The sequence below is a fragment of the Gossypium raimondii genome, chromosome 9, assembly GCF_025698545.1.
Source record: "Gossypium raimondii isolate GPD5lz chromosome 9, ASM2569854v1, whole genome shotgun sequence".
In the NCBI taxonomy this organism is placed as follows: domain Eukaryota; kingdom Viridiplantae; phylum Streptophyta; class Magnoliopsida; order Malvales; family Malvaceae; genus Gossypium; species Gossypium raimondii.
The window spans coordinates 37,383,082-37,444,029 of record NC_068573.1 but is presented as its reverse complement, the minus strand read 5'-3'; the positions used below and the strand labels follow the sequence as shown (position 1 = coordinate 37,444,029).

Here is a 60,948-nt window from a genome sequence, read left to right as displayed (position 1 = left end):
TCACTTATTGGCTAACAGTGGTAGCTTTAAAATCGACATGATAGCAACTTTAACCCACAATATTTATAAATTATGTCAAATTAGTCTTGAGTCTAAAAAAAATAACTTTCCACATTGTGTAATTTATTTTTATTTTTGCATTTTTCTTTTTTCTTTTTGGTGACATTGAGGGTTAATTTTAAAAGAATGAAAAAAGATGAAAATTATTATCTTAGATTTTTGTTGTTTCCATATTTTGTATATTTTAGTCAAATTAGTTGATAATTTGTTTTTCTTTTACCTTTTAGGTAAAAGAGTTATAAAGAAAAGCAAACAAAAAAATTAAATTACATAATGTGTAAATGTTAAAGATTAGATTTTTTAGAATCAAGACTAAATTGGCACAATGTATAGATGTTGAGAGTTAATGTTGTTATTATGCCAATTGTAATAGTTGCCAAAGACCAAAAAGGCAAAATTGAATAGTTAAGTGACTTGTAGTGTAATTTACCAAAAAAGAATGTTAATCCCAATCCTTACGTTCCAAGGACGTGGTCCATAAAGGTAATAAAAAAGTCGTTGAAACGCGTTTTCTAAATGCAGACTGTGGCATTCAAAAGTGGGCTCTCCAGTTTTCCTTCCACTCAAACGAAGACTTTGAATTCAGTTGGGTCTTTGTTTAATGGATTGTTTTCCCATTACGTTGCTAATAATGATAATAATAAGGTGATGGAAAGTATGCGAGTATGAACCGGTAAGAATGGAAGTCATGAACAATCTGAAACCCAATCTCTTCCAAGAAAAAGGCCATTGCTGTCATCAGTCTCAGTCTCAGTCTCAGTCTACCTGTGGCGTTTATAGTCAGTCGGTCAACTCCACTCCCAACACGCCCACCCCTCATCTTTCTTTCCCATGAATTTCCTCTTGGAATTTCTCAAATCCCATCTTTTTCTTTTTCTCTTTCTCTTTTCTCCTCCCCTCTCTAACTCAAACCAGACCCTTTTCTGAACTTATACCAAAAACAAAGCTGAAATATAGTCTCCCATTGAGCTAAAATGAAGAGCTCCATTTACGGCATATCCTTCTTTTTCCTCTTCTGTATATTTCCTTTGGTCTCCGGTCAGCTAGCTTCAAACCAGAGCAACACGATGATCACCGTTTCTCACCAGCTTGCAAATTCATCCTGGAATGTTGAGAAGGAGCAGAACCCCTGCCTTTGGGAAGGTGTTACATGCAACGCTCCCCACAACGACTCCATACTTTCTCTTTCATTGTCGGGGTTTGGTCTCTCAAACTCTAGCTTCTTACCCTTGCTTTGCCAGATTAATTCTTTGCAGTCGCTCGACTTTTCCAGCAACTTGTTCAACTCAATCCCAGTTGAGTTTTTCAACACTTGTGGAGAGATTGATGGGTTAAAGAGCTTGAACTTTAGCAAGAACAAGTTGGTTGGTTCTTTGCCTACCTTTCAAAAGTTTGCTGGATTGGAATCCTTAGATTTATCTTTCAATGCTTTGAATGGAAGTATCGATTCACAGTTGAATGGTTTGAGTGCATTGAAAAGCTTGAACCTTAGTTGCAATAACTTCACTGGTTCAGTTCCAAGTCGCCTTGGAAAATCCAGGGTCCTGGAACAACTTGAACTTTCTATGAATAGGTTCACAGGTGAAATAGCTAGTGAAATTGGGGAGCATGGGAATTTGATAAAGATTGATCTCAGTGAGAATCATCTTAATGGATTTATTCCTGAATCTTTTGTGAACCTTACCAAGTTGGAAACCCTTATTCTATCTTCCAACCAGTTGCATGGGGAAATCCCTGCAGGCCTTTTAGGTATTACAACATTGCAGCGCTTCTCTGCCAATCAAAACAACTTTGTTGGTCTTCCTAGTAATAATATCTCAATGTCTCTCAAGATTTTAGATCTTAGTTATAATAAAATAGCTGGGAGAATTCTACCGCAGTTGCTGTTGGGATCAAACTTGCAGACTGTGGATTTGTCATATAATATGTTGACCGGACCAGTTCCTGTAAACATTTCTTCCAGTCTGGTCAGGTTAAGGTTGGGTAGCAATAATCTCAGCGGCCCAATTCCTTCTACGAGCTTTGTATCTTCGCCCAACTTGACGTATTTGGAGTTGGATAACAATAGCCTTACTGGAACCATACCTCCTCAAATTGGTTCTAATCCAAAGCTGGCATTGTTGAACTTGGCTCAGAATAAGCTGAATGGGACTTTGCCTGATGAATTGCTAAATCTTACGCAACTTGAGGTTCTGAAACTTCAACTCAACAAGCTTAGTGGTGAAATCCCAAATCAGATTGGAAGACTAATTATGTTATCCGTGCTCAATATCAGCTGGAATTCACTAAATGGAATCATACCACCTTCAATTTCCTACTGTGGAAAGCTTATTAACCTAAACTTGCAAAACAATGGTCTCACTGGTTTAATACCTGATGCCATCGGGAACTTGAACTTTCTGTTAGAACTCCGGCTGGGAGAAAATAAATTGCATGGTAGGATTCCTGATATGCCACAAAAGTTGCAGATTTCTTTGAATCTCAGCTTCAATAATTTTGATGGTCCTATTCCGAAGACTCTTTCCGAACTGAATGATTTGGAAGTTTTGGATCTCTCTAACAACAGTTTCTCAGGTGAAGTTCCTGATTTCCTGGGCACCTTGTCTTCCTTGTCACAGCTAGTACTTTCCAATAATCAGCTTTATGGAGTTCTTCCTCAATTCAAACGAAATGTTTCGGTCTATATAGATGGAAATCCGCAACTTCATCGTCCACAATATCATCCTCCAGAGTTGAGTAAAAAAGGAAAATCAGTTGGTGTGACAATTGTCATCACATTTGCAGCTGCTGTTCTTGCTGTAGTGGTAGTTGCAATTGTTTTTCTATTGATCTCAAGACGCTTAAGCAAGGTTAATGAGGAGCAATTACAGTCATTGGAAGTTCTTTCTCCTCCTCGGGTGATTCAAGGCAACATGTTGACAGCAAACGGGGTCCATAGATCTAATATTGACTTCACCAAAGCCATGGAAGCTGTTGCAAGCCCTGCAAACATTGTGCTGAAAACCAGGTTTTCGACCTATTACAAAGCTATGATGCCTTCAGGAGCAAGCTATTACGTTAAGAAGCTTAACTGGAGTGACAAGATATTCCAATTGGGGAGCCCTGATAAATTTGAGCAAGAGATAGAGGCTTTGGGGAAGCTTAGCAATTCAAATATCATGATTCCATTGGCCTATGTATTGACAGTTGACAGTGCATATCTATTCTATGAATTTTCCCCTAAGGGTACCCTCTATGATATTCTTCATGGGAGCTTGAAATCTTCTTTGGATTGGGCAAGTCGTTACAGTATAGCAGTTGGAGTAGCTCAAGGGCTTGCATTTTTGCATGGATGCACATCAAGTCCGATTCTCCTCATAGACCTTTCAAGCAGAAGCATCGTGCTCAAGTCATTGAAGGAGCCACAGGTTGGGGACATTGAGCTTTGTAAAGTAATTGACCCTTCCAAGAGCAACGGAAGCCTTTCCACAGTTGCTGGTTCTGTAGGTTATATTCCTCCAGGTAACAAATCTGGCAGACATGCATCCTTATTTTACTATCTCCTTTGAATATGAACTGTTTTGAGTTTTTGTCCTAAGCCTGTTTTGTTTTAATGGTGGTGCACAGAGTATGCTTATACAATGAGGGTAACAATGGCTGGAAATGTTTATAGCTTTGGAGTTGTATTGCTGGAATTGCTGACAGGAAAAGCAGCAGTTAGTGAGGGAACTGAGTTAGCCAAGTGGGTATTAAGCAACTCAGTGCGGCCAAATAAGCTGGATCACATCCTTGATTTTAGTATCAGTAGAACATCACTGGTGGTAAGAAATCAGATGCTTGCTGTCTTGAAAGTTGCACTTGCTTGTGTCAGTGTTACTCCAGAATCAAGGCCCAAGATGAAAAGTGTGCTACGGATGATCCTCAATGTAAGATAAAATCATCTCCACCTACTACTGCCTTTAATTACCGAGTGAGCTTTGTTTCATACAAATTATACAAGATTGAAGAAAGCCAGTATTGGCCATGGTGGCTAGGAAGCCAACAACCTGCACGTAAGAATCGTTTGGTTTTGAATTCATTCTTATACGTAGTATACTTTTGTAATTTAATGGTGCCATTGTAAAACTCAGTTCTATAATAGGTGAATTCTCACATAATTTCATGGTTGTTAGTGATTATATTGTAGATTTCTACTAGAGATACTCCCAACCCAAGAGGTTATAGCAAAAGATTGTTAAAAAATAGATGTTTAGTACTTAAATCTTTTTCTCATTTTAGTACATAAACTTTGTACCGTTAACCGTTTTGGTACCAAAAAGCAAACTGCATTAATAAAAACCTGGCCACCCAGTATGTGCCATGTGATTGATGACATGGTAGGTTGACCGATGACATGACACATTGACCATGACATGGCAGGTTCATCAATGACATAGCACATTGATCAAGTTGATTGTCATTAACCAGTGTTGACCCATGTTGACCCGTGTTGATTGGCAGTTGATCGGTAAATAATCATTAAAAATTATTATAAAAATTGAAAAATGAAAAAGCATTTTAAAAATTAGTTAATAAATTTTAAATTTTATTTAAAAAGTTTTAAAAAATTGTTAAAAAATTAAAAATTTGTAAAAATTTATAAAATGTAAATTCTGTTGAGGGTAAACTATACAAATGGTTACCCAACTAGTGTAACATTCTTGTTTTGGTCAAAAAATTTTAAAAATTTTCAATTTAGGCTTTAACATTTTAAATTTGTTCATGTCTTGGTCACCCGCCATTAAGTTGATAATGAATGCCTTTTTCTAACTGGTATAATAACACATTTAGTCCTTAGTACTTGCACATTCTATCAATTTGATCCAAATTCTGAATAATTCAATAATTTAATCATTCACATTTACAAATTCTATTAATTTGATCCTCAAACTTTCTAACCAAAGCTTTTGGCTTTTAAAACAAAGGCATTCAACATCTATTAGTTGTTTTATTTATGGTTGAAATTATCTAATTTGATACATAATCCTTTCTATTTATATTTTTAAGAAGTTAGTGTTAAAAATTAACTAAACACCATTAAAATAATAAAAATACAAATTTTAAAAATGTAATATATAATAAAATTATATAAATAATTTAATATTTGTAAAAAAATTCACTTTGACTAACATAATTTTAGTTTTAAATTAATTTGATAAATGATTTGATACTAAATCATATTATTAGTGATATGTATTGCTTCTTGGGCTTGTATATGGTCTTGAACACTTCTGAACACCCGAAAAACGTTCCTAAATGGTTTTAAATTGATTTTAAAACCTAAAAAATGTTTCACATTGTTTACACCGTGCAAACAAGAGGGTAACAACATCTATGATTTTATCTAAATTGTTTAAATTTTTAATTTATAGTAAAATCTTACATACCTCCACCTGAAAATCCTCGATTTAAGCCGATAAATCTCAAACATTTGGTTTACGTTTCAAATAGGTCCTAAGATGTGTTCAATGACCCAAAATGATTTCAAATTATATTATATTTTTTTAATGTTGAGTATTGTCTTAAAGAAATTTTATATGGTTACCAAATGGTGTTTTATTTAAAAAAAAACTTTGCTTTTAGTTTGAAAATGTTCCGATAACACATTTTATTTGTGTTGTACATTGAAACGGTTGAGGGATGTTATAATAGAACAACCATCAAACCCTCAGAGTTCTCCTTAAGATTCTCCAAAATAGAGACACCCCACAATCCCATTAGCATATCAATTATCTTCACATTTTCTTTCCCTTTCCTATGCACCTTACCTTCAGCCCCTTATGTGAGCCCTATGTTGGATACATTGGCATGCCAAAGAATTGTGAGTACTCAGCTATAAGTTTTGTGGTTTGGGCATTGATGCCGTAGGTCATTTGGAGAGATAAGGGAATGTCGAGCTATGTTTCATTCAAAGGGACATGTCGGTGTATAGGAGAGTGTTTGGTTTTATGCTACACTTGTGAGACATGTTAAGGACTCTCTGAGTCACAAGTGAGGCGTTATAAGGAGATCTACTTATCCAATTATACAGATATGCCAAGTATAAGGACATGTTTTGTAATCACTATAAGAACAATAACAAGAACAAACTCAAGGTTATGATAAGTACATGAATATATTTTATGCTTTCTTACGAAAACAAGCCAAGTTTTTAAGTATGATTTTCAACTAGTACATGTGAAACTATTTTACAAACTTATATGTTCTTCTGACAAGCAGGTAACTATGAACTGGGTCTCGCACCTTCACGGCGAGCCTAGTTTGCGAAACGATTTTCAGTCTAAATTTTGCTTTAACTCCGTATTTTAAGCATATTTTGGTGTTTCCTGTATAATCACTGAGTTCTCAATGAGTTCACCCACTCCCCTCTTACTTCACAGGTAAGCAGTTCGCGAAAGGTAGTGACAAGGTGATTAATCCAAGCAAGGCTAATCAAGATGGGTACCAACGAACCATGGAAAAAGGTGATGTGTTTATTTTGCTTGGGATTAGTGATATTGTGTCCAATGACTTTGCTATTTTTGTTAGACTTAATTTTTCCTTAAGTTTATTTTTTTGATTTTCGTTTTTGCGAACCATAGAGTTAAATACTTTTTTGTTTGATTTTGTCGAATTCCTTCAATATGAATAAAGAACTAAAGTTTCTTTATCCTTCCTTTTGTGAGTGCCCTATTGTGTTCTTTAAATTTAGATTGAGTATGACTTCACCCCCTTATGCAAGCTAGAATTGATGCGAGATATCCATGACTGTGACCCCTATGAGTTTGCGACCTTGATTTTGTATGCGAACCCTTATTAGCGAAAATCTTACTTGTTAGCGAACCCAATTAAAGTATGTGAACCCTTGAATGTATGACATTTCTTGTTGCAAAGCCCGTATTACATGCGAACCTATGTTGTTATGCAAACCTATGTTATATGAAGTATGCGAACCTATGCTATATGAAGTATACGAACCTATGTTGTTGAACGTGCCTTAATATTGAGTTCTAAGTGTTGACACCATTTTTTTTGATGAAAACGGGGTCGACTTGGTTTTTGAAAATGAAAACGAAAATGGGAGTCGCCACCAATCCTTTTTGATAAGGTGTGATCGGATCACCTTGAAAAGTGGTTGTTTTTAATAAACGATTTAATTTTATTAAAACAACGGTTTTGGTCCACGAAATTCAGAAAAATAGGTTCGGGAGTCGGTTACGCACGAGGAAGGATTAACATCCTTGATACACCCAAAATTGGTACCTAGTTGATTACTTAATGTCTTAGTGTCGAAAACTGAAAACTTTGAAGAAATTTAAAATACGACCCTTAAAAAAAAACTCGAATCACATGGATTAAAATTCAAGAGGATATTTGGCTATTTGGTTAAACGAGAAATCGAAACCCAGCACATTAAGGCACGTTCCTCGAATTTCCAAACGCGAAACATTTCCTTATTTTGAAATTTTTGAAAGGATATTTGGCTATTTGGTTGAACGAGAAAAATCGAAACCCAGCATATTAGGGCACGTTTTCTCTAATTTCCAAACGCAAAACATTGCCTTATTTTGAAATTTTTAAAAGGATATTTAGCTATTTGGTTGAACGAAGAAATCAAAACCCAGCACATTAGTGCACGTTTTCTCGAATTTCCAAACGCAAAATATTACCTTATTTTTGAAATTTTCAAAAGGATACTTAGCTATTTGGTTGAACGAGAAAAATCGAAACCCAACACATTAGGGCACGTTACCTCGAATTCCCAAACGCCAAACATTGCCTTATTTTGAAATTTTTAAAAGGATACTTAGCTATTTGGTTGAACGAGAAAAATCGAAACCCAGCACATTAGGGCACGTTTTCTCGAATTTCCAAACGCAAAACATTGCCTTATTTAGAAAAATTTTCCTTTTTTGAAGTATGGTGTTAATATGCAGAGTGGAATAATAAATATGATAACGTGAACAAAAAAATAATATGAGCAAAAACAAATCATTCATGTATTTACAATAACAAGTAAAAATTAAAAAAATTAAAACATTAAAAGAAAATTATGGACATATAAATAAATAAATAAATGAACACTAAGTAAACAAGGATAATAAGGAATAAAATAAATAAAGCTATAAAAATATGAAAATATATGTAAGTATATATATGTGTATATAAATGTATGTAAAAATTATGAAAATAAAATAAAATAATATATGAAAAAAACATATAAAAACATGTATATATATAAGTATGTATATATATGTATACTTTATATATTTATGTAAAAAGAAGAACTATGTATGTATAAACATATTATGTAAATGTATTCAAGTGTATACATATATATATATATATATTTAATATGAAATATAAAACATATCTACATATTTTAAAATTATTATATAAATATATATATATATAAGTAAGTATATACATATACGTATGTAAATTAAAATATGAAAAGTATATACATATAGGTATATATATATGAATCATAAAATATAAAATACATATTTTAAAAATGAAGAATATGTAAATATATATATATATATACGAAAATAAAATACATATATAGATATGTATATGGATATGTACAAAATTATACAATATACATAAAAATTGTAGGTATGTATATAAGTATATATAAAAGCAATTATAATAATAATAATAATAATAATAATAATAATAATAATAATAATAATAATAATAATAATAATAATATGAAATTTATTAAGAAAATAAACAAACTAACAAAAGGACTAAACTAAAAATTTAAAATGAAATTCGGGGTTAAATCATAAATAAAATAAATGGGAAGGACCACAATGAATGAGCGAATGACAAGGAGGGACCAAATGGGAAATAATCCCGCCCCTCCTAAACGCACAGTTTCATGGTGGACCAGATTATAAAGAAAAATAGATTACAGGGCAAAATTAAAAAAAAAAGAGAACTTGATTGCAAAATCATTTAAAAGCAGAAGGGCTGAAAGCGCAATTAGCCTTTCCGCTCAAAAACACGCGAATCTTGGCTTGGAGTGGGTCAGACGTCGGGTCAGGAGCCCAAAACGACGTCATTTTGGGGCTTTCCTGACCCTATCAAAACAGAACCGTTTTATAATGCTATAAAGCCCAAATTTTTTTAAATTTTTTCATTTTTTTCTTCTTAAAAAAAAAAACCTTCATAAAACTCTCAAATTCTCTCCCCTTTTCCAGAAACCGGCCAAGAGTCCGGTCATCGGTCAGACCGGGCCGACCGCCAAGACCGGCAAAGGCCGCTGCAGACTGGCAATGGGAGACCAAAAGTCTCCCTTTTTCACCGAATCGTCTCCTCGTCCTCCTGATCACTCTGGCGGCGACCAAAAAGGTAGAAAAGGCTTCTTCTTTTTTTGTTTTTGTTGCGATATTTCGAAATAAACAAAACAATAAAAAAATGATAAAACAAAATAAAACGAAAATCACTTTTAAAAAATTTGTTGTTTCTTATTTCTTGATATGTTTTTTTTTCAAAAAAAAGATACCTTTACATGCCTTTTGTTTCGGCTTTTATAGCCAATTTTTACACTGCTTTTTTTTCAATTTTCTTGTTTCTATTTGCGACTTGCGTGTTCTTTCTTCTTGCAGGTGATTTGATGGCGCAAGTGGGCGACGTGGGACGTGCGACGGTGGCAGAGCAAGTGGCCAACTTCGGCAGAGGCTAGGTGTGGCGGCAGTTTAGGGTTAGGGCAATAGAGGCTAGGGTTTTTCTTTTTTTTTCTTTTTTGTTTGTTTTGGGCTGCTGGAAATGGGTTTGTTTTTGGGTATGTTATTGGGCCATTCGGGTTTGGGTTTAGTCTAGGTGGGTTAATTTGGCTTAAGTTTGGGCGATTAGTTGGGTTGGTGTTTAGGTGGGTTGGGTATTTTATTTGTAGTGAGCCTCGGGCAAAATTGGGCTGTACACTAAGTACTTGTGTATTTTTGTTCAAATATGCGAACCCTAAAAATCTCTGTTTATGACTTCATGCGAACTCTAAAGCCTTTACTATTTGTTAACATGCGAACCTTTCTCTTTACACAGATTTTATGTGCTCCCATATCTTCTGTTTCGTGCATGTTATTATGACACTACTGTTTTATTGTGATAACTTAGCACTGTTAGGGATCAACTCGATTAAGCAACAAGTAAAAATAGCAGAATAAATTGAGAAATTGAACACACAAATTTAACGTGGAAAAGCTCCTCCAAAGAGGATAAAAAAAACCACGGGAAAAGATAATTTTACTATAATGGCAAAAGAACGAAGAGTACAAAAGATGCAGATAAAACTAAACCCCAAAAACCCGAAAACAAAGAACCCTAAAAACGTAAACACAAAATTCTCTAAATGTGTTATGAGTTCTAATCTCTAATGGGTGTATTTTTCTAAGGTTGTAAAAGAGCCTATTTATAGGCTAAATTCATATGTTAAATAATAATAAAATAATCTAAACTAATTAGTGTTTGACTGAAATAAATAAACAGAGTTTAACTAAAAGATTATTTTTCTAATTTGATTGAAAATATGAGTCATACTTAACAAATCTCCACCTTGACTCATATTTCTACAACGCCATCTTTGCCAAAGCTCACCACGAGCCTATCTTGAACTATGCAGGGAATTAACTGAGTCGAATCTGTGCTTAGAAACTGGAAGACTTCTAGCCTTCGACTTGTGCAATTTGCAAATCAAAACTAACCCGGTCCGATTTTCACGAACAAGGTGCCCTAACTTTTCAAAACCTGCATCCAAAAGAGAACCTCTCTTCAATGAAATGGTCATACATTTTTCCCTCCTATGACCAAGTTGCCTCCGCTCCAAACGAGTTGACTTCGACTCTGTAACGGATGAGGGACATCCAATTTCACCGGTTATTGTAGAACCTTCCAAGATATAAAGACTGCCAGTTCTTTTACCTTTTAACAAAATGAGAGCTCCACGAGATACTTTAATACCGCTCGACTCGATGTTGATTTTGCATCCTTTCAAGTCTAAAATACTTAAAGAGATGAGATTCTTTCGTAAATTAGGTACATACCTGACATTTAAGAGTGTCCTAATTGTCCCATCGTGTGTCTTGATTTTAATAGTTCCAATACCAACTACCTTACTAGATGAATCGTTTCTCATGCGCACAACTCCACCTTCAACCGAACTGTATGTAGAGAACCATTTTCTATTGGGACACATGTGGAAAGAACATCTCGAATCTAGGATCCACTTGGACGTGAGCTTGGAGTTATCGCTCATTGATACTAACAAGAAATCATCACCGCTTTCATCAGCCAAATTAGCACCAGCTACATCTTCTTCGTTACTCTCAGCAGCTCTTTTATTTTGCAGTTTTATAACAATCTGCTTTGACGTGACCTAACTTTTTACAATAGCGACACCTTTTGTCTCGTTTCTTTGATGCTACTAAAACGGAAGCTTGCCTAGCTACCTTGCTATCCAAATGAAGCTCATTGTCGAGTTTGTCTCTACTCAAAAAATGACCTTTCACATCTTCGAACGAGATTTTGTCTCTGCCATAAATCAAGGTCTCCCTGAAAGACTTGTATGAAGGGGGTAAAGAGCATAATAATAGCATAGCTTGATCTTCATCATCAATATGAACCTTAACGTTCTTTAAATCATTTAAAGAGTAATGAATTGACTGATGTGATCTCTAAGAAGCTCACATTCGTTCATGCGAAACGTAAATAGACGTTGTTTTAACACTAAACGGTTAGCCAAAGACTTAGTCGCATAAAGAGTTTCTAACATTTTCCACAAAGCGGATGATGTCTTCTCTATCAATACCTCCTGCAATACCGTATTCGCGAGGCACAATTGGATTGCAGACAAGGCCTTTTCATCAAGCTCTTCCCATTCTGTTTTATTTAGATTCTCAGGCTTTTTCCCGGTAACAACCTTTTTCAAATCGGATTGAACTAGAATTGCCATCATCCGAACTTGCCACAGATTGAAATTTGTCTCACCATCGAACTTCTCAATTTCAAACCTTGTTGTTGCCATATCTGAATGGGTTGATCTATGAAAATTGAACTAGCTCTGATATCACTTGTTAGGGATCGACCCGATTAAGCAACAAGTAAAAATAGCAGAATAAATTGAGAAATTGAACACATAAATTTAACGTGGAAAAACTCCTCCAAAGAGGATAAAAAAAACCACGGGCAAAGATAATTTTATTATAATGGCAAAAAAACGAAGAGTACAAAAGATGGAGATAAAACTAAACCCCAAAAACCTGAAAACAAAGAACCCTCAAAACGTAAACACAAAATTCTCTAAATGTGTTATGAGTTCTAGTCTCTAATGGGTGTATTTTTCTAAGGTTGTAAAAGAGCCTATTTATAGGCTAAATTTATATGTCAAATAATAATAAAATAATCTAAACTAATCAGTGTTTGACTGAAATAAATAAACAGAGTTTAACTAAAAGATTATTTTTCTAATTTGATTGAAAATAGGAGTCATACTTAACAAGCACATTTTCATGCTGTAAATTTGTGGTGTGTTGGAGGTTAGGTTGGGAGTTAATGGAGAGTCACTCCTGTGGTTAATGTGACACGCTGGATTCGGGTCGAACCAACTCAGCCAAGTTTTGGGTGTTACAGATATCATGAGCGTTCATTATTGGCTCGTGATCTTTTGGCAATTTCAATATTGACTGTAGCTCCCGAGTCGGCTTTTATATAGGGAAGAAAGTTATCACACATTTGAGGAGCTCACTTAAACAAAAAACGGTTCAAGCAGTTATTTGCTTTGATGATTGGATGCGAGCTAAGGGATTTTCAATGGGTAATTATTTCTTATTTTATTGTTATAATTTTATAACATTTCATCAATTTGATTATCTAACTATTTATTCTTATTTCATATTGGGAATTGATTGCGAAAATGATGAAAATGATGAGGACGATGATTCTTCGATTGCTTTCTAGGTTACCTTCCTGATTGTTAACAAATTAATTTAGCTTACAATTTATAGCTTGTTATAAAATTAAATGTTGATTGGTTGATATATAGATATTTTGGTTGGTTGATTACAGTTTGCAGGTTATTTTTTGTGCTATTTTGGTTGTTTTGGTGATGTTTTGGAGTTGTTTTTGGTGCTATTTTATTGTTGTTTCACTGTTGTTTTTAATATAATTTGAATATTGTAAAATTTTTATTTTATTGTTAATTTTGCTACTATTTTAGTTGCAACTATCTTACTATAAATACTTTTTAATATATTTTTAATTTGTTGAGAAATATTTATTTTAACAGTTTTTAAGTATATTTGTTATATTATATTATTTAAAATTAATTTTTATAATAAAATAATCTAAAAAATTTAATATGAGTCGGACTCGAATTTAGAATATATAATTTGGACCGAACTTAGACAAAATCTTAAGCTTATTTTTCAGGCCAAACTTAAACCTAAAACATAAACTTAAAATTCTGTTAAGGTCCTGCCCAAGATCTAACTCTACTACTAGCTTTTCCCTCGAAACCTTATGTATTTTTTATTCCCAAACTTTGTAGATTTCCTCTAACCACATCTGCCTTCATTTATAAGCCAATTTTCTTTTTACTTAAATCTCCCCGAGATCTATCTTTCCCCCACTTACAATTCCTCTATCCATGTCTTAACCCTCCACACAAAACAAAAATAATATATTTTTTCTTATCCAACAACTAATGGTTTACTAATATCAATTGCAACTCTCTTCCGTAAGAAGCTTCTTCTCATACCATTCTCCCAACACATATCATCAATTTTTATACACAACCTACCCTAGATTTATCAAATTATATCAATTATTATAATTATCCAATTATAAATTTAGATTTTGAGTTAGATTTATCTCGGGTTTAGATTAGATTAATTTCGAACTCAGATTTTTTTAAGCTAGTTCTATTAGTTTTTTTTGATCTCGAGGTGTCTCGAACTCGAACTTTTTTAAGCTCAAACTTTTTAGAGTTTGGATTTTGATCATTACGGACCCAAATTGGCACAAACAAGCTTTCAAGTTTGAATCTGTTTTGTCAATTCCTTACTAAAAAATAACGGAGTTTAAACATTGGTCTCTCTACTGAAAAAAAGAAGAGGAGTAAATTAGTTCTTATACATTTCGAAATGTGCAAACTAGTCTCTCTGGTAAATCATAACATGAAATATCATTTTAATTATTTTTCAAAAAATTTCTTAAAAATAATTCTAAAAGAAATCTTAAAAAATATAATTTATTAAAAATATTAAACCATCAATTAGTAAAAGCATCAAGGAGATAAAGATGTAATTAAATCATGGATATTGTGCTCTACTTTGCTCTTTTTCTTGGGTGGTGGTTGGAGTTTGAGGGACATTGGAGGAGTAATTTTGTCTTGGATTGCAAGGGCTGGTGCTGTAAGGAGGGGTTAATTTGAGTTGGGTTTCATAAGGCTTTTCTTCTGATGGTGTTAATGATTTTGAAGATTTTATCGGTGATTCAGGCTTTTGTTCATGGTTACAATTACTTTGTTTTTTGACTGCATCAATTATTTTAGAGCTCATGGAATTCAGCTTATATGCTTGTATGCTGATTTTTTTTTTTCGAATTATTGTTAAGCAAAATTTTAGAAATAATTAATATGTAACGTCATGATAAAAATTAAAAAAACAAAACTAATTTACATATTTTGAAGTGTATCCATTTTTTCTGCCTGATACTTTTAAGTTTTACCTCAGTAATCTAAAGAATATATATTTTAGTTGAAGCGAAAACAAACCACAAACGCAATGATAAACAATATAAAAGTGTTAAATTCAGAGAAGAATTAGAGGGCCAATCTGCTCGGGGAGAGATCGAAATCTGCTCGGGCTTTTAGACGCGGCGGTGCACATGGGGACCAGTGTCGGGCAAATCGACGGTGCTACTGCGCAAGCTAACGTCGCAGGGGACTATTACGGTTTTGATTAATGGGGTTGACGTGTTTATTGTCCCACATACCACCCAGTAACCATCTTGTGATCCTTTTTGCTAATAAATTGACTGGGTCGACCGTCTGTTCTCTTTTTTCCTCTCCGTCTCTTTAGAAGCCTGAGCTGAAGAGCATCCAAGCCATCTTGAATCTTGTAAGTCTCTTTTGTTACTGTTTTTTTTTTTAAATTAACCTTTAGTTTGAAGTTTTAATTTTTAAGCTTTGTTATCTCTAAAGATTGGATTTTTGCATCTGGGTATTAGCTGAATGTTGAGATCTTTCAAATTTACTTGCTTCAACTGTTTCTGCTTCTAATAAATTTTAATATGCTATGGTGAGTTTTTAAATTACTAATTTGATTGGGGAGAGGGGATTTAGGTATGTGTCAAAAAATTCTTCGAAAATGGGGTTGGCTAACAAGAAAGTGGGATTTTTTTTTTGTTTGATTCAAGGTGGTAAGGGTTAAACTCTTGCTGGAGCTTTCAAATGAGTTCTGGGATTTTGGTTCAAGCTAAGGAAGAGTTAACGGTGATTTGACTTTCAATTTAGATAACCAGTTTTTATTTTTCTTCACTTCTAGGACTCTTTAGTTACTTTGGTTCTTTTATGACTTTGGATGGGAAAGAAAAAAAGGCAGTTTTTAGTAATTTAATGGTGGAAAACAATGGAGGTTGGTTGATTTGATGAGTCAACTTGGCTGTGAAATTTGATCTTTTTTCTTGATGAACATTGCGGATTTGGGGTAATATGATTTTGTTATGCTTTTGATGCTCAACTGTTCCTTCTTTCTGCGATCCCCTCAAATTCGATAGCCATTTTTCGTTATTTCTCTATTCAAATTTGTTGGAAATTTTACTAGCATTTTTGAATCCCTTGATGCTTTATAGTTTTCACCCGTATTTATATCTTGATATCTAAAAGGCCTGAAAATGGATCTTAAAGAGAGGGTATGTGGTGAGCTACAAAAGGAAGTTCCCAAAGGCGCGTCTTTTACTAATTTCAATACACAGCATCAGCAGAAGTGGGAAGATCCATCATCCACTTCAGATTACAGCACCAGGATCGAGCCTCCTTTCCAGGCATTCAACCAGACTTCTCAAACTCAATCTTTATTGTTGTGTAATAACCAAATCAAAGTCCCTATGCAAGATGGTTCCGTCAATGACTTGCTTCAAGCCAGTAAAATCCAAGATTGGGATCCAAGTGCAATGCTAAACAATCTCTCATTCCTTGGGCAGAAGATCCATCAGCTTCAGGATTTGGTGTATTTAATCATTGGGCGGAAGGGTCAAGTGTTGGGGGGACCAGACGAACTTCTTGTTCAGCAACAACAGCTAGTTACTGCGGATCTCACTTCAATTATAGTTCAGCTGATATCTACTGCTGGTAGTCTTCTCCCGTCTGTAAAGCAAACACTTTCTGCAGCCACTACGTCTCTGGGACAGTGTGGGGAGTTTGGTGGAGTTGTCTTCCCTTCTTCTGCACAAGGGCTGAATGATGGGGTTCAGCCACAAAATGCTGGTGGAAGCAAAGTCTCTGAGCCGCCAAATTCTGTTGATATTACTAGTAACAATGGAAACGAGCAAAGTAATCATATAATCGAGGAGCATGAATTGAAAGATGAGGAAGATGCCGAGGAAGGAGAAAACCTTTTGCCTGGCACGTATGAGATACTGCAGTTAGAAAAGGAAGAAATCCTTGCGCCCCACACTCATTTCTGCACTATATGTGGAAAAGGATTCAAGAGAGATGCAAATTTACGAATGCATATGAGAGGTCATGGAGAGGAGTACAAAACACCGGGGGCCCTTGCGAAACCCACTAAAGAATCCAGCTCTGAACCAACTATTATTAAGAGGTATTCCTGCCCTTATGCTGGTTGCAAGCGGAACAAGGATCACAAAAAGTTTCAGCCACTGAAGACCATTTTATGCGTCAAAAACCATTACAAGAGAACCCACTGTGACAAGAGCTACATTTGCAGCAGATGCAATACCAAGAAATTCTCAGTAATTGCTGATCTGAAAACTCATGAGAAGCATTGTGGTAAGGATAAGTGGCTTTGTTCTTGCGGCACCACGTTTTCAAGGAAAGATAAGCTGTTTGGGCATATCACTCTTTTCCAAGGTCACACTCCAGCCATTCCTTCTGATGAAATTAAAGCAGCACCCGCCGGAACATCTGATGGAGCCACTAATAAGGTTGGAAGTGTGAATTTCAACCTCTCCTCTTATGTTTCTAGTGAAAGTGAGGTTCAAAGTAGTAGTATGGACATTAAAGGGGGGATTGATGATGCTGTTGGTTACTTCTCACCGTTGAGCTTCGATACATGTAATTTTGGTGGGTTTCATGAGTTCCCTCGACCACCATTTGATGACTCAGAGAGTTCATTTGCATTTCTACTTTCTAGGTCCTGTAATTACAGTCAGAAAAGTGGAGAGGAGTAAAGCCCTTGATTGTGGCTAATTTCTTCCTTCATCAGTAGGGATTCAGGGATGTGTTAAATTTGTGTGGTAAGGCAGCCCTCTGTACTTGGTTGCTTAAATAAATGCTCTAACCTTGTTAGAACAGCAGTTCTTTTTTTTTCTTGTTAAAGTCGTAATCTTGACAATTGTTTGTTTTTAATATTTTTTTCACTGTGTTATTAACCATCGTATTGTCTTGCTGTTTTAATATTCGGGTCATCAGTTGGGTTTTGTGGCGCCTCAAACCCAATCGGGACGGTCCGACCCAAATTCAGAACGTCACATTAACCACTTGTGTGACTCTCCTTATCGACCATCAAACACACCACAAAATCATCGTTCACACCATACAATATGCAAGCAACATATTTATATGCATAAACATCAATCATATGGTTCAGGGTAAACATATAAACCTTAACTCATGTTTCCACCGCACTACTCATCAACACAATATCAGGGGTAAAATTGTCTTTTCACAAGCAATATACAAAACAAACTTAAAAACATTAAATTGAACATCCATATCGATAAAGTATTTTAATTAAGATTATATTTGAAAGAATAAACCAAAATCAATAAGTAATGCTCGTTTAATTTCAAAATAAAGTTTAATAAATTTAGTAAAATACATTAAAAACCTTTTTGTAAAATCGAGGGTAGAATTGTTAAATTAGCCATACAAAACTTAATCATGCAAATTTTCATGGCATTTCATAGCATTTAAAGACTCCAATTACATAGCACAAAAACCAGGACTAAATTGCAAAGATAACAAAACATGCCAGAAACACTCAGAGAGTATCGTCGTGACCATGTGATTTACCTTGTCACAATGTGGCCTAGGAGGTGTCTCTCGTCACGACAACGCGACATTGGGCATCTCGACGACGATCCCTCGCCCTGATGATGTTCGAATGTCGTCTCAACGTCACCTGCAGATTTCAGCAAAAATGACCCAAAACTTGCATTTGACACTTTGACTCAATACCAAACATTTCATTATGTGCTTTCATGTCAATTTCTCTATTCTAACATATCATATAACATTCATAGATCATATAAATCATGCTCAATCACACTAAATCACACTAAATCATACATTAACATACTTTGACATCTTAAGTAAATTGCTATGCTAGCATGCAATCTAAAGTCGCAATTCAATTACTTAACATGTCAAATTTTCATCTCATGCATTTCTAAGTGCAAAATAGGTTCATTTTACACCAACATGACTTTCAAAACTAATCCAAATGTTCAACATGCCATTTTAACTACTATATTATCGATTCACCAATAGACATACAAACCATTCATCATGCAACTTCAACAGACATATTATGCATATTCAAGCATTAAATCCAATCAAACAATCAAACCCAAACCAGTTTAAAAAATCCTTTGAAATAGACCTTAAAAGTCTATTTACAAACCAGCAATTAATAAAGTCTAAAACCCTAAAATTTGGCTCCACATTGCCTTCCTTATTGAAATTGAAAACACAACACATACTCAAGATAATTTGTCTTGCTTTGGATCATTTATTGGCTCACTTCTCCTCCTTGTTTCAGCTAAATTTCTGCATTATTAAACATAAAAGAGTGTGAGCTTTTTCAAGTTCAATGAGTGCTCAAGAATACTACATGTAAACACATACTCATGGTTAAAAGAAGGTGTACTACAACAATTAACCATGACATGACATTAAGCATACACATAACATTATTATGAAATATTATAAAACATATTGTATTGGATAAATGGATCTCCAAACACAACCAATATAATGAGTAACATAAAGCTATGACCCTCGAAACACAACCAATATCCCCTCCAAACACAACCATAAAGTGGTGAGTACTCACAATCCTATAGCATGTCAACTATACCTAATGGTTCCAAGAGATCACAATGTCATCATATCCATGTAAACACATATACTTACTGTTTTATGCACATTTTCACATATAATATAACACATGTTCATAACACTTTCATATTGCTTGTAATGCACTTTCAAGTGTTCTCATAATGCTCAAAGAGCCATATCGTATCAATCTCATATATTGTGCATAAAGCCAGCAGATCACAAGTCATATTCTGACATTCTCACATAACATATAATCATATCAACACATCATATACATATCACATCACATATAAGCTTTATTTGCAAAGTATCTCAGGGTTGAGTAAAAACACTTACTCTTGGAATCTTAGGGTTGAATAAAAACACTTACTCTTGGAAATTAGGATAAGAGATTAAGCTACCTAAGCTCCCCTTTAACACATTGAAATGTGCCTAAAAGCAAAATCAAACTCCGATATCCGAATCAAACTTTCAATTCACTAATTCGATTATGCTAACCCGATTTTTAAGATGTGATAGGTTTCTTTATCACGTTTTTCATCCAAGCATCCGATCTTTTTCCTCGATAGCAACTAAGGGTTGGGCTCGTGTGTTTATGATAACATGGACGTTAGCAAAGCTCAGCAGCTAGCATTGTCAACTGGATTGGGTTGGTTTTGGAACCAATCAGCCTTCAGAAAAGAAAGGTGTCCCCAACCAAACCAACATATTGTGGAGTTACCACCAATCTAGATTTATCCACTGCCCACTTCCTTAGTATCTTCCCTATTCTCTAATCCCGCTGAAGCACTTTTATACCAGTGAATCTTGGTAACATGTCATGTTTATTAAACACCATGCCACATTGGAACAACAAATCATGTAACATTTTATAATTGAAAATACTGCAATGTTTCTTCCTATGTTGCTTTATGATTATCCAAATTAGTTTTACCTTGTTTTGCATCAAAGTAGCATTTAAATTCAGTTTAGAATACATGAAAATTAATTATTTCAAGGTTTAACAATAATTTATACAAGACCATTAGATCTTGCGAATAATCTGAATATCATTAATTTGGAAATTTGATTCACACTATACTTGATTGAGAAAAAGAATTGCACTCATGGCAAAGCTTGTCTTCGGAGGAAACAGTATTGATCCCATCAATGGTATATGCTATTGCAATATATGTAAGCAATTACTTGAGATTTCAAAACATAACAGCTGGAACATATCTCAGATGTTTTAGCGGACTGAATTGAGGTGGGCATAGTGGGAATTATGAAGCAGAATGAGTTTCAAACCCTTGATATCTCCTCCCTTGGATGGCTTCTTTAGGGGACAACGGTTGTATTTGTCCCTCAAAACTACATCATCCATCACTGACCAGGTGTGTCCTCTAGGAGAGCTGTCTGCCCACATGAACCGCTCTGAGAAGGGGTTCACCACACTCTCCCGGAATTCTTGCACTGTCTCACACATCAAACCCTGCAATGTAGCAGCCTATAATGAAAAACGGAACAAGAGAAAGAATGTGGATCATAATAATACGTCATACCTCTGCCATGGCCTTGATCTTTAGAGTAACATCATTACTCAGCACCACCAACTGTCCATCATCACTCTTCATCTTCCTACACAGTAGGGCATAATCAAGGATATGATCTTCGGCTGTGGGTGTAGCAATTTTCATCAGAATTCCCCGAGCTGAAAATGGTCCAAACGAATTCCCCATACTGCCTTCACTGAAATGAGAGTGGGGAGTGGCGGGTGGTGTTGGTGCTATTGGCCCTCCTTCCTCCATAGTGCTTTGGACATGGATCCACCATTTCGTTTTCACCATGCACTCTTCAATCCATTCCAAGACGGATGAGGCTTCTGTTGTTCTTCTGAATAGACTACCACGTCGCTTCAAATAATCTAATTCCCTTATGACTTTTAAAAGCAAAAAAGAATATATATGACAATTAGTATGGAGATTACGAATCACCATCACAAGGTGGAAGAGATTAACCATGATGCTCATAATTAAGTTACCCATTCCTGGAATGATCAGTCGAGTCCCTTTGAGACCTTGTAAGAGCTTTAAAGACTTCCTTGATTCCTTATCCAGCAAAGAAGTGGTGTCTGCTATCAGGGTCCAAGTCCTCCTTGGCTCTCCAGAAGATTTGTTCTGCAAATGAATTTCAGACATTACATATATAAATGTCCTTGGCAAAGAAATAGTGATGAATTCTTCAAAAAAAAAAAGTAAAACGTTTTCTCAGGACTCACCAAAGATGGACAAGCAATCCTCTTCTCTATTTTCTTGGAATTGGAAGCAGTAGACTTGCCAGCAGAGTCCGCCATCAAAGATTGGAATGGCGCCCTTTCTGTTATTCCCTTTATCATTATATCTTGTTGATTTCGAGAGGCCTTCCTTGTTGATTTCTGCTCTTTTATAAGTCTGGGTGTCTGGTTTTCTTTGTCTGAGGCTATCATCATGTCCTCTTCCAGCTTGCCCTTTCTTTTCAAGGCTTTCATCGAAAGACTATTTGGGGTGAAATTCTCCTTGTCGGGGGTAAAAATTTCTTTTTCATCTGAGCTAACAAAAAGAGATTTGGGGTTGGGTTTATTTTCAGCACCAGCTTTTCCAGCGCTCCTCCCAGTTTGAATCTGAAGAACAGAAGCAGGTTTACCTCTTCTGGACCAAATACTTTGCAAGTTGGATTTCGTTTCTAACCTCAGGGGAGAGCTGTCTAAATTTTCATATTCAGACGACAGCAGTGCAGGAGCAGTAGGCAAAGGTGAGTTGACTAATTCCCTCAAGAGAGAAGCAGAACAAAAACTTTTATTTTCGCTCTCATAGTCTTCAGGTTCCTCAACCTTTCCATTCAGGTTCCTTTCCTCCGTTGGTTTCAAAGCAGAAAGCGGCTTGGGAATCTGGCTTTCTTCATCACACTCCATTACATTATTCAACAATATATCCTCCTCTTCCAAAGTTGGTTCTATCAGGTGAAGTTGGCTTTCTTGTATCGATCTTCTGTTTTCAACTTGTTTTACAACTGAAGGATGCATGTTCTCAGTGTCTGAGTATCTATCTGAATTCTCTCCTTCAGAGACAGAGATTGCTTTTGTGACAGCCTTTGGAAAGATGGTCTTGCTATTTTCTCCCAACTTCTGATATTGGGACTCAACATCCAAACTCAATTCCCCTGAAAGCTCAGAAATTTCCCTCCTTGTCTTCTCAACATCATCATCATCGTCATCGTCATCGTCATCGTCGTCATCGTAGATCGAAGAATTCATATTTTCAGGCATCGGGGGTGCTGATGGAATCTCTTTCTTCACAAGCACTCCTGAACTTCCATCACCAAATAAAAAAGCTAAACCCTCCAAAATGCAATCCATTGAGAGAAGCTCTTCCTCTTCACCTGGCACTGAACTCTGAGCTTGTAAAAGCCCAACATTGATCAGAAAAGACAAGTTTAAAAAGCTAAAACCATTTACTTCTTTAGAAGCAATATACCCTCACCTGAGATGTTTCTTCTTCTTTGTTTTCCACCAGCAATGAATCTTTCTCCTCAGCACCTTCACTTTTGGGTGATAACGTATTCACCCCCTATATAGTTTAATTCAAAAAAAAAAAAAGAATCAGAAGAAACAGGAAAATGATTTCAATCCTACAGGCTACCACTTGAAACCGAAATTCTTCCAGAATGCTTTCCTTCACCCTAATTAAATTCATCCTCGACCAATACAAAAAAACCTTGGACATGACTTTCTTTGAAATTTCGATTGTAAAAGATAAATACATACAAGAAAACCAAAGATTAAAAGAAAAAGGTCAAAAGAACAATTTCACCAACCACCTTCTCTTTCTCTTCTTCCATGGGCACATCCATTGCAGATACGTAGGGGTTTTCCATATCATAGGCACGACTCATAGGAATCCAATGCAGTTTATAAACCCTAGTCGAGCCACCAAGTTTTATAGTATCACCTTCATTCAGTTCCACCGCAACTCCTGGGTCAATCTTCTTCCCTGAAACCCAGGTCCCGTGAACTGCACCCCAGGAAAACAACAACACCGATAAACCAATGAAACTGGAACGAAAACCCTGACAAGAAAGATGAAAAAGAAGGGAGAGGGAATCAATGTATTACCAGAAGAAAGGTCGAGGACAGAGAGTTTGAGGGAAGTGGGTCTGGAGTGAATTTGGAGGTGAAATCTGCTAATACTTGGATGAGTTAACATGATGTTGCAATCTGGGTGTCTTCCCACTATCAAAACTTCCTCGGGGATTTCTGATTCTTCACCATCTTCCATATATCGTGATTTGTTGATGACAAAAATGTTCTTAAGAATTGCTCCATTCTTTACCACTGTAAACACCGGAATTTTCATCTCTTTTTCCTCACCCATTGTTGACAGGAAACTTGAAATCTGACTTCTTTTCTTTCTTTTAGTTCTTTTAATTTGTGGATTTCTATATAATGATTTCTTGAAAGTTAAATGGTCTCTTCTTTCTTTCTAATGGTTGGGTTGGGATTTTGTTGGAGGGATTTTGATTTTGATTTTGAATCTTTAAAAAGGTGACCGTTGTAGTTGATGTTTTGAAGTAACGGCTATTGGAGCCCACTTCTAGTAGAGAAGGTTTGGGAATTTTCGTATATGTTGGGCTTTTAATGCAACTGCTTCATATTTCTTTAATATTAAGTTTGGAGCCCCATTTTTTTCAACCCCTTTTTCATTATTGGATCCGTAAATTACACCGCAAATTATTTTTGGTTAATTTAGTTACTTTAATTAAATTAATTATGGAGAGGTCTCTAGCTTTAATCAAAAGTAGAAAAAATTGTCACGTCAACAATCCGTTAGTGAATTAATAAAATTTTTAACGGTAATATCTAATTCGAACAATTATCTTGATTAAATTGACCAAAAATTGTAGAGCGACCAAAATAAGAACTCTATTTTAGAGTGACCTGCTGCGTAGTTTACCCTTTTTTATCACTCAACTATCAATTTATTTAATTTGATCACCCAACTATTTTTTTTGTCACTCAACTATCTTTTTTTTTTAATTTGGTCACCCAAGTTATTTTGTCAATTTCTGTTAAATACGGGTAAATCTCTAACGAGAGGGTGACATGGTAATTAAAAAATTGCCATATCAAATCTTCAAGTTAAGAACATGGTGGAGAATAAGTAATGGAGTCAAAATATAACACTTCATACTTAAAACGATTTTGGTAATCTCAAGTGAAAAGATATTTACACAATTTATATGCCGAGATTCATCCAATAGCATGGATTGTGTATCCATGTAGAGATTGTTATTATAAGGTTTCTAATAAGCATTCACCCGTTAACTTTAAGCATCGCTATGTCTATAGCTTGTGAGAAATACTACTTGAGCTAGTCAAGGAGTATAACATCGGCTAGTTTATCAACATTAGCAATGTTCTATCTTGTTAATACTATGCTTAAGGATAATTTAGGTATCTTTACATTTGCATACAATAAGAATCTCACATCATACACTTCTCATGGTTTTTCTTTGCACAGTGATTTATGTGCAAAAAAAATTATCATTTTATTTAAGAAATTTTAAAATCAAGCCAATAAATTAACGTAATGTCGCAATATATAAATAGTCAATTACATGAAATTATTCTTATTACATCACATGCTTTAGAGCATATTACTAACATTTGTTATCTCATTTTGCAGCGTTTTGATTGTTGGTTAAAATAAAGATGTCTGAATGGTTTGATTGTGGATTTTTCTAGGTTGTGATTTTGGTGGAAGGAGAGATGATGAGTGAGTTAAGAACAAAGAGTTGTTGAGTTGATTGGATTAGATGTGAGGCATGAGGTTGATACTAGCTTTCCTAGGGTTTAGGGCTTGAGAAGTTGATATTGTTTGGATTATCTAGTTAGGGAGTAATGGTGTAAAAATTGAGTGATCAAAGTGTAAACTTGTAATCTTATTAATAGCTTAGTGACCAACTTGTAACTTTTTAAAATTGAGAGACTAAATTGTTAATTTACTTGTCCCAAATCCGACGTTGGTTACAAAATTAACAAGCCAGTGATCAACTTGTAACTTTCAAATAGTTTGATGATGAAATTATAATTTTCTGAAATTGAGTGACCAAAGTATAAACTTGTTAATAGTTGAATGACCTTTAGATGGAATTTATCCCTTTTAGTACTTTATAAATAGTTTATCAATCAAATTGGACTGAACTACTCTGTTCGCCTTCTTCCAGCTCTGGAACTTTCTTCTAACTGAGATTAATACCGCAAAAAATGTCATCCATGGCCATGGCTAAGGTAAGAATATGTCGTTGCCTTTTTTCATCTAAACATTCATCATCCCTGTCTTTCTTCATTAGAAAAGCCTATTTCTTCTCACTTCGAACGTTTCTCAACAACTCAAACCCCCATATTTCCTCTTCATTTTATCTGCCCACTGCAACCCATAGTAGATTTACAGTACTCTCATCCCCCTTCTCTTCCTCTCCCCGCACCCCAAACCATACCAAAATTAACACCAAGGTCAACTTTTCTCCCCCTGACTCAGACTCTGAAGATGAACAAGAACAAAAAAACGATTCCAAACAAGAATTTGACAAATCCAAATTCCCTCCTCCTTACGACCCCTTTAACAAGAAACCGGTTATCGAAGAAGTGCAAGACCCCAAAAACCTGCAACAAGTGTTCCACAATATGAGAGGAGACGGCCTCATCAACAATGCTGTTAAGATGTTCGATGCATTGTCAAAAGACGGACTGACCCATGAAGCATTGGAACTTTTTTCAGAGTTTAAAGATAAGGGCCAGATGCCGGACGTTGTTGCTCATACAGCAGTTATTGAAGCTTATGCCAACGCGGGTCAGAGTAAAGAAGCTCTCAAAAGTTATATGCGGATGTTGGCATCTGGGGTTGCACCCAATGCTTACACTTATACTGTTCTCATCAAAGCTCTTGCCGCTGCTGATGCTAAGCATCTTGTGGATGCAAAAAAGTATTTGATGGAGATGATAGGGAAAGGGATGAGGCCTAATGCACCTACTTACACGGCGGTTTTTGAGGCGTTTGCGAGGGTGGAGAAGATGGAGGAGGCCAAGGAGTTTTTGGGGCAGATGAAGGAGAAGGGATTTGTGGCTGATGAGAAGGATGTGAGAGCGGTTCTTAGTAATAAGAGAGGGCCAGTATTTCGAAGCGTTATGAGTGTTCTGTTTGATAAATGATTAGACAAGTTTTCTTGGCCGGTCTTAGGCTCTTGAATTTGCTGCTTGTTTTCCTTTTCCCCATAATGCTTGCTCAGCCAAATCTTGATGATAGAGGTCTAAAGATTGATCTCTTTGCAATCGTATTTTATGGTGGCATAATGAAAACTGATTCCATCTGTTGAAATCAAGCAAAGACCAACAAATAAGCTGTCTCTATCGGGGATCCTAACCCAATGGATTCCCTTATTTACCTAATTCGTAGCTATTTGGGACTAACAATTTCAGCCGAGCAATCAAATAAAAGACAAACCAACACAACATATTCCCATTGTATCGAAATCTCTTAACAATGTTGACCCCTGCTACAATACTAGTAGACCGCAAGTCACAATAACAGATTTCTCTGCTTGTGCAAAACAAAAGATAATGGTTTTTCAAACAACTATTGAGTTCAAAATTAGAGAAATACAAGTAAGCTTAATCAACAAATAGTCTACAATTGAAAGACCGGTTTTGAAATACTCCTTATTCTTTCGTGTAGTTCAGAACCAAGTGCAACCTGGGTGAGGAATGATGTCGTGCCTCGGTAAAACAGTTTAATTTTTTGTTCATATTCCTAGATTTTGAAACTAACTTCAGCAACATTGAAAATAAGGTCAACTGATTAGCAGCGCTCTTTATTTCCAGTATGTCATGTCAACCCAAAGATACTTCTAGAGGCACAGATATGAAGGACACATCATTAAATATGCAGTTCTCCAGCTTTTGAAAAATAAGCAAATAGCTCTGATTCTAGTAGCTTTACCCCGTATCAGCTTCGGTTGGGAATCCTAGCTGCCATTTAAAAATAAAATAAGCAGATAGACTTTCAACAAAGGAGGCCAATTATCAAAGCTAACAACTGATACTTCAACCTTCTACAACAGTAAAAAATGTGATAAAAGTTGCAAAACCTCAGGGAAATTCAACGGACAGAAACGTACCATTTAGAACTGTGTTCACTGCTGAAGTCTGAGATGAGCTCTTTCAATTCATCAACAATAGCTTTGTAGCAGAAAAAATATTGGTCCTGTAAAAAGGTAAAGTAGATAAAGTCAGTTAAAACTTCACTAAGTGGGAAGACAAGGATATGAAGGGAAAAAAATAAAATGTAATCGAGCTATTTTGAAAGCTCCCATCAAAATAAAATGTAAAAATCTTTCTTCTAGTGTCGCTTATGAAAATGAGGACTAAACAAGAAGTTTTAGAATTTATCTTTCTATAATACTAAAATCTATTCAAGATTGGATCAAAGAGCTATCCTAGCCCCGGTTCTTCACCTTGTGAGCTAAAAATGATGAACAATAATACATCCAGTAATCGAACAATAATGTAGCTATTTTCTTATGTTTAGTTTTTTTTTTTTTTCTTTCCAGGTAAAATGTAGCTGAGGTTTGAACCCAGCCTGAGCTGGCATCCAGCTTCTTAAGAAAGGTGGTGAACCATTTGAGTTAAGCTCCACATTCTCAGTGGCTAGCATCTTTACTTGCCAAAGATGTATTCATGAAATACTGTAGGAAAGTAATATAACAGTAAACGTTGCAGAACTTACTATAACTCTCAGAAGAATACTTTTGATGCAATTAAACTTTAAAAGAAAAGATATCTTCAAATAATTGCTTAAAATGTTCCAAACCAATAATTCTATTGCTATGTGTGTAATCAGTTGCTTATTACTCTCTTTTGGTCTTATTGCAGCAAGTTCCTAATAAAATTTCAGCCATACTCAGCATTAATGCTTATCATACAGATGCCTCAACTTAAAACTGAAATTCAAGACACGGAAGGAAGTAATACCATGGTTTGAACCATTCCGATGCGCTGGGACCTGAACATAGATATGGTATTAGCAAGGTCTAATGCAGACATGTCCCCAATGAGGATTCTCTGGACGGTGTTATGAATAGCACAGTATGTTCCAGTCCTCCCAATACCTGCACTGAGCCAGAGAGACATTGTCTCAGGAAAAAAAATGACACAGCCAGAAAGAAATTGTCCCAGGCAAAAAATGACAGACTCCGAACCCTTGAACCATATTTTAAAAAAATAAAGCTGAGTTGAACCTGCAATGCACCAGTATTGGGCCAATATTTACTGGTACTTGTAATACTCTTTTCAAGATTTCACGGACAGCAAGAGTGTCAGTGGGAACTCCATGGTCAGGCCACTCAGGATATTGAATGTGCAAAACTGATAGTGGTGGGTCCTCTGACTGCAAAATCATAATCATACCCAAATGAATCAGGAAAATAGTTCTTTAGATGACAACAAAGAAGTAATTACTTTTCAGTTCCTTTATAAGGATAACATTTTGCCTTAAACACGCAATACAACCATTTTCTGAACTACTTAAAAAATGGATGTCCAAACAACAATCAGTTTACTGAAAATTTGCAGTTCGCAACAATATATACAGGTACTACACACCAACCTTTTCCTTTTTCCCAGCAGAGGAGCTGAGGCTACAAAATCTTCTCAATCAATCTTTATCCAGAACTGATAGAAAAGGATGGCTAAATAACCAACAAACTACTGAAAGTTTACAGTTCCCAACAATTGTACAGGTACTAATTGTAAGATCATCAATAGCACACTAGAATTGGATTGGTTCAACACTCATCAAGTTTACTTCAATTAACTCCAAAAAGGGCAATTTTCTTGTCTCATGCCTAGTGGTATATTAAAGCATTAAGAAAATAAAAATATAACGGATGTCACCGTAATGTATCCGTGTTACTTCAACCACTCATTTCAACCAAATTCTAGCCATCATCCTCTCTCAATTCTATGCACTGTACAACTTGAAATTATTGTATTCATCAATTCTTAGCATTACGGTTTATGCCAACTCAGGTACATGCACCTAGATCTGATCTGCAGCGAATCTTAAATAAATACTTCGTAGGGCAAAGGAAATAAGCTGACATTACTGATGACTGATTTAGTAATTAAGTAACCAGGTGGCTTCTATGCTAGAGTTTAGAGTAAGAAAATGGGGGAAGAGGGGCTCAACAGAAAGAAACTATTATGTTGTCAACCAATTTCTAGCCATCATCTTATCTCGATTCTATGCAACATAGAACTTGAAATTATTGTATTTATTAATTCTTAGCAGCCACAGTTTATTCCAACTCAGATAAACATGTCTAGAATCTGATCCGCATTAAAACTTAAACAAATACTTCGTAGGACATTGGAAATTTGTTCACCTTAGGTGAATGAATAAATTTGGTGGGGGTTTTAAGTAAGAAAAGAGTGCTCTTTTACCATTAGCCTTAGTTTTCATGTCATGCATGCCAATAACAGGAACCAGTTGACCACTTTTTTTGAAGTAGATACTCAAAACATTATACTCTAACTTGACAAAGAAAAACAACCTTAGATATTACTTCAATATTGCAATACCTTCCACAAAAGTAAATTAAAATTTATCTCGCTTACAAGTCATTCCAGAATCTCTTGCAAGGTTACTACAGAAAAGGTTACTAATATGCATATGGGCTTAATCTCCAAATAATTTTGGAGATTAACACCTCTAAAGGAAAGTGATACCGATCAAACTAAATCCTAAAGGAGACCAATATGCATATTACAATCTACATGAAATAAACTTCAATATATAATATACATATGTTGTTTTAGATGGAGAGACTATCATTAAATTGTGAGAAATAATCTCCAACCTGTCTGCCCAGTGCATGATACAGGAGCTTTACTTCTATTATTACGTTATGTTATTATTTCTCTTTATTAATTATTAGATATATGGATAGATTATTAGGATTATTAGTTATCTTGAGGGTTTAAATCTAGGTGAGGATAAACTTGTAACCTAGTATAAATAAGCTGTAAAATAGGCTTACTACTTTATTCAAATTAATAGATTTAGAAACTAGAAGCATATATAGCCCTATGTTTTTTTCTAGAGTTTCAACTTCTATCTTTTTTTCAGCCTTATTTCTTTTGAGTGCTGCTGCTTTCTCCCTACACCGTACTAATTTTAGCATTAAAGCCTGATTAGATCCGAGGGTTCATGATAGGGTTTGCATTTAAGCCATGTTTGGATGTGTTACAGCTTGAGGAAGAGGAAATCAGGTCAAGGAACACAATTTGCTGCGCTATGAGTCAGCCTACGACATGCGAATGAAGAATCGTTGTCTGCAACTTATGCTAGGATACAATAAGAACAAATGGGAACCCAGCTGGAGATTTTGGAAGGTCCCCACAATCAATTTAACCTGCTAAAAGGTAGCATTGCTGATCAATTTGAATGATGAGGAAAACCCATTTCGTGATATTGGAATTTGGACCCGCAAACCCTATGATACGAGGTGGATTGGAGGAGTGGTTAGTGCATGCCCTTAAGTTAAACAAGGGCAGAATTACTATAGATGTTGCTGATTTTCTTCGCAAGATGAATGTAAAAGAGCAAGAGAAAGATATCTTAGAACCCATTTATGACAGGTATCCTGAAGGAAGTGAAGAAATTGATGCATTTCAAGTTGAGGGAAAATCTCCTATTGTCCATAGGGTTCCTGCCACAATTTTAGAAGAAGGGCAAGATTGGCGGTAGGCCGATTATATTTTGGATACCTCAAGGGACACAATGTCGGGTTATGACTCTGTAGTAAAAAGAATTGATTCATTTTCTATCAAAATAAAACTCAATGCTAAACTCAAGAAAAGCAGGAAAACTTGAAAGGAAGCAACAATGTGAAGGTGATGCAGTCTTTCGACCAAAAACTATTTGCATTCAACGTGAAAGCTAAGTCTTTGAAAGCTGCAACCGGAAATCAAGTTATAGTGGTTTCAGGAGAAACAAGTTCTGCTAGAATATCCTTAGACAATGTAGAGAAACTTCGCAAAACAATGTTTTATAAAATTCATCTGAAGTCAAAGCGCTTTGCTCAAACTCATTCCTTTTTTGCACTACTGGCTTGACACATAGATAGTTCGGAAAGGACCCAACTTTAAATGGTGTAAGCCAGTTGCTAGGAGATAAAATTCATGACAGAGTTTTAGACCGAAATTTAAGTGGTGTGAGTCAGTTGCTAGTGGATGTAATTCATGAAAGAGCATGAATGAAGATTGTTTACTAATACTTTGTGTCACATTCTCCCTTGGTGTTTGGCCAAAAATTATTTGTCTGAGCCTCTTGGTTTAGTTTGTTTATGCCATAGGACAATATTTATGAGGTCACTATATCGAGGACTAGAACAAGATCTTGTTGCAGAATTAAACTAAATAAATATACACTATTCAAACAAACAAGAGCAGAATAATCTCAAGTGCAGTTCCATTGTAGAAACTGCGGCATATGATGCTTTCTTGGAAGTTGTAACAAAAGGTCAGCACTTTCAACACAGAAATCATACCTCCTTATAATTTACTTCCAAGTTGCGTATCAATAATGAGGTTTCTGTTTCTTGTATCCATTTAGTATCAATACAGATATTGCCAAATTGTCTAGGAACATTTTCTGCTTGAAAATAATCTCCACATTTTACTGTCTGCACATAAATTGTAAATAAGAATAGAGCCAAAACAAAAACAAATGAATACTAGAAACATGAAATTGCACATACTCAGCCAAAAAGTGAAGAGGTAAAATCAAAATCAACCAGTTCAGATGACAACTTTAAGTGGCAATTCTTATGGTTTGCTAAAAGGTACAAGTGACAGTTAGGAAACAAAAACAAGCACTGAGACTCAATAAACAAAGTTGCCTAATAATTACTGTTTCTATTTAATTTACACAACCAGATATTATAATCCTCAAAGAAACCAAAATGATCGTTTTATAGTACATTAATCAATAACATTTTTCTTTAAAAAGAAAAAAAAGTATGAGCATACATGTTCTCAATGGTTATCAAAAACACAAGCAAGAGCTCAACTCTAAGATAATGCTGGAAATATAACAAGTAATCATCTAGATCAAATTTTAGGGGAAAAATAGTACTTAGTTTTATCATGCACACACAACACCTAGAATCAGTTACTTAGATGAACCAACCAAACTTTGAATGGGGGAACCCTCTGGTTTAATGAAACACGCCTAGCTAGAAACCATGCATGCTCAACCACTTTCAAAGAATAGAAGTGCTTTGCCTCAGCCCCTATATAACTAAGTACCTTATAATTGTCAACCAACCGAGTAAGCATCACAATGACAGGGCAATGGCATTGGATAACCATCTCCCAGAAGTCCTCGTAGGTGTGAGGTAATGGACCTTGCGTGGCTATAAACTTAGAAATGTTTTCAGAAGAAGAAGTCTGCATTCAAGAATATCATGATCCAAATAGGTCAATTGGAGGGAAATAGTTTTAAATAGATATAAATTCCTTTCAACTAAAACACGACAAAAGTAGAGATCTACCGTGACAAAGCTGGCATTGATATAACCCTTTGCAGCTGGCCTGTAATCTTTACATGAATAAAGAACTACCCTGTTCGTGTCGACTGAAACCATTAAAAGAAAGTCTTTAGCAAAATCACTTTGATGTATAAAAAAAAAAAAAGGAAAAGCTCTTGATCATTTACTACAAATTAATCCTGCAAACGACTTAGGCAATTTACTTTGGAAAAAAAATAAACTTTTTTAAGTACATGGTATGACATCAGAGTATCGATTCTTGTCCAAATTAGCACCGTTAAAACCCACTGTGCATCTCCTCATCATCTCCGAAGGTGTAATCCTATTTGCCTAAAGATAGTGAAAAAACCAAATGAATAACCCATTTCAGATAAACAATATTGAAATGCAAAAGAAAAGAAAAGGTAAAAAGCACCTGTAAGTGCGAGAACTCGCGGTTGATTTCGTCGGGCATCTGGAGCTTTTGGGAGAACAATTTGAGAGCCTCAGAGCAGTAGTTGAATTGATCGGGAGTGAGTGAGATTTTGGGAGGAGGATCGGCTGAGAAAACAAAGCGGTTGGGGTGAGGAGGATTGGAACTCGAGTAGAAAGAGCGGGGATTAGCGGCGGCAGCCATGGCCGGTTTCCGCTTTGAAGAAACGCAATTCGAAATAAGATTACCCGTTGTAGTCTCAAGGAATGAAAGCGTTTGGTGGGAATTTGAGAAAAAATTGGATTCAGATTTTGATGATTGACTGGATCTCAATCATCTCATGGTTATAATTAACGCTTTAATCATGTGATTTCTTTTTTCTCCTTTTATCATTTGAGTTACTGAAACTTGATAAATTACGCCCTTCCACACCCAACCATTAATATATTTCTGTTTTCGTCACCAAACTCTAAAAACTTTTTATTTAGTATCTAATATTATCACCTTTGATGTTTTGGTCTAATAACAAATTAGCTCCTTCATCTTACATTAATCATTCACCATTTATCCGTGACCACCTTACTTTTCTATCTATCATTCACCATTTATTGGGTTATGAATTCCACTATCATAAGTGGATGCGTGTCTTGCAAAAATCGTATACACAATCTACTAACTTTTGACTCTATTATCAATTGAACTCTGGCTTTCAATATATCAAAATATACGAGTCACACACTCCGTTACTTACTCAGGGTTGAGGTAAATCACACAATAAACATCATAAGTAAATAAATTCATAAACAAAGTCTAGGTAATCCATGTATATAAAAGTCACTCCATTATCAAAAGAATCCATTTATGTTTATCTAATTAATTGTTTATTTTAAACATAAAATTTCAAAAACATTAAATTAACATATAGTTATATATAATTAATTAATTGAAGTTTGATTTAAGTCAAATTAAATGAATAGCTTAACTTTTTAATGTTTTTATTATCTGATTAACTATTTATCTTAAACATAAAAATTAAAATATTAACTTAACAAATGGTTATTGATAATATAGGTAATTTATAACTAAATAAATAAAAATTATTAAAGTCAAATTAAATGGATAAATTAATTATTTAATATTTTTATCTAATTATTTATTTTAAACTTAAAATTTTAAATAATTAATATTTATATAAATTAGAGGTGTTCATGGGCCGGGCCGGGTTCGGGCCGGGCCCAGAAAAAATTTCGGCCCGGGTCCTAGGCACGGGCCCGGCCCGGCCCGAAATATGGGCCTGGAATTTTGCCAAGGCCCGGCCCGAGAAAAAATTCATAAGCCCGGGCCCGGCCGGGCCCGTTTTTTAAATAAATACCAAAAATTTATTTTAAAAATTAAAATAAAAAATAAAAAAAGTATTTTAAAAATATTTTAAAATTAAAAAAAAGTATTTTAAAAAAATTTTAAAATAAAAAAAAGTATTTTAAAAGTATTTTAAAGTTAAAAAATAAAAAAGAAAAATATTTATTATTCGGGCCGGGCCGGGCCGGGCCCGGGCCAAAAAAGTTGTGCCCGAGGCCCGACCCATTTTCTAATCGGGCCTCATTTTTTTGCCCAAGCCCATATTTCGGGCCTATATTTTTACCCAAACCCTCCCATATTTCGGGCGGGCCGTCGGGTCTGGCCGGGCCGCCCGGCCCATGAACACCTCTAATATAAATTAACATACAAACTAAATTAAGAATATTAAATATTTTTTAAGTTAACATAAATAAATTAAAAATGTTGGATTAAGTTTTTAATTAAAATTTTAATTTTTTTATCTAATCTATATTAACTTTATATAAAAGGAAACACCTATTGACACGTTTTCTTTTCTTTTCTTTTCTTTATTAACATTTTAAAAAATAGTTAAAATTCAATTTTATCTCTTTATTAGGTTTTAAATTGAGATTTAACTGTTACACTTTAATTTCTAACCTAATTTAATATCTATATTTTTATAATTTTATTAATTGATTTAAATATTTAATATTATTAATTTTAGATTAGAATGTTACGTGATTATATACAATTTGAATGCCCTAAGATTCTTAAAGACGAATATGCTTTCCATTTCTTTTGGGTTTGGTTTGCTTCTTCTTCTTCTTCTTCTTCTTCTTCTTTAACATTATAAGACAATGATCAAACTTTTGTTAGCCTTTTATATTATCTTTGAAACTTGAGATTTAATCAGATACTTTAATTTTAGACATAATTTGATCATTATATTTTTATAATGTCATTAATTAGCCTAAATACTTAATATTGTTAATTATTTCAATTAAACTATTATTGTCAATTTGTTTAAGAACACTATTTTTGTAACCTCCCCAACTCGGCCTAGACGTTAGACCTGAATTCAAGAGGTTACATCGATCACCGAAATGACCTAATAGCGATTGGGGTTTATAAAACAGTCATTTTAAATCATTTGTTTATTTTAGAAGAACACTTAATTAATTTTTGAAAAACTCACGTGTTGATGAAAACCAATTAAGTTTAACATTTTTCTTATGACAGTAACTATTTCTAAAAACTTAATTAACTTCTATTTTATTAATTCCTTCCCAAAATTTTGCTTATACTCTAGCAGCGGAAAAATGATAATAGTTTATATTTTTAATAAAAATAGAAGTTCTTGCATAATTAATTAATATTCATATTAATATCCTAAAATCAATTTAAAAGACATGCATGCTAATTAAAAACCAAAACTTAAGTGTCATGCCACAGTTCAAAAATAAATTCATGAAATCTTTGAATAATTAAATTGTCAAATAATAAATTTAAAATATTTATATAGAAAAAACAGATTCAAGTTGAGCCCTCCGTATGTTGAGTCTGTGCCCTAACCTGGTGGGTTATCTATAAATATGTAATTAAAATAGGAGTGAGCTATGAAGCTCAGTGTGAGTTCTATTACAAGAAAATCAGTGCAAACAATAGATAAAACATACAGAATATCAACTCAAAGGATAAACACAAATTGAATAGCAACTTGAAATTTCGGTGTTTTAGATTAACTCATTATCATAATTTATTGGTATTCACAATCATGCAAATGCTTATAAATGCAATGCAATTTCAATTTATCAGAAAAGGGTCCTACCACACTACTACACACCACAGTAGCAGTTCTCCAAAACTCTTCTACATTTACACCACATTGTGGATAAAACCACTCATCGTTGTGGACGAACCACTCGTTCTGGATAAACCACTAGTAATAAAAAGGGGGAAAAATATCAGGTTTTTTGTTAAAATGTTTTTGCAGATAAGCTGCCAAAAGGTTGTGGATGCACAACATGTTTGTATATTGAACCAACTAATACAATGTAGTTAAAACACTCAAACAGTGTGGATAAAAGCTGCTCAAACGGTATGGATAAACCACTCAATGGTGCAGATAAACTGCACAACTTCCCTTCGATGAACTCAATAAAAGTCTCATGTACGAGGTTACGGGTTGATGCATAATGGTGTTGAGCTCTAGCATTTGTTGTGGACTCGAGGATACATGTATATTAAGCCCTAACCAGGCTATATGTTGTGTATGTTTAACCCGAATAAGTAACTAGGCACTATTATTTTATGATTATCTCGAACAAGCAATTGATGCTTGTTGTGTAGGTTTAACTCGAACGAGTAATCAGACATTATTGTTCATGATTAGCTTGGATAAGCAATTGATATTTATCGTGTAGGTTTAACCTAAATAAGTAACCCAACACTATTATTTTCACTTGTATAAGTTCTTTTACTATGTTTCATCGGGCAGAAATAAAAGATGGACATGTGAAAATATGAAATTGATCTTGGCAAAAGATACAAATGAAATGTGGAAACAATGATATTGATGCTGGAAAAAGATAGTCGTGAAATAGATACAATATGTATATTTGGGTTGAGCTTGATATATTGCTTATTGAGATTGAAAATATGACTTTTGATCCAAAGTCTCACCTATTTGATATTGTTTTGCCATTCTTTGATAGGGAACTTGTGTTGCATAATAGATTATATATTTGTTAAGTAATAACGGTAATTACATTGTTATTTTGTTTGAACTTACTAATAATTTTATAATACTTACCCATGTTACCACTTCTCTGTAGATTTTGGATGTTCAAAACTTGTTGATCGGATCAGCGAGACGCATACACTTATCATCTCTCGATTTTAGTAGACTTTTGAATGTTTCGAGCTTGGTTATATGTGGCATGTACATAGGGTGGTCAAATAGTAATAATGCAATAAATGTGTTGTGTTTTGGCATTGTTGAACTTTAGTTATATGAGTATATGCATTTGGTAACTTGATGAAATAATGAATGGTTATTTGTATATAAAAATGGTAAAGCCTTGAGGTTAAGATGCATACAATCTTGCTTATGACAAGATAAGAATATGAATTATGGTATGACTTGTGTTAGATTATGCTTATTGATTGGATGGTGTCAAATGTGACATATTGATTGTATATTTAATTGAGTATTGGCATCTATGTTTTGGCTTGGAATATACATGTTTTTGGATGGGTTAAATTGGTTATGGAAGGCCTTAAAGGTTATTTTCGAAGGGTTGATTGAATTTGTGCAAGTTGATGAATATGCTTTGGTATAGTTTTTCTCGTATATATGTATATATATGGTAGCTAGTAAAAAGGATATATGGATTTTGGCTACGTTTGTTATTTAATATACTAATGTGAATGACAAAGCTTTGTTGATGATTTGAATATTAACTAGTATGTGGTATGAAATGGTTATAGGTTAAAGTATGACTTATAATAACTTGTATCTAATGTTTGTGGTGGTGCCTATGAAGGTATATCGGTTAGAAGTAGGAAATTAACATGTTTAAGTATGCTTTTGGTGCATTTTGTATAGGTCTAGTGAATGGTTAAAGGTTTGTTTATGACACAAGAAATAATCAATTGTGTAACTTGATTTTAAAGATATTTTAGCACATATGGGCTAACACACGACCGTGTGTCACACACAGGCTAGTGACACGGTTGTGTGCTCTTTTTGATCAGAGTGGCTTTAGTCAAACATGATTACAGTCTCTCACACGGTTTGACTACACGGCCGTGTGAATGACTAAAAGATTTTACATTTAGGTCTACACGACCTCAGTTTGTTACACGGCCGTATGACTTCTGTTTGTAGATTTTTTCTTACTTTTTGCTAAGTTTTCAATTAAGTCCTAATTTATTCTAGGGTTGGTTTAAGAGCTTTCGTAAGCTTGACTAGGACTTGTATTAGTTTGTAAATCGTATTTCATATGGATTATGAAATGATTATTTTGATTTTAAATCTGAATTGTGTGTATTTGGTTGTGAATCATGCTAAACTTGACTTATGAATTATTTTGTTGATTTATTGAATATAAACCTAGAAAAGTTCGTGAATTGTTCTGTTAACGGTTGTAGTATTTTGTAGCTTAAGTCTAGTGACCGAATCGAGTAAGGGACGCTACAGTACAACTTTCTTTTTTTTTTTCAAAAAACTCAACTTCTCATCTCTCAACTGCCACTCACTGTCAAAACCATCGCGTTTATTTCCTTCGATGATAACACAATGGCAAGCCGCCAACTAAACCAACATCTTATTTGGCCACTGGCATTGAACACATGAGATAAGTCATTTTTTTTTCTCTTGTTCCCCTTTGTTTTATTTATTTTATTGATATTTTCCTTTTCTCATTTTTGCAGTTCACACTTCGGGCTTGCTTCTTCCTTTTTTATTTGGTTGCTGGATTTTTATCATGTTAGGTTTCTGGTATGGCTCGTTGATGGTGATCTTAGACAATGAGGTGGTGAAGTGGTTAGTAGTGAAGATGAGTGAGGATAGTGGGATTTAGGTAGTGAGTGATGTAGGTAGTGGTGAAATGAGGGCTTGAGGAGAGTAAACATTGCAAGTCTTGAACTATGAGGTGTTGTATTCACACATTGTTGGTTTACTTGAAATTTAAGGTGTTGTAATCAGGCAAATAGGATTTACAAAATTTATAGTGTAAAATGAAATATTGAATACAATATAAAAAAATACTCGATTTATTGATTAATCCCGGAAAAATAGATATTTGCAAGTAAAATGATTAATCCAGAAAAGAAACCTTAAAAATCTAATTATCATATATAATATTCAAACGTAGATGACATTTTATATTAATTTTGAAACTAAATCCTAGAAAATACATCGATAATAATAAAAAAATACTTGTAACTTTCATTTTCAATTACAAACAATGAAAACAAATTTAATGGATAATGAATAATTATAGAAATTAAATATAAAAAATGCACCACTTTATTCTTTTGCATTTTGTTATATGAGTGGATTCCTTTGCACGAGTTAATTACTTTTAAAATAAATAAAAAGTAATGTAAATTTAATATTAAGATAAAAATTAGTATATAAATAAAATATATGTTTAGTTATGAAACTCGAAATAAAAATGTCAATTGTTAAAATAAATTTAAAAATTTATAGATATACAAAATTTGAGTTGAGTGATTCAACGTGAATTTAATATTTTCAATTTCGAACTAACCTTTAAAAATAAAAAAATATAAAAAATATTAAATTTCTAAACAGTAAAGCGAATCAATTGGAGAAATAAAATAAAATCAAAGGCGAAAAACTTTTTTTAGAAATTTGGGCTATATACCAAACTAAGTTTAATGTGTTTTACCCTTCCTCTAATTAAGAAGGAAGTTAAGGAGCATTTCCAAATTCCCCCGTCTCTTAACTCACACAAACACACTCTCTCCTCATTTACAGTTAAAAGCCCCCAAACAATTGATATATGGTTGCAGCGGCGGCAGACACAGCAGCAGTCATAATGAATAATGAAAAGGCTTAAGAATAGAGGAGTGAGTGAGGGCTGAAAGTAGAGGACTCTCTCTGCCTCGGTCGCTTTCTCTTCTCTCACCCTGAATCAACCTTTTCCATTCTCTCTCTCTCTACCCAGCCGCCATCACCAAAGTCCCTTCCTTTTCCATTTTACCCTTTCTTTCCCTCCTGCTCTAAAACTTACATCACTACTATATATACTTGTCTCATTTATTTTTTATAGCTACAACTAAGCAACAAACCCCCCCTTACTCCTAACCATAACTCTTCCCTTTCTTTCCCTTTTTACTCTTAAAACGTTGCACCTTTAACATCTCTCACAACCCCTTCCTCTTCTTTTTCTATTTAATGCTTCCTATCCTTTTCTTCCCTTATTTCCCTTTTGAGATTTCTACAGGAAAGACCCAACCCAAATTGAAGTTCGTTCTTCTCAGCTTTTTATTTGATTTATTGCCTTTTTCTTTAAGTTCTTGATCATAAAGTTGTGGGGGAAAAAAAAAACATAAGACGCATTGAAAAATAGGGACTTGGGGGTATACAAGGCCATATCTGTCCTTGTCTCACAACTTGATTGAAAAATAGAAACTTGGGCTGGTTATGAATTTTCCTGTTTGATTATATTACTCCCTTGGATATTTCATGCCATCTTAGAAATCTTTTGTAACCATTTTCTTTTTGGTGATACTCATGGCAAATGACACAGATTTCTCTTCCCACAAATTCCCCTCTGCTTCCGAGGTCAGCCCTTGGAAAGGGATATAAATATTGATCTTACATTTATTGATTTCTTACACCATACTGACATAAGGTTTTTTTTATGTTGTAGGTTGTTGAAGAGGTTAAAGAGCTATGGGGCATGGCTTTGCCTATAACAGCCATGAACTGGCTGGTCTTTGTAAGAGCAGTGGTTTCGGTTCTGTTCTTAGGCAGACTAGGCAGCCTTGAGCTAGCCGGTGGAGCTCTCTCCATTGGGTTCACCAACATCACTGGTTACTCTGTGCTTGTTGGTCTTGCCTCAGGCCTTGAACCTGTGTGTAGCCAAGCCTATGGGAGCAAGAACTGGGAGTTGCTATCACTCTCTCTCCAACGCATGATCATAATCCTATTTCTTGCAACCATACCAATCAGCCTGTTATGGGTGAATCTTGACAACATTATGGTGTTCATGGGACAAGACAAAGATATCACAGCAATGGCGGCAACTTACTGTATGTATTCTTTGCCGGATCTTTTAACAAACACTTTGTTACAGCCATTGAGGGTTTACTTAAGGTCACAGCGCGTGACAAAGCCTATGATGTGGTGCTCTTTGGTTGCTGTGATGTTCCACTTGCCGCTTAACTATGTGCTGGTGATGATAATGGGGCTGGGAGTACCAGGTGTGGCAATGGCGTCCGTGGTTACAAACATGAACATGGTGGTGCTGATGGTGGGGTACGTACGGGTTAGCGGACGGTGCGAGATGAGATGGACGGCTGGGATTGGGGGAGTGTGTGGTGGGGTGGTCCCACTTTTGAGATTGGCAGTGCCTAGTTGTCTTGGGATTTGCTTGGAATGGTGGTGGTATGAGATAGTGACTTTGATGGCTGGTTATCTGTCGAACCCAACACTCGCTGTGGCTGCTACTGGGATCCTGATTCAGACCACCAGCATGATGTATACTGTCCCCATGGCTCTTGCTGGCTGTGTCTCCGCCCGTGTAAGTTCCACTCTCTATCCCATTATTCATTCATATTTTAACAACCCAACACCACTAATGGAATAATTTTATGATATATGAGAAAAAAAAGGCCATTAACCTTTTTTTTTAAATGAACAACGGTTTATGTAAAAATGATCATGGGATCCCAATTAGATGTGTTGGTGATTGCATCACCTTTTAAAGGACTTCTTGTGTATGGATCATACTCATACATGTAATGTGATTGGCCAGAATTAGTAAAAGACAAGCAAGAAGTTGTTTACTTTGTCATCGAAGCCCGCATTCAATTGTTGTGTGACGAAACGACATAACCAACAAAAATGAGCCAAATGCCCCTTTTTTTCTTTCTTTATTATTATCATTATTATTATTATATTTTATCCCTTACGCATCTTATTGGGGAGAAAATGCAGGTAGGGAATGAACTTGGAGCCGGTAAGCCATATAAAGCCAAGCTAGCAGCCATGGTGGCATTGGGATGTGCCTTTGTGATTGGCATAATCAATGTGGCATGGACCGTGATCCTTAGGGAAAAATGGGCTGGTTTGTTCACCAAGGATGATCTGGTCAAACCTTTGGTTGCAACAGTCCTGCCAATTATCGGGCTGTGTGAGCTAGGTAATTGCCCCCAAACAACCGGGTGTGGCATCCTACGTGGCACGGCGAGGCCGGCGGTCGGTGCCCGCATTAACCTCGGCTCATTTTACTTTGTGGGCACCCCAGTGGCAGTGGGCCTAGCCTTTCTCCTACACGTGGGGTTCTCTGGGCTATGGTTTGGACTGCTGTCTGCACAAGTCGCTTGTGTTGTGTCTATTCTGTATGCAGTGCTCTATACAACAGATTGGGAAGGTGAGGCATTGAAAGCTAAGAAGCTAACCACCATCGAAATTAGCCCCGCATTCAAGAAAGGATATGAAAAAGAAGAAGAAGATGAAGATGAAGATGAAAGTAAAGGGTTTTTGGGCAAGGGAAATGATAAAATAGAAGACATATTGTGAAGAGAAACTAAGGGTGTGGGTTTTGGTAATGGGGATGTTGTTGTCTCAGCTTTTTATGGGATACTGCTTTGTTTTTATTGTCTATTTGCTTTTGTGCAAGGTAGCTGACTCATGTTTGCTTTTGCTTTATTTTATTTTATTTTGTGTGTGTGGGTGTGTTTGCTTTTATTTGCCTTTCGGGGTTGAGTCATATGAGAACCTATTCTTGGGGGGGTTGTAATGGGGTTTGTTTTGTTGGCAGAAGGAATGTCACTCCCCATACAAAATGTTAAATATTCTACTAAGGATGGCCTACGTTTTGCTGCTGCTTTTGGAGTAGCTTTTGTTTTTATTTTATTTTCTTCTCTCTCTCTCTATGTATTGGAGAGACTGGGGGAAGCACTAAAACAGTGGTACGTCTAGTAGTAGTAAGAATTGATGTGGCAACAGCTGCAAGGTTTGTTGATTAAGGTACGATGTGTGGATGTACGATAGCAACATCTTTGTTGTGCTGCACCTTGACGTATTCTCGTGATATTTTGCTTCCTTTTTTACGGAAACTGTTGCCCAACCCTATGACAACATTAAAATTTCCCCCTACCACTGAAATTTAGACAATTTGACCCTATCAACTTTTCTTTTTTATGAAAATTTAACCCCAATTGATCTGATTCGATATCAAGTTAGGGGTCGTTTAAGTTCATTGTACTCAAAAGGGTAAATTACATATCTGATTACTTAATTTAAAAAGGTTATAATTGAGTCATTCAATTATTTAGGATTGTGTTTTTAGTTACTCAACTGTTAATTTAATCCATGCATATTATAGATGATGTGGTAACATTTTAAGTTGATATAATACAAATTTAACTTCAACATTTACTCATTATGTTAATTTGGCCATGATTCTAGAAATTTTAAAATATTTATATATAAACCCAAAAAACATAAAAGAAATATAAAAAGTTAAAAAGGTTTATATTAAATCTACAAAATCTAAAAAGAATCAAGATATATATAATTAATCAAAAATTATCCAAAATATCAAAAGAGTACAAAATGGTCACTAAACTATTGTTCGTGTTCTATTTTAGTCATTGAATTTTAAATTTTTTATATTGTCGATAAACTATTCAAATCAAATTTTTTGGTCATTGAATGTTAATAGCTGTTTCAAATTTGACGGCAATGCTTATGTGGACTTTTTTATTGGTTTAATAACAAATTTAGCCCTTTAATGTTTACACATTCTATCAATTTGATCATAAATGTAAAAAATTCAACAAATTTAACCTTCAATGTTTACAAAATTTGTTATACTGATGGGGTAACCTGAACCAGACACAAGAGCAATAGTGTGCCAACTAATCTTACATTTTGTAATATCTCGAGTTAAACATATTTTGCCCACTATTCTTACACTTTCTAATATATCAAGTTAAACATATTTTGTTCATATCACTTTTTGAAAAAAATAATTAGCCTGCAAATATGATCAAGCAACTTTGCGAAATGTTCGTTGTAACAACAGTTAGAGCAAAGATGATAGCACAAATGAAGCAAGAGTAGAAATGAATCAACACAACCAATCTTTGTTTATGAAGTTCAGACACAATGGTCCTACGTGTGCGAAGTCTCGCTCCATATAGATATTTTATGCAATTACTAAATGATTCAAAAGTACACTTCTCCCTTATCGCCTAAAGCCTATAACTTCTTCTCCAAAGAAGTATATGCAACCCCGATAAAAACTCACAATTCCACAACTTATAAAGATCACTCAATAGTGATTCAACTAAGGACAACATATATCTTAGTCAACTAAACAAACAATCAAAACATAAAGAAACAACCAAGCTAATTAAAACACAATAAGTGTACACTTTCGGTGGAACTCAGCTTGTAAAACTTGATAAATTCTAAGGGAGAATGACGCCTATTTATAGGTTCAAAGAGCAAAAAAAAAAAAAATCTCCTCTAAAACAACTAATAAGTGCTTGAGAGATTCCATTGGAAAAATCTTATAATTATCTCTAAAGAGTAACACCTTAATCATCAAGAAATATCAAGATTTCCATGCTTATCATACCACTTCAAAGAAGTTGATTGAGAGACTAAGAACTCTAGTCGACCTATGCTACTATTTTGTCAAACATGCCATAATCAAATGGATCAAACTTAGCCCAATTGAAACCTGTATAGGACCCAAAACGATAACCCAAATAGAGAAATAAATTTGTTATAACATTACATGGAACGAGCAACAACTTTCCCAACAATTTCACACTTGGGATTTTGACAAAACTAAGTGGTGAAAACTCTTTCTACACATATGCATCATATCCAAAAGAATGTAGCATGATACAAATAAAGCAATAAAAAAGCTTTTTCATAGCTCCTCTTATGAATATGTACAATAGAGTTTCAACACAACAATGCTAGGTATTAGAACAAATCTAAAAGTATTAGTATCCAACAATTTCCATACACTATAAAGTTAAAAAAATCATCCAATATTTATCCATCAACAACAACAACATTCAAACACACCAGCAAACACCAACCATCATCATGAACTACTCTTTCCCCCTTTTTGACAAAATGTCAAACCTCTTCCTTTCACCATGTCGAATGCTCCAAGTCTTGAAGTAGCTCAGTGAGGCGAGCCTTTTGTGCGTGGAGTTGTTGAACCTCTAAGCTAATGTTGTCAAATTCGTTTCTAAGAACGACCATTACTTTTGCCTTTTGAGACGTGATAGCACTTTGAGTTCAACTAGCTACTCTTGTTAAAACAGAGGGTGGAATGAGCTCTCTTGGCACCAAGTTATTCACTCGGCTTGGTTTAAATAGTTTGTTGAATATTTTGTGCTTCGAAACCCCAATCGATAGAATATTATTCTTCACTTTTATATTTTTTTGAAGTATCAAAATTTGGTAAACAAGAGAGGGAAACAGAAGGAACTTATGGTTCAACACGGATTCGACATGTTTTATCACTTACTCAAAAATAAAGTCCCTAAGGTTAAAATGCATCCCTTGGCCCACCATATATAGAAGTCAAACTAGTGTTTTTATTAATAAATGATTTATGGAATATAAACTAGATGGGAAATAAGAAAAGAATATTATTTCTTATATCTTTACTGTAACATCCCGGAATCTAGGGTTAGAAGTTTTGAGGCTTGTGGTTAGGGTCAGCGAGTGGGTTGAACGTTTGGGTTTAGTTTCGCATTTTAATGTGAGCGTGTTAACTTATCTCAGGGTCTCGTGTTCAAATCCCTGTGAGTGTTTTTCATATTTATTTGTTTTTTTATGTTATTTTATTTTAAAAGAGGAAGTTATTTTAAAAATAGAAAAATAAAGTTTACGTTATTCTTCATTCTTTTTTTTCTTCCCCATTGCTCCTCATTTTCTGTTCTTTTCAATTTTAATTTTGTTTGTTCTTGTTTCTTCTGTTTTACTCAATTTTTATTTATCATTTCGTCAAAGGAGATTGCTCTTGTGTGTTTTGTGTAATCGGATGTGAGTCAGAATAGTCTTGTGGAGGCGAAGCGGTTAATCTTTGTTGTTTGTAATTTCGATTTAAGGTGTGTCTCTGAAACTGTTGATTTTAAGTGTTAAGTTATTGATGGATTACATGATATTCTGCATATTTCAGTATATTTCTGGATTTCCAAGGGATGGGAATCGTTTCGGTGTCAAAAAAATAAATTTTAGGCTATTTCGATATGGTTTCATGACCACACAAGCGGTCCACACGGCTATGTGCAATTGGGAATTTAGGGTTTTTGATGTCTTTTAATTTCACGCGGCCTAGAGACACGGTCGTGTGTACCCACACGGGCGTGTGATATCTCTACACGGTTGTGTCTTACTTGCTCTTTATTTTTGGCACTTTTGGATAGCGAGTTACACGGACTACTCACACGACCGTGTAACTTGGTCACATAGGCGTATGTCTCCTTCACATAGGCGTGTAGGCCTCCACACTACCTAAACACTTCTACACGGCTGGGGAACAAGGCCATGTGGCCCTATTTTGTAGAATTTTTGTTTTGAGTCATAAACTGTATATTTTATGTTTCTGTGTAATTCAACCCTCGGTTAAGCCTCGATAAGTGTGTTTAGAACTTGATTTAGTTTGGTTTGTGCATATATGTGTGTTCATGGGCTTTAATTTACTTACTCGTTTATGTGATGAATAAGTTTGAGTTTATTATTGTTGTTGTAACTGAATATTAGAATACAAGTATAATCAAATCTGAATCTGTTCAACTGGAAATATTAATGTCTGTTTTTGTATGTTGTCTGCGTAATTTGTACATTGTTGCATAGCATGAAAATTTTAGGATCTGGTTATGAAAAGAAAGAAGACAGACTTAGCAATTTTAACTGTGATACATTTGTATAACAGTTTATCGCACTATCCTATACCTATATCAGCTCAGCTGTATACAGTTATTCAAGTCACATAATTTTACGTTGTAGTGTGTAGGGTGGATGAACCTATTATGGTTCTATGTGGTGTGCATAATAGATGGGCCTACCATATCCCTTATGTGGTGTGCTGGATGAACGAAGTGGTGTTTGGTTAACGGGGTGGGATTTTGACTTGTGCATCCGTTCGCATCTGAATATACGTCTGTTTGTCAGAACATTTGTCTGTTTGTGTAAACTTTTGGTTATTGACAATATAGTTAATGTCATGTAATATGTTCTGATTATTACGTATGATTGGATAATCATTCCTGTGATTTGATATTGTATTTGACATACTGATTGAGACTTTCGTAAGTGATATTTTTATACATATGCTTGTCTAAAGTATTTATGGTGTCACTCTGTCTTTTTCCATCTGTTCATGTTTCAAATTCACATTGAACTCGTGTAACTCACCTCTGTAGTGTTTTTTCTTTTAGGTACATTCCATGTTTTGGAGCTGCACTCGGCATACCGGAGGTCTCAGAAAGATATGGTTTGATTCAGTTTAAGTAAAATCTCATATTTTTTATACGGTAAATTTTAAGTCGGTTTGTAAGACGATTATATAATCTGTGGTACAAGTTTTTATGCTGGACTTTCGTAAGGTGTTATTTGGATTGAACCTTAAAAACAGTAGATTTTATTTCTGAATGTTTGACGCTGGTTTAATATTGTTTCAAACATAATGAACAAAAAGGTTTTCTTGGTTTGAATTAAAGTTTTTGTTTTCGCCACTTTTAGTGGCCAATGTAACCTCCAAGATTCAGTCTAAACTTCTAGGCTGGGTTTTAGGGTGTTACATTTAGTGGTATCAGAGTCAAATTTGTAAAACCTCGGCCTGTATTTTTACGTATCTGTGTGCGTGCGCGTGTGTGTTTGATAAAAATTTCTAAAAAAAATTGTACCACATTGTTTCGAAAAAGTTTTTGAGAAAATAAAATGTCCGAGACTCCTATGCTGGTCTATGCGAAACTCTGAACTTGTCAAATTAGTTTTGTAAGATTAGAACTGTAATGTTTAGACAATTATCTTTGTGTTCGATTTTGGTATTGTAGATTCTTGAGGTTAGTTCAAAGTTTGATATGGATTCTGGTGATAAGCAAGATCGTGAAGGTCAGTCTGGTGAGATTCTCGGGGAGTCGTCGGCTTCTCCGGGACGTGTGTCTGTTCAAGAGTCAAAAGTCAATACAGTTCAGTCAGTTACGGGTAGCGATAATCCAGAGGTTGGTATTGAGGCGTTGACTCGATAGTGAAAGAAGTTTTAGAGAAGGTTTTCGAGGCTAGTTTAGAGAGAACTAGAGAAATGGTTCAAGGCAGATGTGTGGATTACGGGAAGGAAAAAGATTGTAGTCCTTCGAGGTTGGAGCCTCATCTGCGAAGCGTGTCAGGTCTCAGCAGAATGTCAATAAGAGTAATGTGGGGGGTTCTAGTAGTGGCGCGAGTGTGTCAGTTTGTGGGTATTGTAAGAACCTTAATCTTGGAGATTATTGGAAAAAGTCAAGAGTGTGTCTAAGATGTGGGTCCATGACTGTTCTCAGCAACTTTGAGTCAGGTATGGTTGTGTGATATTGTTGACTTTGTGTGCTATTATTTGTGAATGATTTGACTTTCTGAACATGGCATTGTGTTTGTGTGTGTAATAGGAAAGGAAATTGATCTGGTTCAGTGGTTAAGTGTTCTGGGTATGTATGCGAAATTTTAAGGTTTAGTATGATATGGTAGTGTTTCGAGGTCAGAATGCGTAACGGGAGCCGAGTGGTGAGTCTTGTGTTTAGACGGTTGTTCTGTTAGTTGGAAATTTTGGAGACGAAATTTCTTTAAGGAGGGGTGAGTTGTAACATCCCGAAATTTGAGGTTAGAAGTTTTAAGGTTTGTGGTTAGGGTCAGTGAGTGGGTTGAGCGTTTGGGTTCAGTTTTGCGTTTTAATGTTAGAATGAGCCTACTGGTTCAATGGTTGTGAGCGCGTTAACTTATCTCTAGGTTTCGTGTTTGAATCCATGTGAGTGTTTTTTATATTTATTTTTTTATGTTATTTTATTTTAAAAGAGGAAGTTATTTTTAAAGTAGAAAAATAAAGTTCACGTTATTCTTCATTCTTTTTTTTTCTTCCATACTGTTCTCTTTTTCTGTTCTTTTCAATTTCAATTTTGTTTGTTCTTGCTTCTTCTGTTTTACACAATTTTTATTTATCGTTCCATCAAAGGAGATTTCTCTTGTGTGTTTCGTGTAATCAGATGTGAGTCAGAATAATCTTGTGGAGGCGAAGCGGTTAATCTTTGTTGTTTGTAATTCTGATTTAAGGTGTGTCTCTGAAACTGTTGATTTTAAGTGTTAAGTTATTGATGGATTGCATGATATCCTGCATATTTTAGTATATTTTTGAATTTATAAGGGATGTGGATCATTTCAGTGTCAAAAACACGAATTTTAGGTTGTTTCGGTGTGGTTTCGCGACCACATGGGTTACCACACTAGCGTGTGCCGCACAGGGGCAGTCCACACGGCTGTGTGCAATTAGGAATTTAGGGTTTTCAATGGTTTTTTATTCCACGCGGCCTAGCCACACGGACGTGTGTACCCACATGGCCGTGTGAGATCTCCACATGGCCGTGTCTCTTCTGCTCTTTGTTTTTGACACTTTTAGACAGTAAGTTACACGGGCTACTCACATGGTCGTATAACTTGGTCACACGGGCATGTGTCTCCTCCATATGGGCGTGTAGGCCTCCACATGGTGGGGGCACATGATCATGTGACCCTATTTTGTAGAATTTTTATTTTTTGTCATAAACTGTCTATTTTATATTTCTGTGTAATCCAACCCTCGATGAAGCCTCGTAAGTGTGTTTGGGACTCGATTTAGTTTGGTTCGTGTATATATGTGCGTTTATGGGCTTTAATTTATTTACTCGTTTATGTGATAAATAAGTATGAGTTTATTATTGTCTTCGTAATTGAATATTAGAATACAAGTGTCATTAAAGCTGAATTTATTCAACTGGATATATTAATGTCCGTTTCTGTATGTTGTCTACATAATTTGTGCATTGTTGCATAGTATGAAAATTTTAGGATCTGGTTATGAAGAGAAGGAAGACATACTTAGCAGTTTTAACTGTGATACTTTTGTATAGCGGTTTACCGCACTATCCTATACGTATATCAGCTCAGCTGTATACAGTTACTCAAGTGGCATAGTTTGACGTTGTGGTGTATAGGGTGGATGAACCTATTATGGTTCTATGTGGTGTGTATAGTGGGCGGGCCTACCATAGCCCTTATGTGGTGTGTTGGATGGAGGAAGTGGTGTTTGGTTGGCGGGGTGGGATTTTGTCTTGTGCATCTGTTCGTATCTGAATATACGTCTATTTGTCAGAAATTTTGTTTGTTTGTGTGAACTTTTGGTTATTGACAATATAGTTAATGTCATGTAATATGTTTTGATTATTGCGTATGATTGGATAATCATTTCTGTATTGTATTTGACATACCAATTGAGACTTTCGTAAGTGATATTTTTATACATATGCTTGTCTGAAGTATTTATGGTGTCACTCTGTCTTTTGCCATTTGTTCATGTTTTGGATTCACACTAAGCTCGTGTAGCTCATCTCTGTAGTATTTTTCCTTTCAGGTACATTCCCTGTTTTGGAGTTGGACTCGACATACCGAATGTCTCAAAAAGATATGGTTTGATTCGGTTTAAGTAAAATCTTGTAATGACCCAAAATTCACAAGCATCAAAAAAAGTACATTATCGGGCCTCTGTCTTAGTAAATTGAGTTCAAAAATAATTATTAGAAATATTTATTAGACTAGTTGTGTGTTTAATTAGGTTTTAGATAGGTGAATTTAGCTTAATTAAGAGTAATTAGTAAAAGGATTAAATTACAATAGAAGTGAAAGTTTAATTATAGATTAAAATAAAATAAGAGAGACTAAATAGTTAAATAAGCCAATAGCTAAAGTTTAGGCGGCAATAGATGGAAAAATCTTAGATTTTATGTTTTATATATATTATTTTATTATATATTATATTATATTATATTATATTATATTATATTGTTTTATATTATATAAATTAAATAGATGACAAATGTATGGTAAAGATTAAGACAAGTGTAATAGTAATAATTACATGGTACACTTGTAATAAAAATAAATATATGCTTAAATAATAAGTAAAGATTTTTTTAAATATATTATTATTAATGTTATTAGTTAAAATAAAAGAAATAAAGTAAAAGAAACAAAGAAACAAAGAAGAAAAGAAACAGAGAAAGAGACGAAAAACAGGGGAAGAAAAAGGGAAAGAAAATAAAAAGGGGAAATTGAGATTTTAAAGCTTCAAGTTAATTGGTAAGCTAAATTTAGCCCTTTTCTCTTCATTTTGATGTTTTAGAAGCTTTAAAACAAAGTTTTGTTGAAGTTAAGTGGAGGTTATGGAAGTTCATAGGTTTTTGAACATAATTCATTTTGAACAAGTTGTTAAATTAGGGGTTTAGTTGATAGAATTTCTAGTTAGAATAGATAAAAAGAATGATTTGTAAACTAAGTTGTAAGTTTTACATAGTTGGGATTAAGTTATAAAAAGCCTTAAATTAGGGTTTATGTTGAATAAATGATGGAATTGAGGGTTTATTTGATAGAGTTTCTAGTTAGAGTTGATAAAAGGATTAAATTATGAACTAAACTATAAGTTTTGAATTTTAGGGATTAAATTGAGGAAAATTCGAAATTAGTGAAAATGCTGAAAAATTAGTAGATAAATTTGAGTTTAGAAGAAATTTGAATAGAAATAGAGTGTGAATTAAGTTAGAAAAATAAGTAAGCTTAGTTAGAATTAAATTGGGAATAAGTAGGAATTGAATAAAAATTTAATTATTATTATTATTATTATTATTTTTAATGATTGTAATTAATAGTGAAAATAATTATTATTTTCGTTGCTAACAAGGAAAACGAGGCATCGGCATCTAAAGGAAAAGAAAAGATCATTGAGGAGTAAACGAGTATTCCGGGTTTGTATTACTATAACTTAATCTATTTAATAAATGCTATATTGAAATTGTATTCATGAGACATTTAAAGGAAGGTAAGTATTAACATTTGAAATTAAGTAAGAATATGTGTGAATATTGAATTATATGTGAATTGAAATAATAGATGTTTTGTATTGATTGAATATTTGAAATTGTTGTGGAAATGAATTGAAATTGGAAAAGTAAAATAATACCCTATTAACTTATCGGACTAGGTTGGATACAAATGGCATGCCATAGGATTTGTGATGTGATGAGGAGATTTGCGTTCGGTAGAGAAGATGACTATGTTATTATATGCTTCGGTTTATCCAAGAGGCATTAATTGCCTTATTGGTGTGTTTGGGAGGATATGATATCTTGGTGTGTTATGGAGGATTTAAATTATTCCGTGTGTTTAGGTTGGATATTTTGTGTGTTTGGGTGGAATCCAGCGTATCTGTGAGTCCGAGCCTTGTTAATAGGGTAAATAATTGAAATGGAAATTTGAAAATGAGATTAGTTGATTTGACACTATTGAAAATACGAGAAAGAATGTATGATATAAATTATGAATTGATTTAGTATGTAAATATTTAAATATATAAATTTAAGATTTATGGAATGATATATGAATATTTATATTTAGTTTAAAGTGATTTTTAAAGACTATGGTCAATATTTGAAATTTTATTATTATTAAATAGTTTAATTTATAGTAATACCACTGAGTATAAAATACTCGTGACAGTTGTTTCCGTAATGCGAGTTGAAAAGGGTTAGAATCTTGGTTCAAAGATCCGGGACAATCCCGACTCGACATAAAGATTTTGGTGATGTTTTCTTCCTTTAAGAGAAAGTGGCATGTACATAGGATTTATATTAGTTATTTTGGCATGTTATATAGTTTTGTTGTAAAGTAAGCTATTATGTGTTTTGATGATTATATTAGAAAAATGGTATAAGTTTTTTTTTTATAGCATTGGTATCAAATTGAAATGGCTTAGTTAGTTTTATGTGTTAATTAGAAATGATAATAGGATTTTTATTAATTAAGTTGTTATGTCAATATGTCAAGTAGGATTAAGTATATAAATGCTTTGGTTGAAATACTGGAATTGGGTTGGTTATGTTTGAAATTTTGCAGGGGGTTTAATGTAAAAATAAGTCGAAATGCTGTCGAAATTTTTCTAAAAAAAAAAAGAGAAAAGAAGAAAAAAAAGAGAGAGAGAATGAATGAAATCAATTAGTAAGATTTATATGAATTATGATTTATTTTAATAGGTTGGTCATTTGTTAAGAATTATGTGTAAATTATTTGATATGTCCTATAATGCCTCGTAACCCTGTTTCAGCGATGATTTGGGGTTAGGGGGTGTTACAATTATTGGTATCAGAGCTATCGGGTTTAGTCAATTCTCGGACTAAATCGGGCTCGAAATTGAGTTTAGATGTACATGCCACTATCGAGTCAAACTGAGTCGGGATTTTTGGATGCTGACCTATTTGTTTGTTTCTATTTTATAGATTAAAGATGTCTGATGAAAGAGTAAATATAACTGATGAAGAAATGTATCCTGGAGATAGAGAATTAGATGAAACAGAGTCAATAGCACCTAATGTAAACCCTGGAAGAAATCAACCTTTAAATGAAGAAAGAGATAGAGATAACTCACATTTGTTAAGAATTATTGCCGATACTCTACAAAGAGTAGCTGGGACTGTTCCTGCTACAACTCCTGTATCAACTTAAAGACGGGCCCCGATAAAAGAGTTAAGAAAATATGGTGCTTCAGAGTTTATGGGTCTGACAGGAGTTGATCCATCTGCAGCAGAGAATTGGATGGAATCAACTAAACGAGTGCTGCAGTAATTAGAATGTACCCCCCGAGAATGTTTAATCTGTGCCGTTTCATTACTTCAGGGTGAGGCTTATCTGTGGTGGGAATCATGTCGACACTTGCCGCCAGCAGTAACATGGGAATTATTTCGTAGAATTTGGAAGAAGTATGTTGGAGAGCTATATATTGAAGATAAAAGCGAGAATTTCTAATGTTGAAACAAGGTAACTTATCAGTAGTGGATTATGAAAGAGAATTTTCTCGATTGAACCGATATGCTACTGAGTTCATTCCAACAGAAGCTGATAGCTGCAAGAGATTTCTACGAGTATTGAGAGATGAAATCAAAGTACAGCTGGTGTCACAGCGAATTACAGAATTTGTGGATTTGATTGAGAGAGCTAAGATGGTAGAGGAGGTTTTGGGTTTGGATAAAAAGCCTGAGATAGCTAGATCGACTGGGAAACGAGCTGGCATTACTATTTCAAATCCTCTACCGAAAAGATCCAGAGAATTCAGAGACAGTTGGAAGTCAAGTTTCAGATCAGATCGAGGTGATAAAAATCGAGGTAAAAAGACTGCTGTTTCTATCGGTAGTGTAAGAGGACCTTCACGAAATATTGATATCCCCGACTGTGAACACTGTGGAAAGAAGCACTTGGGTGAATGTTGGAGGATAACTTGTCGGTGTTTTCGATGCGGGTCCACGGATCATTTCATTCGAGATTGTCAAAAAAATGAAGGTGCTATACCCGCAGCATCTCAGAGATCAGTATCTACTGCTAGAGGCAGAGGGTCAGGTAGAGGTAGTTCGGTTTCAAGGGGAGGAAGTATTAGGAGGAGCAGTGATATTGCTACCCAGCAGTCTGAAGCTAAAGTACCCGCCAGAGCTTACGTAGTCAAAACTCGGGAAGAAGGTGATGCTCACGATGTTGTGACAGGTATATTTTTTATTGCATTCTGAACCTGTTTATGCTTTAATTGACCCAGGGTCGTCACATTCATATATTAATTCAAAACTGGTTGAATTGGAAAAGTTAAAATCTGAAATGTCTAGAGTTTTAATAGAAGTGTCTAGCCCTTTGGGACAAACTGTGTCTGTAGATAGAGTATGCCGGAGATACCCATTGATGATACATGGTAAAACGTTTTCTGTTGACTTGTTGATTATGCCTTTTGGTGACTTTGATATAATATTGGGTATGGATTGGTTATCCGAATATGGGGTAATTTTGGATTGTTACAAAAAGAGGTTCAGTATTCAGATAGAGGATGGAGACAGAATTGAGGTGAATGGCATCCGTACCAGTGGCACGACACGTATTATTTCAGCGATGAAAGCTAATAAATTACTTCAGTAGGGTTGTTCGGCGTATTTGGCATATGTTATTAATTCTGATTTAATTGGAAGTCAGTGTAGTCAGATCAGAACCGTATGTGAGTTTCCAGATGTATTCCCTGAAGAACTACCGGGTTTACCACCTGACAGAGAAGTTGAATTTGCTATAAAAGTGTATTCGGGTACAACACCGATCTCTATACCTCCGTACCGAATGTCGCCCACTGAATTAAAAGAGTTGAAGGTGCAACTACAGGACTTACTAGATCGTGGATTTATTCGACCGAGCATTTCACCTTGGGGAGCTCCAGTGTTATTTGTTAAAAAGAAAGATGGATCAATGCGGCTTGGTATTGATTATCGGCAGCTGAACAAAGTGACGATCAAGAATCGATATCCGTTGCCCCGTATAGATGATTTATTTGATTAGCTAAAAGGAGCTTCAGTATTTTCGAAGATTGATTTGAGGTCCGGGTATTATCAGTTGAAAGTAAAAGAAAGTGATGTGCCGAAGACAGCTTTTCGTACTCGATATGGTCATTATGAATTTTTGGTGATGCCGTTCGGGTTGACTAATGCTCCAGCTGCTTTCATGGATTTGATGAATCGTATTTTTCAACCGTATTTAGATCAGTTCGTGGTGGTTTTCATTGATGATATATTGGTTTATTCGAAGACTGAAGTAGAACATGATCAGCATCTTAGAACCGTGTTACAAATTCTGCGTGAAAAATAGTTGTATGGAAAGCTCAGCAAATGTGAATTCTGGTTATCAGAGGTGGTATTTTTAGGACATGTAGTATCGGCAGATGGAATCAAAGTTGATCCGAAGAAGATTGAAGCAATTGTTCAATGGAAGGCACCAAAGAATGTATCTGAGGTACGTAGTTTTCTTGGTTTGGCTGGGTATTACAGAAGCTTTGTAAATGGATTTTCAAAGATAGCTTTGCCGATGACCAAGTTACTACAGAAGAATGTTCCTTTTATCTGGGATGATCTGTGTCAGAGAAGTTTTGAGACATTGAAACAAATGTTGACAGAGGCACCAGTTCTAACATTACCAGAGTCGGGAAAAGATTTCATAGTGTACAGTGATGCTTCATTGAATGGTCTGGGTTGTGTACTAATGCAGGATGGAAAGGTAATAGCTTATGCATCTCGACAGTTGAAGCCACATGAACGCAATTATCCGACACACGATTTGGAGCTAGCAGCTGTAATTTTTGCATTGAAGATTTGGAGACATTACTTGTATGGTGAGAAATGTTATATTTACACTGATCATAAAAGTCTCAAATATCTTCTGTCACAAAAGGAGTTGAATCTGAGACAGAGACGATGGATAGAACTTCTGAAAGATTATGATTGTGTTATAGATTATCATCCAGGAAAGGCAAATGTGGTAGCAGATGCATTGAGTAGAAAAGCAGCAGTTGAATTACGGGTAATGTTTGCTCGGCTTAGTATTAATGATGATGGAAGTTTGTTAGCCGAGTTAAGAGTCAAGCCAGTAATGTTTGAACAAATCAGAGCAGCACAGCTAGAAGATGAAAAATTGATGAAGAGAAGAGAAATGGTATAGCTTGGTACGGTGGAAAATTTTAGTATTGACGAGCATGATTGTTTGAGATTTCGGAATCGAATTTGTGTTCCAGCTACTTCTGAGATTAAAGAGTTGATTCTTCGAGAAGCACATAATAGTATTTTTGCTTTGCACCCAGGTGGAACGAAGATGTATCGTGACCTACAAGAACTGTATTGGTGGCCAGGGATGAAGAAAGATGTAGTCGAGTATGTTGGTAAATGCCTGACTTGTCAGCGGGTAAAAGCAGAACATCAGGTATCGACAGGTTTACTTCAGCCTATTAGTATCCCCGAGTGGAAATGAGATTGTATTACTATGGACTTTGTTACGGGATTACCGTTGTCAGCAAGTAAAAAGAATGCCATATGGGTAATTGTTGATCGACTCACAAAGTCAACTCATTTTATAGCAGTTAGAACAGATTGGTCACTACAGAAGCTTGCTGAAGTTTATATCCGGGAAATTGTTAGATTACATGGTATTCCGGTATCGATAATTTCAGATCGGCACCCTCGGTTTACATCGAGATTTTAGAAGCAATTACATGATTCGCTGGGAACTCGACTCAATTTTAGTACTGCATTTCATCCACAAACTGACGGACAATCTGAACGCGTAATTCAGATTTTGGAAGATATGTTGAGAGCTTGTATCATCGACTTTGAGTCAGGTTGGGAACGATATTTTCCACTAGCAGAATTTGTTTATAATAATAGTTTACAATCTAGCATTCAGATGGCTCCATATGAAGCACTATATGGTCGAAGGTCTCGATCACCGATATGTTGGACAGAATTGAATGAAAGAAAAATGATTAGGCCGGAATTGATTCAAGAGACAGAGGAAACAGTTAAAAATATTAAAGATAGACTAAAAGCCGCCTTCGACAGACAGAAATCTTACGCAGATCTGAAACGACGAGATATTGAATATTCCGTTGGTGATAAAGTATTCCTCAAAGTATCGCCATGGAAGAAAATTTTGAGATTTGGTCGGAAGGGAAAATTGAGTCCACGTTTTATTGGGCCGTATGAGATTGTGGAAAGAATCAGACCGGTTGCCTATCGATTGGCTTTACCTTCGGAATTACAAAGGAGTCATGATGTTTTTCATGTTTCGATGCTTCGAAGATATAGATCAGATCCTTCTCATGTTATTCCCACTGAAGACATTGAAATTCGATTTGATTTAACTTATGAAGAAGAGCCGGTTCAGATATTAGCACGAGAAGTGAAAGAATTAAGAAATAAACGAGTTCCTTTAGTAAAAGTCTTATGGAGAAGCCATAGTGTGGAAGAAGCGACTTGGGAACCGAAAGAGACGATGAGAGCAAAATATCCTCATCTCTTCTCAGGTAAATTTCGAGGACGAAATTTATTAAGGGGGGAGAAATGTAATGACCCAAAATTCACAAGCATCAAAAAAAGTACATTATCGGGCCTCCGTCTTAGTAAATTGAGTTCGAAAATAATTATTAGAAATATTTATTAGACTAGTTGTGTGTTTAATTAGGTTTTAGATAGGTGAATTTAGCCTAATTAAGAGTAATTAGTAAAAAGGATTAAATTACAATAGAAGTGAAAGTTTAATTATAGATTAAAATAAAATAAGAGGGACTAAATAGGTAAATATGCCAATAGCTAAAGTTTAGGCGGCAATAGATGGAAAAATCTTAGATTTTTATGTTTTATATATATTATTTTATTATATAATATAATATAATATATTATATTATATTATATTATATTGTTTTATATTATATAAATTAAATAGATGACAAATGTATGGTAAAGATTAAGACAAGTGTAATAGTAATAATTACATAGGTACACTTGTAATAAAAATAAATATATGCTTAAATAATAAGTAAAGATTTTTTAAATATATTATTATTAATGTTATTAGTTAAAATAAAAGAAATAAAGTAAAAGAAACAAAGAAACAAAGAAGAAAAGAAACAGAGAAAGAGACGAAAAACAGGGGAAGAGAAAGGGAAAGAAAATAAAAAGGGGAAATTGAGATTTTAAAGCTTCAAGTTAATTGGTAAGCTAAATTTAGCCATTTTCTCTTCATTTTGATGTTTTAGAAGCTTTAAAACAAAGTTTTGTTGAAGTTAAGTGGAGGTTATGGAAGTTCATAGGTTTTTGAACATAATTCATTTTGAACAAGTTGTTAAATTAGGGGTTTAGTTGATAGAATTTCTAGTTAGAATAGATAAAAGAATGATTTGTAAACTAAGTTGTAAGTTTTACATAGTTGGGATTAAGTTATAAAAGCCTTAAATTAGGGTTTATGTTGAATAAATGATGGAATTGAGGGTTTATTTGATAGGGTTTCTAGTTAGAGTTGATGAAAGGATTAAATTGTGAACTAAACTATAAGTTTTGAATTTTAGGGATTAAATTGAGGAAAATTCGAAATTAGTGAAAAATGCTGAAAAATTAGTAGATAAATTTGAGTTTAGAAGAAATTTGAATAGAAATAGAGTGTGAATTAAGTTAGAAAAATAAGTAAGCTTAGTTAGAATTAAATTGGGAATAAGTAGGAATTGAATAAAATTTAATTATTATTATTATTTTTTAATGATTGTAATTAATAGTGAAAATAATTATTATTTTCGTAGCTAACAAGGAAAACGAGGCATCGACATCTAAAGGAAAAGAAAAGATCGTTGAGGAGTAAACGAGTATTCCGGGTTTGTATTACTATAACTTAATCTATTTAATAAATGCTATATTGAAATTGTATTCATGAGACATTTAAAGGAAGGTAAGTATTAACATTTGAAATTAAGTAAGAATATGTGTGAATATTGAATTATATGTGAATTGAAATAATAGATGTTTTGTATTGATTGAATATTTGAAATTGTTGTGGAAATGAATTCGAAATTGGAAAAGTAAAATAATACCCTATTAACTTATCGGACTAGGTTGGATACAAATGGCATGCCATAGGATTTGTGATGTGATGAGGAGATTTGTAGTTCGGCCGAGAAGATGACTATGTTATTATATGCTTCGGTTTATCCAAGAGGCATTAAATGCCTTATTGGTGTGTTTGGAAGGATATGATATCTTGGTGTGTTATGGAGGATTTAAATTATTCCGTGTGTTTAGGTTGGATATTTTGTGTGTTTGGGTGGAATCAGCGTGTCTGTGAGTCCGAGCCTTGTTAATAGGGTAAATAATTGAAATGGAAATTTGAAAATGAGATTAGTTGATTTGACACTATTGAAAAATACGAGAAAGAATGTATGATATAAATTATGAATTGATTTAGTATGTAAATATTTAAATATATAAATTTAAGATTTATGGAATGATATATGAATATTTATATTTAGTTTAAAGTGATTTTAAAGACTATGGTCAATATTTGAAATTTTATTATTATTAAATAGTTTAATTTATAGTAATACCATTGAGTATAAAATACTCAAATAGACGGTTGTTTCCGTGCATGCAGTTGAAAATGGGTTAGAATCTCGGTTCAAAGATCCGGACAATCCCGACTCGACATAAAGATTTTGGTGATGTTTTCTTCCTTTAAGAGAAAGTGGCATGTACATAGGATTTATATTAGTTATTTTGGCATGTTATATAGTTTTGTTGTAAAGTAAGATATTATGTGTTTTGATGATTATATTAGAAAAATGGTATAAGTTTTTTTATAGCATTGGTATCAAATTGAAATGGCTTAGTT

General features: G+C 34.6%; 6 protein-coding genes across 11 annotated transcripts; 4 read left to right on the top strand and 2 right to left on the bottom strand.

Moving 5' to 3' along the window:
• The first annotated feature begins 634 nt into the window (after positions 1 to 634).
• On the top strand, positions 635 to 4,325 carry LOC105799439 (leucine-rich repeat receptor-like tyrosine-protein kinase PXC3). Its single transcript, XM_012629997.2, has 2 exons — positions 635 to 3,561; positions 3,667 to 4,325. Exons 1-2 carry the CDS (start codon positions 1,035 to 1,037, stop codon positions 3,972 to 3,974), a joined length of 2,835 nt encoding a protein of 944 aa, XP_012485451.1. The 5' UTR covers positions 635 to 1,034; the 3' UTR covers positions 3,975 to 4,325.
• A 10,131-nt stretch (positions 4,326 to 14,456) lies between these two features.
• On the top strand, positions 14,457 to 17,676 carry LOC105799438 (protein SENSITIVE TO PROTON RHIZOTOXICITY 1). 3 transcript variants are annotated; one of them, XM_012629991.2, is made up of 2 exons: positions 14,457 to 15,179; positions 15,913 to 17,676. In XM_012629991.2, exon 2 carries the CDS (start codon positions 15,955 to 15,957, stop codon positions 17,470 to 17,472), a length of 1,518 nt encoding a protein of 505 aa, XP_012485445.1. In that variant the 5' UTR covers positions 14,457 to 15,179; positions 15,913 to 15,954; the 3' UTR covers positions 17,473 to 17,676. The 3 variants fall into 3 exon arrangements, with proteins under 3 accessions (XP_012485445.1, XP_012485450.1, XP_012485447.1); XM_012629996.2 differs by having other exon boundaries at positions 14,459 to 15,179; positions 15,968 to 17,676; XM_012629993.2 differs by having other exon boundaries at positions 14,459 to 15,179; positions 15,947 to 17,676.
• A 2,686-nt stretch (positions 17,677 to 20,362) lies between these two features.
• On the bottom strand, positions 20,363 to 23,892 carry LOC105799437 (hypothetical protein). 2 transcript variants are annotated; one of them, XM_012629989.2, is made up of 7 exons: positions 23,493 to 23,892; positions 23,195 to 23,391; positions 22,861 to 22,947; positions 21,621 to 22,772; positions 21,384 to 21,519; positions 20,905 to 21,281; positions 20,363 to 20,834 (listed from the first exon to the last, which is right to left on the bottom strand). In XM_012629989.2, exons 1-7 carry the CDS (start codon positions 23,749 to 23,751, stop codon positions 20,592 to 20,594), a joined length of 2,451 nt encoding a protein of 816 aa, XP_012485443.1. In that variant the 5' UTR covers positions 23,752 to 23,892; the 3' UTR covers positions 20,363 to 20,591. The 2 variants fall into 2 exon arrangements, with proteins under 2 accessions (XP_012485443.1, XP_012485444.1); XM_012629990.2 differs by having other exon boundaries at positions 23,198 to 23,391.
• A 1,691-nt stretch (positions 23,893 to 25,583) lies between these two features.
• On the top strand, positions 25,584 to 26,670 carry LOC105799436 (pentatricopeptide repeat-containing protein At4g38150). The gene has a single exon (XM_012629987.2). It carries the CDS (start codon positions 25,644 to 25,646, stop codon positions 26,586 to 26,588), a length of 945 nt encoding a protein of 314 aa, XP_012485441.1. The 5' UTR covers positions 25,584 to 25,643; the 3' UTR covers positions 26,589 to 26,670.
• A 198-nt stretch (positions 26,671 to 26,868) lies between these two features.
• LOC105799435 (protein-tyrosine-phosphatase PTP1) lies at positions 26,869 to 33,798 on the bottom strand. Of its 3 annotated transcripts, XM_012629986.2 has the most exons (9): positions 33,402 to 33,792; positions 33,220 to 33,316; positions 32,990 to 33,072; positions 32,745 to 32,885; positions 31,985 to 32,119; positions 28,673 to 28,821; positions 28,407 to 28,548; positions 27,554 to 27,639; positions 26,869 to 27,404 (listed from the first exon to the last, which is right to left on the bottom strand). In XM_012629986.2, exons 1-9 carry the CDS (start codon positions 33,600 to 33,602, stop codon positions 27,401 to 27,403), a joined length of 1,038 nt encoding a protein of 345 aa, XP_012485440.1. In that variant the 5' UTR covers positions 33,603 to 33,792; the 3' UTR covers positions 26,869 to 27,400. The 3 variants fall into 3 exon arrangements, 2 of the variants coding, with proteins under 2 accessions (XP_012485440.1, XP_052476925.1); XM_052620965.1 differs by lacking the exon at positions 31,985 to 32,119 and having other exon boundaries at positions 33,402 to 33,795; XR_001135570.2 differs by lacking the exon at positions 26,869 to 27,404 and having other exon boundaries at positions 28,407 to 28,543; positions 33,402 to 33,798.
• Positions 33,799 to 40,246: 6,448 nt separating this feature from the next.
• LOC105799433 (protein DETOXIFICATION 54) lies at positions 40,247 to 43,125 on the top strand. The gene is made up of 3 exons (XM_012629984.2): positions 40,247 to 41,034; positions 41,123 to 41,995; positions 42,412 to 43,125. Exons 1-3 carry the CDS (start codon positions 40,984 to 40,986, stop codon positions 42,994 to 42,996), a joined length of 1,509 nt encoding a protein of 502 aa, XP_012485438.1. The 5' UTR covers positions 40,247 to 40,983; the 3' UTR covers positions 42,997 to 43,125.
• The last annotated feature ends 17,823 nt before the right edge of the window (positions 43,126 to 60,948 follow it).

What these genes read in the sequence shown, in the direction of transcription:
- LOC105799439 (XM_012629997.2), top strand. Translation starts at nt 1,035, where the DNA reads ATGAAGAGCTCCATTTACGGCATATCCTTCTTTTTCCTCTTCTGTATA. An exon ending in TGTAGGTTATATTCCTCCAG is followed by an intron (nt 3,562 to 3,666) that starts GTAACAAATCTG and finishes GGTGGTGCACAG; the next exon opens with AGTATGCTTATACAATGAGG.
- LOC105799438 (XM_012629991.2), top strand. Translation starts at nt 15,955, where the DNA reads ATGGATCTTAAAGAGAGGGTATGTGGTGAGCTACAAAAGGAAGTTCCC.
- LOC105799437 (XM_012629989.2), bottom strand. Translation starts at nt 23,751, where the DNA reads ATGGGTGAGGAAAAAGAGATGAAAATTCCGGTGTTTACAGTGGTAAAG. An exon ending in AAGAAGAGAAAGAGAAGGTG is followed by an intron (nt 22,948 to 23,194) that starts GTTGGTGAAATT and finishes TAAACTATATAG; the next exon opens with GGGGTGAATACGTTATCACC. An exon ending in AAGAAGAAGAAACATCTCAG is followed by an intron (nt 22,773 to 22,860) that starts GTGAGGGTATAT and finishes TTACAAGCTCAG; the next exon opens with AGTTCAGTGCCAGGTGAAGA.
- LOC105799436 (XM_012629987.2), top strand. Translation starts at nt 25,644, where the DNA reads ATGTCATCCATGGCCATGGCTAAGGTAAGAATATGTCGTTGCCTTTTT.
- LOC105799435 (XM_012629986.2), bottom strand. Translation starts at nt 33,602, where the DNA reads ATGGCTGCCGCCGCTAATCCCCGCTCTTTCTACTCGAGTTCCAATCCT. An exon ending in GCGAGTTCTCGCACTTACAG is followed by an intron (nt 33,317 to 33,401) that starts GTGCTTTTTACC and finishes CACTATCTTTAG; the next exon opens with GCAAATAGGATTACACCTTC. An exon ending in CCAATACTGGTGCATTGCAG is followed by an intron (nt 28,549 to 28,672) that starts GTTCAACTCAGC and finishes TCTCTGGCTCAG; the next exon opens with TGCAGGTATTGGGAGGACTG.
- LOC105799433 (XM_012629984.2), top strand. Translation starts at nt 40,984, where the DNA reads ATGGCAAATGACACAGATTTCTCTTCCCACAAATTCCCCTCTGCTTCC. An exon ending in AATTCCCCTCTGCTTCCGAG is followed by an intron (nt 41,035 to 41,122) that starts GTCAGCCCTTGG and finishes TTTATGTTGTAG; the next exon opens with GTTGTTGAAGAGGTTAAAGA. An exon ending in CTGGCTGTGTCTCCGCCCGT is followed by an intron (nt 41,996 to 42,411) that starts GTAAGTTCCACT and finishes GAGAAAATGCAG; the next exon opens with GTAGGGAATGAACTTGGAGC.